At 39.7% G+C, this 72,089-nt stretch overlaps 1 protein-coding gene across 1 annotated transcript; it reads left to right on the plus strand.

The window, feature by feature from the left end:
• The first annotated feature begins 10,726 nt into the window (after positions 1–10,726).
• Positions 10,727–56,879, plus strand: LOC308687509 (putative adhesion G protein-coupled receptor E4P). Its single transcript, XM_081360099.1, has 12 exons — positions 10,727–11,153; positions 13,221–13,292; positions 13,431–13,620; positions 15,046–15,165; positions 38,658–38,839; positions 38,949–39,110; positions 39,186–39,386; positions 39,464–39,696; positions 39,780–39,846; positions 39,929–40,020; positions 43,041–43,191; positions 56,461–56,879. The coding sequence occupies exons 1-12, from the start codon at positions 11,100–11,102 to the stop codon at positions 56,599–56,601; spliced, it is 1,665 nt and encodes a 554-aa protein (XP_081216225.1). The 5' UTR covers positions 10,727–11,099; the 3' UTR covers positions 56,602–56,879.
• Positions 56,880–72,089: the final 15,210 nt, after the last annotated feature.

Here is a 72,089-nt window from a genome sequence, read left to right on the forward strand (position 1 = left end):
CAGTACTACTTTTTATTGATTCTGTGTTCTCCATTTGTCATGTAGTGTCTAACGAATGATCTGTAGTGTTTCTAATATTGACTGATGTGTGTAAGATCTGAAAGCATTGTTTGATTTTGCCAGAAGAGAGAGATTCTCTGAATGAGTTTTGAACATTTGCTTTTGTGTTTAAGGTTTTGAGAAAGTGAGTGATGGTTTCAAGAAATGTGTTTTAGCAATTCAGAAAAACTGTAATTGTGCAGCTTGTTGTTTACGGCTGATTTCTTGGTTCTCTCTTCACTCCTCTGTCTTAAAGTTATTCACACTGAGATTATTTATTCACATTTATCTTATATTTCCTGTAATGAGTCTCTGTTTTCAAATAGTAATAAAGTATTGTCATGTTTTCATGGCCCAATAAAACTACATTTACAGTTTGATGAATTCTGTGTTTCAGGGGTTTCTAGTGCTGGTTTGAGTGTGAGTTACAGTCCTTCACACATCTGTGCACTAAAGGACTCAACAGTGATAATGAGATGCACTTATAAATACCCTACTGACCATCAGATCATGGAAGTGTTCTGGACAAAAGGCCCATTACAAAAGGGTGTCGAGCCTCCAGATCTGTCTAATGACACTGAATACAGTCAGAGGCTTCAGTATCTGGGAGATAAACAGCAGAACTGCACCGTCAGACTGAGTCATGTGACACTGAAGGATTCACACATGTACTATTTCAGATTCATCACTGATAAAGATATGAAATGGATTGGTTATCCAGGAGTGACTCTTACTGTCACAGGTGAGTTTGATGAGGTTCATCGGTAACACTTTATATTACGACCCGCAAACAACTGCGTAAGTAAACCGAAACTACGGTGTACGTTTCTGTAATTATAGTGTACTTCTGTGTAGGTATAAGGGAACAATATGTTAAGTTTTGGGTAATAAAGGGGTAACAAGCAGATATACAACCTGCAAAGAACTTCGTAAGTAAACCGAAATTACGGTGTATGTTTCTGTAATTATAGTCTACTTCCGTGTAGGTATAAGGGAACAATATGTTAAGTTTTGGGTAATAAAGGTGTACAACCACATATACAAGCAAATTATTTATAATGTAATTATTTTAAAACTAACAGGTACCTATTCTGTTAATATATTCCAGGCAAAAATTGTACGTCTGTTGTATATAAACGTTTTTATCACATTTCTGGAAAAATATGTTCTTGTGCAATGTAGTTACAGGGTAATTTTGACATATGTGGGTTGTAAATTAAATATATATATATATATATATATATATATATATATATATATATATATATATATATATATATGGCTGTATGTAAACATAGTATGATAAAAATTTAATCTGAAACAATTTTATAAACAGCTGATTTCGAAAAACATTGGCAATGCTATTTATTGGCTTGTCTTACTAAACTACTTAATGTTTAGCCCAAATTTATTTTTTTTATGCTATGACTTTAATTTAGAACATACCATGTAGTACTTAGTACTTACCTTATCACATTGTATTGCAATGACACTTAAATGTCAGGGCAAATATACTGTGTAATTAAAAGTTTTTTTTTTTTAAATGTATAAGAGTAGCCTACCTTTCTCTGTAATTACTGTGCAAATAGTGTTGTTTCGTATTGTTACATAGTAAGTACTGTTTGTTACCCGTTTCAACTGTGAATTTACAGGGTAAGTGTAACTCCTGCGGGCTGTAAATTAAAGTGGCGCTTGTTACCCCCTTGTTCTGTGTAGTTACAGGGTAAGTGTAACTCCTGCGGGCTGTAAATTAAAGTGGAGCTTGTTACCCCCTTGTTCTGTGTAGTTACAGGCAGGGCTGGAAATGGGGGGGGGACGCGGGGGGACGGAGTGGGGGGAGTGAATTTCGAGGGGGGATGGCGTTCCAGTTGAAAAAAAAAAGGTTATATTATTATTATTATAATTATTTTTTTGTGGACATTGTAACGATTACTATATTTTATCTACAATATAATAGCTACATAAACGTAGCACATGATAATAAAAACTTCGAGGGATATTGATATTTATCAATGACATTCTGTAAAATTGGCTGCGCTATGTCGTCTTTTGTTATTGGCCAATGCCTTCAGACTGCAGCCAATGGAAATGCTTCTCTATCAGTGCGCGTCTTTCTTACTACTCACAGAACTTCACAACAGACCGCTTGAGGTAAAAAAAATAATATTGGATGATGAACTGTAATATTGTTCGAAAATCTGAATAGAAACCGTTACTTTAACAGATGTCATAACAGAAACTTTCATAAGCTGTATTAGCTGAAATGATCCGGTCTAAAATAATAAATAATGGCCATCTTAAAATTAACCGGTTGTTTTGTTCGAAAAGAGCTTTTCGGGTTTCGAAATCGAATTTCCGTTACACGTATCGAGTAAACAAAAAACAAAAAAAACAACAAGTGACAGATCCAGAAACGCACACTGTAGGCTAATCCAGAAATACATGCGTGAGATGCACAAAACAGGCACGGCGCCAGGATTCCAGTTTTGGATGGGTCAAACCAATTGTGGTAGGCCTTAAATTAAAAACGTTAAATTAAAAACGTTATCCAATCACTGTTTAACCTAAGAAAAATTACTGACTAATATACTGTTATATTAACTGTGAGTACATAATATAGATTTTAATAGCTTGATGCTCTTTGAATATTTTGTTGCATTGTAAAAAGTTTCGGTGCATAGGACGGACCGATCCACGATCGCTCTCCATGGTTCTGACCAAAGAAGAGCGCTTTGGAATCTCAATTACGCATCGCATCATACCTGGCGTTGTCTCTTAGTGCGCTACGAAGACTCTTGAGGTATAACTTAACTAAAGGTATGCTACCACTAAAGGTATACCATTGCTAGGCGTCTTCAGGGCTATCATCCACTCGCGAGGCAGAGGCGCTGGCGCCCTCCTAGCAACGGCACTGGTCGCGAGACAGATGACATGGATAAGAGTTTTTTTTTTTTTTGTAGAAAGACTCTTTTTAAAAGATTTTCGTTTAGTATAAATTGTATCTTAATTTTGATCAATGTTTTATCAAACAATTAGGCTACCTGTATTTAATAAATAAGAAACAAATAGCCTACAATGTAATAAGATGCCGGCACGATCACTTGCATTTCACGTGAATGGAGGGCGCCGAAACTCAACTTGTGCCTCACAGATTTTAGAAATATAGGCTATCTATTATAGAAAGCTTGAAATGTCTACTTTTAAACGAAAATATTCAAAACCAAAAGAAATAGGCTACTCTCTGATTATAAAATCCATATGAAGTGTGCATTTCTCTCTGGCGTTCATGGCGAGTCCGCATCGTCAACTTCATCTTTGCAGCGACACAGAAAACACCAGTTTATTAATAAACAATTAAATGTCTCCTTGCTAATTTAGACACATTCATAATCATTACTTTTACCGGTTCTTTGTGACGCTCATTATCCTGTGTAGGCTATATAGCCTATTTAAGTAATTAAAATAATATACGATTTGTCCACGAATGGCTTTATGAAAAACTCGACTAGAATTTTTTTTTTAGTCGGAGGCAGCCCATATTCCTCATATTTTCGAGCCAGGCTCAGGCCATTCTGGGTTGAGCGAGCGACCCTGCGGAATGAGCGAGCGGAGCGAATATTCAGAAATGCGCTCTCCGCTCACGAGCTCTGATCGGAACAAACCCGAACCTCTGCTGAACTTGCGCAGAAACATCACAATAGACATAACCAGCTTTTTAAATATGTTTTTAAAACTAAACATTTAGACTATTTTAGCACAATGATGAGCTTATTGCCGAATTTTTATAATTGTTGACAAAATTAGAATATATTATAAGTTTTTTTCTTTTTGAAGAAAGAATGGTGAAGCTGCTCTCTCTTACATAATTTGTTAAAAAAGATAAATCAGCTACATCAAAAACAAAATTGTATTGATATAATAATGATTTTAGAAATGTCTAAACTTAAATCTAAAAGAGATAAAACACATTGAGTAATCCTCCGGAGCCATATAGTGGTTGTAGGTAAAACTAGTCTTTGATCATAAAAGTTTTTGTTTTGGCAAATAAATAATAAAAATACCATAAATCCCCATAAAAGACTGAGTGGCAGCATTTGTTTGAAAAACACACAAAAAGGGAAAGAGCTTTACGATTGACTGCACAATTAGATTTGACAACAAATCTGAAGTATATTCTTTACAGAATGGCGAAAGCTACGCAAATGGATCACTGCAATTCTGAATTCCAGGCAGTGAAAGGTGGATTTGCAGTTATCATTTTGAAAAAAATATGGGTATTTAGGGGTAAATTTATGAAAAACACAACGTTTTGTTTTTATTATTTGCAATAGCCGACCCCAGGGGGTAAAATGAAACATAAAATAAATAATTTATATAATTTAGTTATTATAGATTATAAAGGTTTTTAAACATCTGAAAGGTCATCTAAAGCCATGACCTATATTTATTTTTAATTTTTTTCAAAATAGAGTCCGCCCAGTGAATTTTGCCCATTTCCACCACTGGTTACAGGGTAAGTGTAACTCCTGCGGGCTGTAAATTAAAGTGGAGCTTGTTATCCCCTTGTTCTGTGTAGTTACAGGGTAAGTGTAACTCCTGCGGGCTGTAAATTAAAGTGGAGCTTGTTACCCCCTTGTTCTGTGTAGTTACAGGGTAAGTGTAACTCCTGCGGGCTGTAAATTAAAGTGGAGCTTGTTACCCCCTTGTTCTGTGTAGTTACAGGGTAAGTGTAACTCCTGCGGGCTGTAAATTAAAGTGGCGCTTGTTACCCCCTTGTTCTGTGTAGTTACAGGGTAAGTGCAGTAAATAAAGAATCCAATTTAATTTCTGACTTTTATTTTACAAAAACATGTCAAAACACTTTTTCATCTTAATAAAACATTGTCTTTTCTACAGTATACTCAAACAACAAAGTAACACATTATACCCCCCACCCCCTCCCCCCTCCCTTTATTTGCTTCTCTTGCTTTTCTTCTTCTTTCTTTTCTTGCTCTTCTTTTTCTTAACTTCCACTGGGGACTCTGAAGTTGAGGAGTTGATGGAGTCCCATTGGTCTTGCTGCACTGCAAAAATATGAATATATTTACATGCTCTTAGCAGCTACACCTTCAATTTTAAGTTGTCGAACAATCCTCCACTCTAAAACATTTTGTGCCACCTGATATTACTGTAGTAACTGTCATTTTGAAGAAAATACATTTTGGTGAAGTTTGAGGCAGATCATGGGGGGGTTGTGATATTTTATAGTGATAATGACTGTAGTGCAGCAGAAAATGTTTTTAAAAAAGGCATAGTTATTCTGACAGCAAAAAAAAAAAAAAAAAAAGCATGAAACACAAACATGAGGGCTGTGGCACTATAGTAACAGTATATCTCTGTGCCATTGCAGATGGGACAGCAGACTTCATCTTTTCAGTTTCCTTTTTCAAAAAATCACACTCATCTTTGAGCAAGGTGATCTCTGCTTTAAGAGTGATAATCTTATCTTTGAAAGAAAGAAAGAAAGAAAGAAAGAAAGAAAGAAAGAAAGAAAGAAAGAAAGAAAGAAAGAAAGAAAGAAAGGTTAGACGTTTAAATTTTACTCCTGCCCTACTCCAGGGCTTATACTTGTGACCACTTTCCTATTTTTTAAAACATCAAATTGAAGAACTAAACATCACTGGTACTGTACATTATAAATGCACTTGTTAAAGGATTAGTTCACCCCAAAATGAAAATTTACAACGGACTTCATTGGTCACCATCGTTAAGTCTAAATCAATGCAGTTTCAAGTCTTTGAAGTGTTTAAACGGAGTGTACGCGATCACAGAAGAATAGGTTGTTATCTAGCGAAACGATAGGTCATTTAAAAAAAAGAAATATATAATTTATAGACTTTTTACCTTCAATAGTTCGGATTGAGCTGATCAACAAACGGACAGGGAACTACGTCATCGCGTTGAAAGGTCACGCCTGCGCCGGCAATACTATTTGAACTACTATTCATATTCATCAGAATGTTATTCATATAGCCTACTATTCATATTCATATTCACTGAATACTATTTCTATATATATAATCGCAAACAATACTATTTGAATTATCCTCCTACGGTCGCATTGTAAACAGTGGGGCGGTACTTCGGCCGGCGCAGGCGTGACCTTTCAACGTGATGACGTAGTTCCCTGTCCGTTTGTTGATCAGCTCAATCCGAACTATTGAACTATTGCCACAGCCCTCAGGTTTGTGTTTCATGCTTTTTTTTTCTTTTTTTTTTTGTTGCTGTCAGAACAACTATGCCTTTTTAAAAAACATTTTCTGCTGCACTACAGTCATTATCACTATAAAATATCACAACCCCCCCATGATCTGACTCAAACTTCACCAAAATGTGTTTTCTTCAAAATTAGTTACTACAGTAATATCAGGTGGCACAAAATGTTTAGAGTGGAGGATTGTTCGACAACTTAAAATTGAAGGTGTAGCTTGCTAAGAGCATGTATATACTGTATATTCATATTTTTGCAGTGCAGCAAGACCAATGGGACTCCATCAACTCCTCAACTTCAGAGTCCCCAGTGGAAGTTAAGAAAAAGAAGAGCAAGAAAAGAAAGAAGAAGAAAAGCAAGGGACGCAAATAGGGGGGGGGGGGGGGGGGGTATAATGTGTTACTTTGTTGTTTGAGTATACTGTAGAAAAGATAATGTTTTATTAAGATGAAAAAGTGTTTTGACATTTTTTTGTAAAATAAAAGTCAGAAATTAAATTGGATCCTTTATTGTATATTTACTGCACTTACCCTGTAACTACACAGAACAAGGGGGTAACAAGCTCCACTTTAATTTACAGCCCGCAGGAGTTACACTTACCCTGTAACTACACAGAACAAGGGGGTAACAAGCTCCACTTTAATTTACAGCCCGCAGGAGTTACACTTACCCTGTAACTACACAGTTGAAATGGGTAACAAACACTACTTACTATGTAACAATACGAAACAACACTATTTGCACAGTAATTACAGAGAAAGGTACTCTTATTAAAAAAAATAATAAAACAAAAATAATAATTACACAGTATATTTGCCCTGACATTTAAGTGTCATTGCAATACAATGTGATAAGGTAAGTAGTAGTACTAAGTACTACATGGTACGTTTTAAATTAAAAACATAGCAAAAACTATTTTTTTTTGGCTTAACGTTAAGTAGTTTAGTAAGAAAAGCCAATAAATAGCATTGCCAAAAAGTTTAATTTACAACCCACAGATGTCAAAATTACCCTGTAACTACATTGCACAAGAACATATTTTGCCAGAAATGTGATAAAAACTTTTATATACAACAGACGTACAATTTTTGCCTGGAATATATTAACAGAATAGGTACCTGTTAGTTTTAAAATAATTACATTATAAATAATTTGCTTGTATATCTGGTTGTACACCTTTATTACCCAAAACTTAACATATTGTTCCCTTATATCTACACGGAGGTATACTATAATTACAGAAACATACACCGTAATTTCGGTTTACTTACGAAGTTCTTTGCAGGTTGTATATCTGCTTGTTACCCCTTTATTACCCAAAACTTAACATATTGTTCCCTTATACCTACATGGAAGTACACTATAATTACAGAAACGTACACCATAGTTTCGGTTTACTTACGCAGTTGTTTGCGGGTCGTAATATAAAGTGTTACCGGTTCATCTCTTCTTCTGTGCATTATGTTGAATAATAATCAGTGTATGACAGCAGCACTAGATATAATGTGTGTGTTGTGTTCAGATCTTCAGGTGGAGTCTCCTGAGAGAGTGACAGAGGGAGATTCAGTCACTCTGAGATGTAAAAGCAGCTGCGCTCTGACTGACAGAGCAACATTCATCTGGTACAGAAACTCACAGCCATTAACTGAGAGAAGAGACAGAAACAATGAACTCCTGCTGCAGTCAGTCAGAAGAGAGGATTCAGACAGTTATAGCTGTGCTGTAGACGGACACACTCACATCTCTCCTGCTGTTCAGCTCAATGTCATGTGTGAGTACAGATTGACTTTCTCTCTTTAACCCTCATGCACTTTAGACTTCTGGTTACAGTCTGTGTGGTCCAGGTCAAACTGATCCTAATTGTATTCAATTCCCCAAAAATCACACTGTGAAAAAACATTATAATAATTACATTCAGGTACTAATAATGAACTTTAACATCAATACTTTTCACACATTACAAAGAATAAATTTCTGAATTTATGATTTATAAAAATGTTTTAACCACTATTTTTAAGACTGCCCCTCCCCGACACCCGTGGGACACTTGCCATTGTACATTTATAACAATAATATCTTAGTCAAAACCTAAAGGAATCTTGACAAACTATATAGCATTTGAAAGCGTTCAGACTGTAGTTTTCATATTTGGCGAATGGCGACTGATTTTCAAAAGATGTGGTGCCGAATTATAACACACACTCTGATTCTTTCCGTATGTTTTTATATGTATTTTAGAGATTGAATTCAAAATAAATCAAATATTAACATTACTACCTAGACTACTTCTGAATAGGATGTCTACTTCATAAAAAAAAAATTTAAAGTATGGAAATATATGGTTAAGATCACTCAATCCATATATGGAAATCGAAGAGTCCTTATATGGTCACTAGAGGAGTCTGGATGTCATCTAGTGGAAAAGTTTGGTACTGCGCTCAAAAAAACTTGAAAATATTTCAGAGACATCAACCTAAAATTTGTCACAGAACTTGTTCAGAAATTTAGCTTTGATTTTCTTGAAGTTTTAGAGTTGAACATGTTTTGTAAAATATATATTTTACATTTTTATAAACTTCTATGACATTTTTGTAAACTTTAATTTTACAAGGTTTTTAAAGGCACCTATTATGCAAAATTCACTTTTGAACATAAATGTGTCGACAGTGTGTGTACACAACCACCTTATAATAATAAACATGCACCCACTCCTCTTTTTGAATCCCCATAAATCATAAGCAGTGTCTCAGAACAAGCCGTATGCTTTCTCACGCACCCCTGCAAAACTGTGGAGCCAGGTAGTGTTGCACTGCACACTCAGACCCCACTCCGGGACGGGTCCCTGTCCTCCACCTCGCTGCCCCTCCACAGGTGGTCCCATTGGTCCTGCTGGTTCGGTCGCTGGGAGCCTGGCTAGAGCCGTCACGTTCCTTCATTATCAAAACACTGATGGATCATTTGCTGTAGAATCATAGGGATACTACAATCATTAATATAAAATTAACGAGCCATAAAATCAAAGATAAGACTCAATAAGAGCTCAGTGAATCAGCCTACTACATTATGATTATGTCATCATCATCACATTACCAACATCACCTGATTCATTTTCATTTTCACCTGATTTTCTTGCCATAACCAAAGTTACAGCAGACAGAGAAAAACCCAAATGTACATGACTGATACAAAAACTAAGAAGAAACTTATTTAAATGAAATAGCATCAAATGTGAAGTGTCACGCAGGGAATTCTGGGAATGTAAATTTAGAGAAACAGCCACAGCCTCAGATGAAATCAACTGAAGAGAAAAGAAGACATTAAATCTGTGAAGATCTCAGCAGAGGAGGATTAAACAACTCCACAAACAGCATTACCAGCTTCACTTATTACTAACCAGACTGACTTTATTTCTGTCAGACGTCTACAGAAGTTCTTATTGAGAATTAACAATTGATTTATTAAAAAGAGTTTTAAAAATCACCATGATGGTGATCGGTGTTTCTTTAGTTGGGCTCTTGACCCTTGACTTGCTAACATTAGGTTTATATTACATCATATATTGTTTAATGAATGTTTATGGCATTATTTGGAGTCATGTGTGTGTCACCATGATGGTGTTTTGTGTTTGTGTGTATGAGACTGTGCACCTTCTTTACATTAACATGTTTCTCGATTCTTGGAAAACCAATGGTGGTGAACTTTGAATCATCATGTGCTTTTCTTTTTTATCTCCTGTATTATTATGGGGGTTATCAGTATATTATCAAAGTATAAAGCAGTTTTTAATACAGTGATTTTGAATGATTACGTTTATCGGTTAAAGGTAATACACAATGTGTAGTCCTTATAAACACAGAGATGTGTTAAGAATCGAAACAGGTTGTGTGTTCAATTTGACTCAACATGTGTTGTCCCTGAGCACACACACTACATGTGTTAAAACTGACACAACATGTGTTGTCCCTGAGCACACACACTACATGTGTTAAAACTGACACAACGAGTGTTGTCCCTGAGCACACACACTACATGTGTTAAAACTGACACAACGAGTGTTGTCCCTGAGCACACACACTACATGTGTTAAAACTGACACATGTGTTGTCCCTGAGCACACACACTACATGTGTTAAAACTGACACAACGAGTGTTGTCCCTGAGCACACACACTACATGTGTTAAAACTGACACAACATGTGTTGTCCCTGAGCACACACACTACATGTGTTAAAACTGACACAACATGTGTTGTCCCTGAGCACACACACAACATGTGTCATTTTTAACACATCTCTTTTTATAGTGCAGTGTTTCGTAAACAATTCTGCAGCTTTGAAAAGAATTGTGAGTCAATCAATTCAATGATTCATTTATAAATACAGCTAGTTGCTTTGTTACTGAATGTAAGAATGACTCAATGACTCGCTCATTGAGAAGACACTGACTTATTGGTTTTAGTGTAATATATTTTAACGTATCACTTCGTTTTTCCATCATTGCATATTGCTCTATTGAACATTTTTCATTGAAAATTTTTTTTATTTCATAAAGTTATGCATAAAGGTAAAAAAAAAGCACTGGGAAATAAATTTAGGGGGCAAATATTGTCCATTAATGGAAAAGGTATGACTGAAGTCCGGAAGAGAGGGGGAACGCAGAAGGAGGTACACCACTCTAAAAAGCTGGAACCACTGCTCTCACCATTAGTCCACAACTGCTGAAATCTTGCTGAATCCACAATCTTGCTGAAATTGCTGCTTAATAAAATAGTTATTTTTGAAGTTTTGCAGTTTATTATATTATTGTCTTCATGCTGATTTCTGTCATTGCAGGTATAAATATAACACTGCTGGAAGGACACAACGTAAGTTGAGTTTCTGAAATTGAAGTTGTAGAGACTCACAGCTCCTATCAATAATAGTCCAAACTGAAGCAGTGCAATAACATGTGCATTTTAGATATGTGTGTAATCTGAAATATGAATGTGCTTTTCTAATAATTGCTGATGGTTTATGGGGGCATTCAGTCCATATAAGCTGTGAATACTCTGCATACAAAAGCCAATTGAAAGAATGAGTTTGAGTTAAGCGGGTCCACAATAGCTTTGAAGCCTATACTCTCTGTCATCATCATTGTTCTGCATTCTCATTGTTCGCTGGCAATATGGGGGATTTAATGTGCAGAGAAAGCTGTCCACGAAGCTGTCCATTTCAACCACACATTCTCATTACTTCTTTTACAAACTTAAACTTTTATTCTAGTACTTCTGTTAGTTTGGATCAGGGCCGGCCCAAGGCATAAACGAACTAAGTTGCTGCTTGGGGCTCCCTGGCCACCCCCTGCACTGAAAAAAATATATACATTGAATTAACTGAAAAAAAATTGATGTAATTTGTTACAGCTAATTTTTTTAAGATTTTCTCAAATTGTATTTATTTATTTATAACCAACACCATCAGATCACTTTTTTTTCTTTGTTCATCTGTCAGTTACAACTCAGATACAACAGCCAAACAAAATCTAAAATAAACATATAAGGGTCAAGAGCCCAACTAAAGCAAACACTGATCACCATAATGGTAACTTACAATTTGTGATTTTCTCCTTCAGTGATTCTGCTTGTTAACATCAGGTGTCTTCAATAATAGTCAATCATCACTCAATTAATCATTTTATTATCTCATTAACTTTAACACTCTTGAGCAATTATTATTTATTTTTTTTATTTTGGTTTGACATTAAATCAAAATTTATGGTTTTAACTAAATCATAAATACAATTTGAGAAAATCTAAAAAAATTAGCTGTAACAAATTACATAATTTTTTTTAAGTTAATCCAAAGTATAATTTTTTTCAGTGATAGAGGGCGTAATATTTACTTTGAGGCAAAGTGAAACCAGAAGGTATAAACTGGAAAATCACAATTTTCCATTGGACCAATGTAAATATATATTTTGAATGAATTACACTGATGTTTCACTTTTTTCAGTGTTTTTTTTTTTTTTTTTTACATATTAATTAACTTAAACAAGTGACATAAATGAATGAATGAATGAATGAATGAATGAATGAATGAATTAATAATTCAAGACAAGTAAAATTCTGATTTCATGATCAATATACCTGCCTACATCTGCTGCTGTGTCTGCCAGTGTTTGAGTCATGCGCATAACCTCGCGTGCAGACAATTCGTGCACAAAGTCACGGTAATGTTAAGCCATGATACAAAATTTTTATTTGATCAATGATTGATGATTGACATTTAAATCAATGATTTATCCTTTAAATGTAATGATATTCAGAACAGAGCAAGAATAAAAAAAATAACTATAAACAAGCCAAAACTAAATAATTTAAAGCGAAAGTGAAAGTAAGCGATTCGCAATGTATTTGGATGGTAAACTATTCTTTATTATAGGCTTCTTTGTACTTCACTCACGTTCCAATATCGACGGAAAAAATCCTCTTCACAGACTATTTTATTATTATATATTTATTACGGCTATAATGAACAGGCTGCGATGTCAAGATTGCAATGCTGGAATATGTTTACAGTTTGTTTTCAGAAGTTTCAAAGAGTTAGTAAAAGAGTAAAGAAAAAGTTAAAACTTTTTTAACTACGCGTGGTGGGAGGGGGCCCCCAAATCAAATTCTGCTTAGGGCCCCCAAAAGGCTTGGGCCGGCATTGGTTTGGATACAAACACTGTCCACTGTAGCGAGCAAAATACAGAAAAGCACCTTTAGAAAAGTATTTTCATTTCCACCAGTAGGTGGCGACAAATGTGTAAAAAAATATATGTCATTGAATCATTTGTTAAAGAAATCTGTTCAAAAACACTGTCTGTGTCTCATTTCAGAGGCCCTCAGCATACCCGGTTAAAGTCATCACTCACACATCCTCAAATTCTGTCTTCTCAATTTTGATTTCAGAGTCAGACTGAAAAGCTTCAAAATCTTCTAGAGCAGATTGAGAACATTACAGCTCAAGAGCTTTCTTTGACTGTAAGTCTTTTTTATTTTTAAATAATCAAATGAAATGTAATTGTCAGTTACATGATTGACATCGCAGGTCTGATTAATTGGCTTTCTTAATATTTACATTTACAGTATTTTTTTTTTTTCTTTCTGATCATTAAATAGACTGTGACCAATATTTTGAATATGGTCCTCAACACTTCAGGAGAGATTTCAGAGTCTTCATCATCAGTCAGACCAGCTGAACTAGCCTCCAACAGAAACCATGTGTTAAAAACCAACGAGAAACTCATCTCTACATTGGTGAAGCCGACAGACACACATGACAGAGTCAATTTTACTCTTGCTGCTGTTGGTGAGTGGAGAAACTGTTATTATTGATGATGAAACAAAGCTTATATATGATATCAGGGAGTCTATATAGTCTAGCGCAGGGGTTCTCAACTCTGGACCACAAGATCCACTTTCCTGGAGTTTAGCTCCAATCCTAATCAAACACACCTGAACAAGCTAATCAATGTCTTCATGATTACTACAATGTTACAGGCACACAGCAAAATCCCCAGTGTTAAATCAACACTACTCAGAGTACATATTGTCTAAAGAGTGTTAAAAGTGTTAAAGTTAATGAGATAATTAAGTGATTAATTAAGAGATGATTGAGCATTAGTGATGAACACCCGCTTCAGCCACAGCCTTAAGGGCCCTACACACCGGGACGAATATCGGCGCGCGTTATTCACCAGCGTTTTTCAACGCGTTTTTTGTGTTCACACCCAAGCGATTTTCGCTGACGATGTGCCGAGTGAACATGCAAATTCATTCCCTGACATTAGATGGCGCTTAATGTAAAACAGAAACCACTCCATAACAGTTCTCTTTTATCAAGATTTTTGTAGTCGCTGTCGCGTTTGTCATATAGTTCTTTATGTTCCGACACCGAGACCAGCAGCTCTACATTCATCTTGCCTTGCATCTTCCTCGTCTTATTTCTTCCCGGCAGTGTAGACGCTACTTGGTGTATATCTTCTTCGCCGTTACGTATGTGTGCTCGGCAAGACCGTTTTGTGTTTGAGCGCCCTCAAGTTGTGTTTTACTGTAACTTCAGAAGCTCCAGACACGTGAACAAAAGTGGCAATCTCATTGGTCAGATAGTTTTTGACGCGGCGCGTCAATCCAAAAAAACGAACCCGAGGCGTTTTTTAAAAAATGACGCTTTTACGCGTGCCGTTTTTCGCACCGGTGTGCACACTCACATTGGCGCCCTTTGTTTAGTCACGAGACGTTAAACGTCGGCGAATATCGCGCGCGAAATTCGTCCCGGTGTGAACAGGCCTTTAGGGTCTGTTTACACGACACCGTTTTCAACTAAAAACGTAAAACTTTTTATAAGTTTTGGCCGTTCGTTTCCACGACAACAAAGAGTCAGTTTGGGTGCCTGAAAATGCAAAGTTCTGAAAACTCAAATGAAACACTTATGAGTTTTAAGCGTATCGTTGTCGTGTAAACATACCCTAAGATGAATCAACTAAAGATAAAAGAAGACATCACATCTCTCAAGATCTCAGCAGAAGAGGATTAAACAACTCCACAAACAGCATTACCAGCTTGACTTAATTTAACTCTGGGGATTTTGCTGTGAACAAAGTTAACTGATTAGTTCAAACTAGTTTATTTTAGTCTTTTGTTATTATTATTTTAGTTATTGTTTTGTTTTTTGCACATTTGTGCAGATTGAATCAACATAAAACAAAACATAACTGCTTATTTTCTAAATCAGAGGTTGAAATCTTCATGGTTGGACCCAGTGTCACCTTAGATAAGATCCCCCGACTTAACACGACAAATTGTTCTGTGGACATCGATCTCATTGGGATCGCCAAGAACAACAATGAAACAAGTATGTGAGATGTGTTTTAATACAACATTTTAAATAAAAATGTTTTAGAAGATATATCACTAAACCACATTTAAAGGTTGTATCAGCGATTTCAGACCCAAACATAAATGATCACATTCATCTAATCTTTCCTAACAATCCGCTAGCTACCCACCCCATAAACAAGCTGTCAAAAAAACGCGTCTCTGAGATCTGCACACAAAAACAGTTGGTATCACCATCACTCAAAACCAAAATAAATAGTGTTCCAACCAATCACCGACAGGGGTGGGTGTTGTGAGGTTTTGCGCTCGTGCACGGCTGCCTATGACGGCTGCATGCGAAGAGACACGTTTTTTTGACGGCTTGTTTATGGGGTGGGTAGCTAGCGGATTGTTAGGAAAGATTAGATGAATTAGTCCATGAGCCAGGGGGGTCCATCGGTATCAACGGGGGGGCAAATGCTATCATTGTTTTTTGCCAAGGTATACACCCCTAGTATTAGAAAAATCACGATAGCAGTGCAGCGGTGGTAGCGAAATCACTTTTTTCAGCTCATGAAGTTACTAACCCCCTAAAATAAATTCAGTTTTTGAAATCTGGTGTATATCTGGTTTAGGCTCATGCTAGGGATATTGTCAATATTCTATAATATGGTGCTTGGTATCCAGTGACGTGCGGTGATGTCTTAAAGAGGCTAGGCACTGAGTTATGAAAGTCAGATTACCTGATTTATTGTTTAGGCTAATAATACATAATAACAGTAAACATTACGCACAAGCGCGGCATATCAAGAAATGTACAAATCAGGATGTATATCGCGTGTATTCTCTCTCTCTCTCTCTCTCTCTCTCTCTCTCTCTCTCTCTCTCTCTCTCACTCACTCACTCACTCACTCACACACACACACACACACACACACACACACACACACACGCACGTCGCACACACACAAGCGGGGCACACACAGGTAACAGTAGTTTATGTCCACTCCAGCATTAGAATGCAACCATTCTTAATCCTTATTGTTGCACAGCGGCCAAAAGTAAAATCACACACTGCTCAATTGAATATGAAGGCAAATGGCTTGCATTAAATCAACCATATTTATCAATTCAATATTAAGCCCAAAATACAGTGTGTGCAGAATTATTAGGCACGTTGATTTTCTGATCATATTTTATTTCCAGGAACATTTTGCCAATTCCAAACCATATTAATCTTAATAACTACTATTAATTTTGTATTTAATCATGTATAAGTGATATATAATTGTTCATGAAGGCTGGAAATGAAAAATGTCTTATTTTCAGGTGTGCAGAATTATTAGGCAAGTTTTCTTTTACAGATAAAATAAGCCAAAAAAGAGATTTAACAAAGACTGAAAAGTCAAAATTATTAAATCCCCATGAGAAGAATGCAATACTAATGCAATACTAGAGATTGCAGTTAAAGCATGACCATTGGACAGTGAAATGCTCATTGGGTCAGCAGGGTCAGACAAAAACAGATGGAGAAGAAAAAACACATGTTAACTGCAAAAGAATGGAGAATTAAGGTGAAGAATTAAGTGTGAAACCATCGGGAACCCTTTAGTCTCCTGCACCACCATTTTCCAGAACTGCAACCTACCTGGAGTCTCCAGAAGAGCAAGCTGTCAGGGTCTCAGAGACTTGGGTTAGGCAAAGAATCCTAAAAAATGACCCCCTCTTAATAAGAATCACAAGCTGAAGAGTAGTAAAATACATGAAGACTGTTTTTTTATAGGCTTTATAGACAGACAGATTGAGAGTGACTCTTGAAGGACCAGCAACACATCCTCTTCTACCACTGTTTGAAGAATTCATCTTCCAGAATACATTTTAATACGTTTTGTGAGTTTATTTTTAGTCCATCTCCTACCCTGAAGTCCGTTTTGCAGAGATGGACTAAAAATTAACTCCCAAAACGTATTAAAATGTATTCTGGAAGATGAATTCTTCAAACAGTGGTAGAAGAGGATGTGTTGCTGGTCCTTCAAGAGTCACTCTCAATCTGTCTGTCTATAAAGCCTATAAAAAACGTACTCGGTTACTAACGTAACCTCGGTTCTCTCTAGAGAGAGGAACGAGTACTGCGTAGAATACGCTAGGGGAAAATCCTTTTCCACGAGAATACTGAAGCCAAAAAATTATCCTTTAATTTTGTATTAATGTAAAACGCGTTGCGGCAGCATACAGACATAGGCGAGGCAGCTCGCGCGCCTATTGGCTGGTCTGCTGGCAACTGCTTAAGCCTATCGAGCGAGACCTAGAGTGACGTCAGACCCAATGAGGGCGCTTCGCGCCCTCTGCGTCACGTCCCGCCGAGACGGGCGTGGCTTAGGTCTATAAATACCGCTCGCAGGCATTATTTCTCTGGTTTTTCATAGTCGAAGCAACCAGAGCGCGTGCAGGCACGGCAGGATACGCAGTACTCGTTCCTCTCTCTAGAGAGAACCGAGGTTACGTTAGTAACCGAGTACGTTCTCTTACGAGAGATACTCTCGTACTGCGTAGAATACGCTAGGGGAACCTACTGTAAAACGCCGTGCGTGCTGGGATCTGATACCATAGACTCAAGGGCGACAGCCCGGAGTTCATACAGTACATAATCACCCAGGGGACTCACAGGGAATCCTGGAAGAGAGGGGGGTTAGCCACTATCTTCCTTATAGCAGCATAGAGCAAGGATTGCAATACTCAATAGCTGCATAACTGACAGCGCCAGTTATGAGATTTTGGCCATACTAGACCGACAGTAGTCTGGCCTGTAGTGCGGGAACCTCTAGGTTGTAAAACCTTATAAATGTAGACGGAGAGGCCCAGCCTGCCGCCATACAAATATCTTGCAAGGCAATCCCACTTGACCATGCCCACGATGAAGCCATGCTTCTCGTGGAGTGCGCTTTGACACCCAGCGGGCACTGCATGCCCTTGGTTGTGTAAGCTAGCGCTATTGCGTCCACTACCCATCTGGATAGGGTCTGTTTCGAAGCGGCTAGTCCCTTAGAACGCCCGCTGAACGAAACAAAGAGCTGTTCCGTCTGTCTGAAAACAGACGAGCGAGACACATAAGCTCTTAACGCCCTGACTGGGCAAAGGGAGCTTTCGTCCATATTTCCTTCAGTGACCGGCAGGGCAGACAGGGAAATGACCTGTGCTCTGAACGGTGTATTGAAGGATTTAGGAACATAACCGTGCTTAGGTTTGAGTATAACTCTAGAGTCATTCGGCCCAAATTCCATGCACGTCGCGCTTACTGAGAGCGCGTGTAAGTCCCCTATGCGCTTCACTGAAGCGAGAGCCAGAAGAAACGCCGTCTTGAAAGACAGGTGTTTAAGATCAATCTTCTGCAAGGGCTCAAATGGATGACCTTTCATGGCTTCCAGTACCGTAGAAAGGTCCCATATAGGGACTGTGGGAGGTCTGGGAGGATTCAGTCTCTTAGCTCCTCGAAGGAAGCGAATGACTAAATCGTTCCTTCCAATAGACTGGCCGAGCGTGGTCGAAGAGAACACTGCTATGGCCGCTACATAGACTTTGAGCGTGGAAGGGGACCTGCCCTTATCCAACAGCTCCTGTAGGAAGGAGAGAACCTCCGTCACACCGCAATGCAGGGGTGACACACCACGAGCTGTGCACCAGCTAGAGAACACTGACCATTTTGAGGCATAGAGACGTCGCGTAGACGGAGCTCTGGCCTGTGTGATAGTGTTTAACACTCCCTGTGGGAGGTCAGCGGGTACCCGTTGATGGCCCACACATGGAGGGACCACAGCTCTGGGTGAGGATGCCAAATCGAGCCGTTGGCTTGAGAGAGGAGATCCCTCCTCAGAGGCACTGGCCACGGGGCGGTGCTCGCTAACTGCATCACAATTGGGAACCAAGGTTGGCTCATCCAAAGTGGGGCTACAAGCAGCACTGAGCATCCTTCTTCCCTGACCCGTTCTACCACCTGAGTCAGGAGGGAGACGGGGGGAAAAGCGTAGAGAGGACGGCGAGGCCACTCGTGGGTCAGCGCGTCCTTGCTCTTCGAGAAAAATTCTGGACAGTGAGCGTTTTCTTGAGACGCGAACAGGTCTACTTCCGCTCTGCCGAATTTCTTCCACAGCAGCTGGACTGTCTGTGGGTGCAAAGACCATTCTCCTGTCGGAACCTGGTTCCTGGACAGTCTGTCTGGTCCTATATTTAGGAGCCCTGGCACGTGCGCTGCTCTCAGCGAGAGCAGATTGCTGCGGGCCCATATCAGGAGGCGCCTGGTTAGCCTGTACAGAGTCAGGGACCTGAGGCCGCCCTGGCGATTTATGTAGGACACCACTGAGACGTTGTCTGAACGTATTAGCACGTGGTGTCCCTTTATGAGGGGACAAAAGCGCGTGAGCGCTTTGCTCACTGCCAACATTTCGAGGCAGTTGATATGTAAGAGCTTCTCCTGCTTTGACCATTGGCCAAAAAGCGGTCTGCCCTCGAGCAGCGCTCCCCATCCCGAGGTGGATGCGTCCGTGGACACCACCATCACTCTCGAGGAAGTCCCCAGGCTTACACCTGATTGGTACCAGTCTTTTGCCTCCCAAGGTTTCAAAGTTGCAATGCATGCTTGATTGACCTTGACGCGAAGCCGACCGGAGGCCCACGCTGTGCGTGGTACTCTCTTTCTGAGCCAGAACTGCAGTGGGCGCATGCGCAGAAGGCCCAACTGGAGAACTGAAGATGCTGAGGCCATCAGACCGAGCATCCTTTGAAAGGCTTTGAGAGGGACTATCGCGCCGCAGCGGAACGAGCCGGCTGCGCGCCGAATGTCCAGTGTGCGGTGAGATGACAGGCGTGCTGTCATTAGCAGCGAGTTCAGCTCTATTCCCAGAAAAGATATAATCTGTCTGGGGAAAAGCGAGCTCTTTTCCCAGTTCACTGCGAGACCGAGATTCTCGAGGTGATCGCGTAAAATGGTCCTGTGCTCTACGAGCTCTGAGTGAGATTGGGCTAGAATCAGCCAGTCGTCCAGATAGTTCAGCACTCGTATGCCCCGTAATCTGAGGGGTGCGAGCGCTGCGTCCATGCACTTCGTAAATGTACGGGGTGCCAGGGACAAGCCGAAAGGCAGGACTGTGTACTGATATGCCTGGCCCTCGAAGGCGAATCTCAAAAATCGCCTGTGACGTGACGCTTTCTGTATTTGAAAATACGCGTCCTTTAGATCTATTGACACAAACCAGTCCCCCTGGCGGACATGTGCGAGGATTTTTCTGGTTGTGAGCATCCTGAACTGGCGCTTCATAAGCGCTCTGTTCAGCTGCCGCAGATCTAGTATGGGTCTGAGACCCCCGTCTTTTTTGGGCACCAGGAAGTATCTGCTGTAAAGCCCCCCTTCGCTTTGAGCTTGAGATAGGGGTTCTATAGCCCCTTTGCTCAACAGTTTCAAAATCTCGGCTCGAAGTAGATGAGCTACTTTCGATTCTACCGTGGTCTCGACGCGCGCCATGAAGCGGCGAGGGCGTCGGCGAAACTGCAGCGAATAGCCTTCTTTTATGATGTTCAGCACCCATCTCGAAACCCCGGGAAGCTTTTCCCACGCAGGTGCGCGAGTAGCTAGGGGCTGGATGCGAAGCACGCTCTGATCGGCTCGTGATACAGCGGCTTTTGTGTGCTGTGACATAAGCGTCGCGCTCATGACATCTGAGGCAGGGGGCGCGCTGATAACAGCGGGCAGAATGCCCGCGCTCGACTCCTCCGCAGTGTTTAGCTGAGAGGAGGAGGGCTGGGCTAGTTTCATGTCTGTGTGTGGGCGTGGGCGCAGAGCAGCGGGCACATACACCACCTTTACAGCATTGCTCGCGTGAGCAGAGCATATGCATACTGGTCCTGTGTTTACAGGGACCGTGAGACATGTGGGAAGTAGCGTTTGTGGGCACTGGGTAGTGGGCACTTTTGCTACATTTGAAGCGCAATCGATCTGAGTCGATTTTATGTGCGCGGGCCCTGTGTGAAGGGCTGTGCTTGTGTGTAGGAATGGGCACTGAGTAGTGGGCATTTTTTCTACACATGAAACACCGTCGGCCGTGGCCGGGACACCAGAAAATACACTCTTTAAGGGATTTATCTGGGTAGCCGTAGAAACGGCTTTTGTGTGCAGGCAAGCGGGTAATGGAACCGGCTTGTTGGCTGCTAAATACGCTGGACCAGTCACATTTCCTGGAACTGGACGAGCGGAAAGCTTTGGTGGAAGTCCGGCCGCAGCGGGACTTGGACACCGTCGCTTTCCTAGGCGTGCTAGGACGATTTCGGGGCCTCTGGCTTCAACGCAATCTTCTGCCGCGGGCCACGCGGGGCGGCGGCCGGATGAGCGAGAGCGCGGTCTCGAGCTCTGGGTTTGGCGGCTTTGAGAAGAGGAGGCGGCGGGCGGAGGCTTAGGCTGTGAGCTCTGAGCAGACGGTTTCGCACGGCCTGCTGCAGAACCGGAGCGCTTCGGGAGGAAGTGCTTCATGGCCTGGGTCGCTTTCTGCACCTCAGCGAACCTATCGGCGAAATCTTTGACCGAGGTTCCGAAGAGGCCGGCAGGGGAAAGCGGCGCGTCGAGGAACGCGGTGCGTTCTGACTCAGTCATGTCAGAGAGCGTAAGCCACAGATGTCTCTCAGACACGGTGAGCGAGGCCATGCTCCGTCCAATGGCCTGTGCTGCTGACTTGGTGGCGCGAAGAGCGAAGTCTGTAGCGCTCCTCAAGTCCGACACGCAGATTGCGTCAGGTCCTCTCTCGTCCAGCTGGCGGAGGAGATCGGCCTGGTATATCTGGAGCGTGGCCATGGTGTGCAACGCTGACGCGGCCTGCCCGGCGGCGGAGAAAGCGCGGCGGAGCAGGGCTGACGTCGTGCGGCAGGCTTTTGAGGGCAGCGCCATCTTAGCACGCCGTCCAGCAGAGGGCGGGCATAAGTGCGCTGCAATAGCCTCTTCGACCGGCGGTAGGGAGTGGTAGCCTCTGTTCTTTGCGTCGTCGACAGCGGAGAACGCCAAAGAGACAGAGGATCGTGTCCTGGCCGAAAAAGGGGAGCCCCAAGACTTAGCGACTTCTTCATGAAGCTCAGGAAGAAAGGGCGCTGGCTTGGATGCAGGTGAAACGCGCTCCCCAGGCAGGAAGTAGCCGTCCAGCCGGTTGTGAGCAGGCTGCTCAGGCGTAATCCACTCGAGGCCGAGGCTCGCCGTGGCCTGAGTGAGCACGCGCATGAGCTCCGCCTCAATGCTCGCTCTCTTTCCCGTAGAAGCACGGGCAGGGGGGGCGGGATCCTCAGAGCTCGCCCAATCCTCACTGCCTGATGCTATGAGAGAGCAGGAATCCCCCTCTCGTAGCAGCGCGTCGATCTCATCAGCGTCATCGACAGAAGCGGCGGCAGACCGCGGCCGCTGTCCGTCCGGAAGTGAAGCTGATGAAACCGGAGAAGCAGGCGGGCGCACCGGCGAGCTTTGACGGCTGAGAGAGGGCTCCGGGATTCGCTGAGCGCGGCGCTTTTTACGGCGCGGCACAACAGCAGGTGTGGGCGCAGTCTCGTTGAACAGTGCCAAGCGAGTCCTCAGAGTCGCTAATGGCAACAGCTCGCAGTGATGGCAGCCGCCATCAGCGAGCGCGAGAGCTGCATGTTCTTGACCCAGGCAGGAAGCGCAGATGACATGGCGGTCCCCGTCGCTGAGTGTGGCTTTGCACGAGCCACAAGCAGGCATCTTGAAAAAGACGCAGCTCTTTTAGATAGTGTGAGTCGCGCCGGCGAACACACACACACAGTGCAATAAAGGATATGGGCGCTGGATAGTGCAGCAGGAAGGCGATGAAGGCGGCGCGGCCAGCAGCTTCGTCGACTCGTCCCGCTGAGGTGCTTCTTCAACAGCGCGGCTTCTTCTCGGATCCAGCGATGTGAGTTGCTTCGCTGAAGGATGAAAAATCAGAGAAATAATGCCTGCGAGCGGTATTTATAGACCTAAGCCACGCCCGTCTCGGCGGGACGTGACGCAGAGGGCGCGAGGCGCCCTCATTGGGTCTGACGTCACTCTAGGTCTCGCTCGATAGGCTTAAGCAGTTGCCAGCAGACCAGCCAATAGGCGCGCGAGCTGCCTCGCCTATGTCTGTATGCTGCCGCAACGCGTTTTACATTAATACAAAATTAAAGGATAATTTTTTGGCTTCAGTATTCTCGTGGAAAAGGATTTTCCCCTAGCGTATTCTACACAGTACGAGAGTATCTCTCGTAAGAGAAACAGTCTTCATGTATTTTACTACTCTTCAGCTTGTGATTCTTATTAAGAGGGGGTCATTTTTTAGGATTCTTTGCCTAACCCAAGTCTCTGAGACCCTGACAGCTTGCTCTTCTGGAGACTCCAGGTAGGTTGCAGTTCTGGAAAATGGTGGTGCTGGAGACTAAAGGGTTCCCGATGGTTTCACACTTAATTCTTCACCTTAATTCTTCATTATTTTGCAGTTAACATGTGTTTTTTCTTCTCCACCTGTTTTTGTCTGACCCTGCTGACCCAATGAGCATTTCACTGTCCAATGGTCATGCCTTAACTGTAATCTCTAGTATTGCATTAGTTTTGCATTCTTCTCATGGGGATTTAATAATTTTTGACTTTTCAGTCTTTGTTAAATCTCTTTTTTGGCTTATTTTATCTGTAAAAGAAAACTTGCCTAATAATTCTGCACACCTGAAAATAAGACATTTTTCATTTCCAGCCTTCATGAACAATTATATATCACTTATACATGATTAAATACAAAATTAATAGTAGTTATTAAGATTAATATGGTTTGGAATTGGCAAAATGTTCCTGGAAATAAAATATGATCAGAAAATCAACGTGCCTAATAATTCTGCACACACTGTAGTTTTTGGCTCACCAATCGGATTCGGTAGATTATTTGTAGCCTACATAAAATTCATCCGCCGCCCTTTCCTCGTGAAGACGTCGATCACAGCTTTGTAAAACTGGTCTTTACGGGCCTTCAGTTTGCACAGTCTCTGGCTCTCAATTTAAAACATTTAACTCTGTGATGACGGCCTTTTAACTCCGGTGCTGTCATTTTGGCTTTGAATTTGGCGCGGGGATTAGGCATGCAGGCTAGCTGTGGTGTAACGTTAATGACGTTAGCTGCGCAAATGTCCAGTAATATCTTGATTTTAATTGGTCCATGTCTGATATGTTACGGAGATGTTACGGGCATACCATATTTACGTCCAAAGGCACAGCAGAGTTGTGCTTTTTGACGTACATGTTAAAGAATACAGGATCGAAGTGCGCATGCGCAACATGGGTTTTTCGCTTGCCGTCTGCAATGAATGGACAGTAAAAGCACTGCTTATTCTACGATTTTTTTATTTGATTATGCGTAACTGCTACATTTGTCATCATAACACACATATTGCATATATAAATCACAAGAATAAACAGTAAAAATACAAATACAAGTTTATTATTTAATAAACAATTTTATTTTTGAATTTTGGCAGGGTAGGCAGTGCCTAGTTTGCCTACCCAGACCGCACGTCACTGTTGGTATCGTTGGAAAGGGGACCTTTTAGGCATTCATTTAAGCCTAGTACTGAATCTGTCTGACAAACACAGAGGTCACATGACTTCTTTAAACCAAAAATAACACAAATTTTTTCACAATTTCCGCCTAAACTGTATGCTTTCTTTTATCCCTGTGGCATGAAAGAACACCATGGACACAAAACTCAACAACTTCAATACTCAAGGCACTCTGATGACTCAGAAAATGTATAATATACCCACACTATTTATTTGTGAGAGCCTTAAATTAGACTTGTGCAGCCAGCACAAGTCTTCAAAATAGAATAGAGCCAATAGAATGGACAAATAAAATACCCTATTAGTCCAGGGCCAAATGGCCTATTTATTCATGTACAGTTGTAATAAAAAGTAATTGTTTCAATAGTGTAGTCAATGGTGTTGTAAACATAACACTTGTAAGTGGTTTAACAAAATGTTTGATATTCAGAATGTATTTTGATATTCACCCACTTTTAGTCAGAATATCAGAAAGTAGCTCATGCAGGGAATGTTGATGGATTTTGACAGTTTGACAAGGTTTTGTCAGTTTTGTGAAAAGATTGTTGGTTCAGTTGACTGGTTATAACAACACTACCAACTATGCCATCTTCAATCAACTTCCATTGAGTTCCAGGGGTATTAAATGTAAGTACAAAATACTTTTTCTCTTGTGCTTGTGAATTGGTGGGGAATAGTAGCAGTAGCTAATGTAAGCTTGGTGTTTTTAGCAGGCTAGCTATCTAACAGGCTAGCTAGCTTGCAGGTTAAACAGTGTAACAGTAACTGCTACAGTGCAGTCAGGGCTCTCAAGTGTCACGTGACAGTCACTCATTTCGGTCTTTTGTCACGCCCTCTCGCCACACATTGTATTTCTCACGCGGAAAAACTATTTATAATATATTTAATATGCCGCAGCGCCCAAAATGTCTCTGGCCGAGCCAGTCTCATTATGGAACCGGCAGGAATCAATCGCTGTAAAAATCTATTATTGTCTATCCATTATAAAAGTGCATCTGTCCATTATAAAAGTGCATCTATCCATTATAAAAGAGCATCTGTCCATCATAAAAGTGCATCTATCCATCATAAAAGAGCATCTGTCTATCATAAAAGTGCATCTGTCCATCATAAAAGTGCATCTGTCCATCATAAAAGTGCATCTATCCATCATAAAAGAGCATCTGTCTATCATAAAAGTGCATCTGTCCATCATAAAAGTGCATCTATCCATCATAAAAGTGCATATATCCATTATAAAAGAGCATCTATCCATTATAAAAGTGCATCTGTCCATCATAAAAGTGCATGTCTTCATGTTCATTTAATGAAGTATACTTAAGTAATTTTCAAGTATATTTTTTAAGTATACTTTATGTAGTAAGTATACTAATATCAATGTGTACTTGTAGTAAACTTGTGTACTATTTCAATACTGATTGGGACTAAATTGGCCCACTTTTAGTATTTTTAGTATTTGTAAGAGTAGTAAACTAAGTACACAACTAGGTTTCTCATTTGTAATGCATCTGTACTACAAGTGAACTTATAAGTATACCAGTAGTTTACTATTTTAATACAAGTAGTATTTTTTTTAGTTTATGAAAGTACACACTGAAGTGTACTCTCAGTAAACTACTAGTTTCGTAGTTTATACTGCAAGTATACTTGCAAGTTTTCTTTAAGTGAACATAACATTATACTTATAGTTTACTATTTATATATTATTTTTGCACTTGAAAAATACCTTTAACTGTACTTTAATTTTAAAAACATTTTATTAGCTTCATGCATCCTTTTTTAATCAACACTTGAATGTCAGTAAGTTTCATAAAGAAAGGCAACATTTTAAACAAAAAAGTAGAATTAGAGTAAATTGCTATACACTACCAGTGGACTAGCTTACACAAAAATTCAGATATGCAGAATTAGAAACATATCTGTTTTATATCAATATTCTAATCAATATTTTCAAACAATGTAAGTTTCATAAGACTATATATGAAAAACTATGTAAAAAAAAGTATATTTAATTGACTACTCACTACAACACAACTACAAGACAAGTATACTTTGAATTCTTAATTATTCTTTTAAGTATATCTGGATCAAAAGATTGAGTTCAAGTACAGGCCAAATATACCCGGGCCCGTATTCATAAAGAATCTTAATGCAAAGAGTCGCTCCTAGTGAAAAAATTCTAAGAAAATTCTTAGAAATGTGGCCGTTTACTCTTAAAATTAAAGAAAAAATACCAGTAAAGAAAAAAGTAATTCAGAAAGCATCTTAACCCTTAAAAGAGGTCTTAAGGTCAAAATTGTAAGGAGTACGGACGAGGACTTTTCAGAGGCTGAGGAGTTTCTTTAGCAGAGGAGAACATGGCAGAAAGACGAAGAGGGAGAAAAAATGTGTTGCAGACAATGGATGCCAGTGAGTTAATAAGGCGCTATAGATGAGATCGTGCAGGGATCATGTTTGTGACTGATCTTATTAGAGACGCGCTAACATCTCCGACACAGCGCAGAAATGATGTTTTATTAACAAGGTTCGGGAGGAGCACGTTCAGATAATTAACACAAGTGGAGAGCACTCAGCAATCAATGGTAAGAGGTGCATATATACTCCGCAGTCTCACCTCATTCCATTGACAGTTTTTGCAGCATCCCTCCACCACCCCTTCTCCACGCTTCTAGTCCTAAAACACTTACATACGGGGGGAGCACTCTGGGTTCGGGCCGAACTCCGAGCTCGGAGCCCTCCCTCCGGACAGCACGCCAAATACGCATTAAACTTACCCCTTCAAATTATATGTAAGTGTGAACTCGTGAAACTGTAGCGCCTCCTTCAGGTCACCAGGACACCACGGCCTAATGGGCACCAAGGTAAGTCATATAAGAGGATACGTGGACCAGTAGTCTAGATTCGTAAGGAGCAGCAGGGAGAGATTAAATGAACAGACAGACAACAAAGGTAAGTTAAAATAATGTTGCAAGATTTATATTAAAGGGAAAAAAAATAATGAATGAAATGAATTAAATTGTCTTTCTTTCAGGAAAGACAGAAATGGCAGAAAAGGAAAAATGGTCAGTTGACTAACAATAAAACCACAAATTGTCGATAAATGCAAGAAAAATAAAACAATTAAATACAATGGTTTCTGGGTTTTCTCTTTTTCCTTGTTAGATTTATTAGTTATATATCCCCTTTTTAATATCTTTTTTTTTTTTACAGGAATTAGCCTATTTATTTCCTTTTAATCTCTTTTTGAAATCTAATTTATTGCAAACTTTCTCTATTTTAACTCTTATTTCAGTATTTTCTTTTTACATATTTATCTTTTAGTGTTATAGTTCCTTATTTTAACTAATTTTAGATTTTAGGTTTCTTAATCGAAATCCACAATGGGATAGTTTCCCTTTTTTTCCCAGTTCAACTCAGAAATAAAAATAAAATAAAAATAACAGTTATATCTCAATTATTTCACACAATAAACCCTTCTCTTTAAAGAGAAAAAAAAAAAAAACAAGCAATGAACAATGAACAAACGATAAAGACCAATTCAACTGTCAAAATATAAACAGTTCAAATTTCCATAAATTCAGTAGTGTTTTTTTCAAATAGTAGGCTAGTCTCTGAATTCAAAAGAGAAAAAATATCGTCCACACCCCAGTGAACGTTAGATGCAACAGTTCAGGCCTACCGTTGTGGTGAAAAGGGAAAATAGACTTCTGTCGACTGAGAAGAGAAAAGATAAGATTTCGACGTCAGTTCGTCCTGCACAGTCCTTTTCCTCCGTCCGAGGAAAACTGAGCAGAGGGTCCGATGAAATCGTTCGATGGTTTAGTTTAAATCAGGATTCGCTGGGAGGCTCGCCATCTTGTTCCACACAGTGATGAGCTCAGTCCGTGTCATCGCCGTGTCCACGATAAAAACACTCAAAACTAACTCAAAATCACTCGTATAGTTCAGTTCAAATAAAATAAATACATTTCAAGACGTTTTGTCTAGTTTTACGTCAAAATCACTGTTAATTTCTCTCAGAATTATCTCTGCCGATTTCTCTGTGCTTACATCTCTTCTCTCCGCGTGCTCTGACGTCATCCCCTCATTCGCGTTACTCTCTCCTGATAGGTCGTCAGTGAACTACACATCATATTCTCTTAAAGGCAACATAACATTCAAAATACAGCATACATTTTTCATATTCACAACATGAGAAAAATAAGAACAAAAAGAAAACACTTTTGGATCATTAATGGAAACAGTTTTAACTTTACAATTCTGAACTCAGTTATTCATTTACTTTTCTTTTAATTCAATTTACTTTTGGTTATTTCTTTTAGTAACCACTCTGGCTTACTATTTATTTTTTCCTTTCTTAATTTTTATTTGTAATCACTCTGGGTTACACCCTCCCCCGTTAACTCTATGCACGTCCCTGTGCATGCAACTAACAGGTTGTGTTAATACAGGTTTAGGTGAATCTGTAAAACTGCCTTCCATGATAGAGTCAGTCACAGCTGTACTAAGACTCTGGAAAAGAGACTGTACTATGGAAATTAAAGGATTACCCAATTCAGGGTAAGTGAACATTTTTGGTTTCTGTCTAACTCTATTAGACTTTCTGATGAAACTTTCATCATTTTGCTCTTTTGCAGTTTCATGCTCACAGACTCTTTCCGTTTCCTCTACAGGTATGCTTTGATTAGTGAACGTGTCAGAAGCGACTGCAGGTACATTTTCATTAGCCTCAGGCTCCACAATCTCTGGATCATCAACAGGTAAGTAATTCAAGGTAGGTATACTGTCAATTCTAGAATGCTCTGACTCAGGTAAGCATTCGGCAGATGAGTCTGCCAAAACAGGCAAGTCTTCAGTTGAAATGTTATCAACAGAGTCCTGAACAGCATGATTCGAGGGAACGTCATTCTGTAACCTTTTTCCAGTTTCATAGACCTCAATAAACCTGGTGTTTGTGCAGACTAGAGGATCTCGGTACGGCAGTTCTAAAGGAATATTGTCATCAGAGCCAGAATTTGGCTGCTCTTGTACCTCAGTACTCGGATTTCTACGAGTTGGCGGACGTTTTCGAGTCCTGGGCAAATCAACTACCTCCTCAGGTAACTGCAACAATTCACAAGGTAGTAAAAGGTCTCTGTGAAGCGTTCTCAACGGACTATCTTTACCTTCTGGCTTAACAGTATACACAGGAAGATCACCTGCCCTGCTTACAACAACATAAACAAGTGATTCCCACTTGTCTGCTAGTTTATGTTTCCCTCTTAGGCGTACATTTCTGACTAGAACCCTATCTCCAATGTCCAGAGTGGATTCAAGAACATGTTTATCAAAACGAGCTTTGTTTCTCTCTCCAACTTTAGCAGAATTTCTCATTGCTAAGTCATATGTTCCCTGCAACCTAGACTTCAAATCACTGACATACTGTGAATGCGTCTTAAACTGCTCTCTGTTCTGAGGAACATCAAAAACCACATCGACAGGTAAACGCGGCTGCCTTCCAAACATTAATTCATATGGGGTAAACCCAGTAGAATCGTGTTTGGTACAGTTATATGCGTGTACGAGGGGTTTCACAAAACTACTCCAATGCACCTTTTCACACTCTTTCAGCGTACCAAGCATACTTAAGAGAGTACGGTTGAATCTTTCAACTGGATTCCCCCTGGGGTGGTAAGGGGTTGTCCTGATCTTTTGAATTCCCATCAGATCACAAAGCTCTTTGATGTCGCTATGCAACTTCTCGGGGATCCCATAATGGACTATGAAATTCTCCCAAAGAGCTTTAGCCACAGTACGCGACTTCTGGTTGGTAGTAGGAACAGCAACCGCATACTTGGTGAAAAAATCCGTGATAACCAGCACATCCTTGGTGTTCTTGGAATCTGGTTCAATAGACAAAAAGTCCATGCATACCAGCTCAAGAGGTCGAGTCACATGAATGTTAACTAAAGGAGCAGCTTTCTCAGGTAAGGTCTTACGACACACACATCTAGGGCATGTTTTGATCCTTTTCTCCACATCTGCAAACATTCTAGGCCAATAGAACCTCGATCTTGCAAGATCCAGTGTGCGTTCTATGCCCAAATGTCCCATTTCATCATGTAGACATGTCAGAACTATACCACGCAAAGATTCAGGAAGAACCAACTGGTATTGGATATGATCTCCCTCCTGTCTTCTCCGATAGAGGATTCCGTTTCGCAACTCCAGCTTCTTTAACTCCCTTACCAGCAATGGAAGCATAGGAAACTCTTTCCTTACAGAGGGAGGAATTGTCTCCCCAGTCTCTAATTGCTGAATGACCTCACGGATGATGGGATCAGATCTTTGCTTTTCCTTCAAATCATCCTCTCCGAAGGTTGGAATTATAGGAATACCATCACAGACCCCATTCTGATCAAAACTGCATGGGATTGCATCAACATGCATGGCGAGGGATTCGACCAAAGCAAAAGGAGGACCACCACAACCTACTGACTTGTGATGGACAACATGCTTGTCGCATATAGCCTGAATAACCTCAGCAGGAACAGTGAGAACATCATCATCAAGTAGGTGATTCAAGGTGAATTGACGGATTCGCTCTTGCTCCTTTTGAGACGTGATGTCATTTCTCCAACCACTATTTGGAAGTCTGGACAGACTGTCAGCATCCAGATTCTGTTTCCCAGCTCTATACTGTAGCTTGAAAGAATAAGTCGAAAGGGCTGAGAGCCATCTGTAGCTAGTTGAGTCCAGCTTCGCGGAGGTCAATAGGTATGTCAAAGGATTACTGTCTGTAACAACGGTGAACTGGTTACCGTACAAGTAATCATTGAACTTCTCCGTGACCGCCCACTTCAGGGACAAAAACTCCAACTTGTGAGCTGGATAACGGGCCTCACTCCGAGAAAGACCTCGACTGGCATAAGCGATTACCTTCATTTGCCCATCCTGTTCTTGATATAAGGCTGCTCCTAACCCTACAGTACTTGCGTCTGTGTGCAGAACATACGGAAGTTTCGGATCAGCGAAACCAAGCACTGGAGCAGTAGTTAATGCTTCAATGATCGCTTCAAATGCCAGTTGACAACTCGCAGACCAACGGCTCCCAAAAGGCTCTTTGGGATTATGATAGTCTTTCCTTTCCTTGAATTTACAGCCCTTTCGGAGTGGTGGATACCCAGATGTCAAATCGTTTAAAGGCTTCACAATCATGGCATAATCTTGGATAAACCTCCTATAGTACCCTGAGAACCCTAAGAACGACCGTAGCTCTTTCAGATTCTTCGGGACTGGCCAACGTTTCAGCACCTCGACTTTTTCAGGGTCTGTTTCCACACCACTGCTAGACACAATATGTCCCAGATATCTTACAGAGGTTTGGAAAAATTTACATTTTTCTGGAGAGAGCTTCAATCCATACTCCTTCAACCGACTAAACACTCTCAACAACCTGCGCTCGTGTTCCTCCAATGTGTCTGAAAACACTATCAAATCGTCGATAAAAACAACAACCTCTTTCAGATGGATGTCACTCATGCACCTCTCCATCAGTCTTTGAAAAGTACTGGGAGCATTTGTGACCCCCTGTGGCATTCTGTTAAACTCCCAAAATCCTAGAGGGCAGACAAAAGCGGTCTTATGCTTATCTGACTCCTCCACCTCGATCTGGTAGTAACCAGACTTGAGATCAAGAACAGAAAACCATTGTGAACCAGTGAGGGCAGAAAAGGTCTCCTCTAAGTTTGGCAGTGCATATGCATCCTTGATTGTTTGCAGGTTAAGTTTGCGGTAGTCGATACAGAGTCGGACATCCCCATTTTTCTTTCGAACGACTACGATGGGTGAAGAAAAAGAGGATTCTGATTCCCGAATAACACCAGCATCCAGTAACTCCTGCAGATGTTTGCGAACTGCATCATAATCCTGAGGGTGTATTGGTCGTGCCCTGTGTTTGAACGGGGTTTCATCCTGTAGCCTTATACGATGCGTCACCTTATCAGTTCTACCAAAGTCAAGGTCATGAAGGGCAAAAAGTTCTGGCATTGACCACAGTTTTTCTGAAATTCTTTTCTTCCACTCCCCAGGTATTGGTGAGTCACCAAAATCAATAGTGAAAGGCTGAGCATCTTCCACCTCATTGTTACTCCCTATTGCAGCTTCTTTAGTGATCACAGTTTGCAGTGAATGCAATTCTGCAATGACACTCTTTACAGGGATTAAAATGTCATGCTCCGTTTCATTTTTTAGGATCACCGGAATTTTCTGTGATGTTCTAGGAGGAAGTGTGACAAGACAAGAAGTACACAAAAGACCTCCTGGCAAAGGTGTTTCAGAAGGAGACTCCATAAGAACCCATTTATCAGAGGACGGCTCGTGTGTGCTGATTGAGCCTTCAAGAACAAGGGTTTGTCCAGCGGGAACACATTCAGGCTTGGTACCCATAATTCGCACAGATCCAATAATACTATTCGATTTTTGCTTAAATCTGTGCCCAAGGACATTCAGAATGGCTTTGAACCCATAAGGTACAGTCTGAGTAGATACTGTAATTTCTGCATCAGAGTGATTCTCATAGGCTAAGTCAAGGGTGTTTGTGCCTAAAAGTACAGAAGATTTAGCACTACCACTGGTATCTGCAGTAACCAAAGCAAGTGTGGAAAGTTTAGTCTCAGCTCCAAGGAAATCCTTGGGGAACATCACATCAATTTCGATATACCCAAGGTAAGGAACAAGCTGACCATTTGCTGCTTCCACCTCAAGAAGATGTTCTAGAGGCTTGATTTCCAGATGGGACAAATTCTGCTCATAATAGGTCTGTGAAACGGTGGTCACTTGTGAACCCGTATCAAGAAGACAATTGCATATTTGACCTGCAATAAGAACTTCAGCGGTGCACTTTGCCCCAACCAATCCCTTAGGCAGAACAAAAGGTTTGTTTCTTGTGCGAACGTGCCAACTGCAACTTCTGTTTTTATAGTCTTCGGGACCCCTGATCAATTTTACAGCCCCCGTCTGTCCCACAACTGGAGCTGGTTCTAGTTTAAAGGGGCAGGCTGTGATGACCCCACACGTGTCTCCCAGGAAGACTGTCTCTCTTTTAGTAGCTTTCTTTTGGAGGCTACCAGAGCAGGATTTGCAGCATTATCACAAGTTGAGACAATGTGGCCATCCTCGCCACAGCGGAAACAGTACCAGGCTTTAGGTTTACTCAGTTGTTTAGGAGAAAAACTGTAGGAAACTTCACTCAGGTTTGTTTGCACAGACTGTGATTTGGTCATCTTTGCAGCAGATTTAACATGTGCAGACTTGACTGGCTTAGCAACAACAATTTCACTCTGCAACTCTGCTACTTGTTTTTGCAAGTCACGAACTCTGCTCTCGTGAGAATCCTTTGTTTGATCTTTGGCCTTCTTTAAACTCTCAACCTGGTCCTGTAGCACTGCAATTTGTTTTTTCAAGTCAGAAACTGTTTGAGTTGAAACCATCTCATCAGAGGAAGCATACAAGGAGTAAGAAGTAGTGCGCTGCTTGGATGTGCCAAGATGCTTTTTCATACGGAACTCTTTTGTGCTTTGTTTGTCTTCTGCTGTGCGCAACAGCAGCAAAAGTTCTGAGAAAGAGGGGGGATCAGTTTTCTTTCGTTCAAGCTGAAACTCAGAAATGAGAGCATTGTCCCAACAACCTCTACAAAACTGTCTCAGCAAGTGTCGATCAGCCTCACTAGAGGACACACCTCCTCTTCTTATAGCCCGCGTCAAAGCTACTTGAAGACGTTGTAAGAACTGGGATGGTCTTTCTCCTGCGTCCTGCAGCGTGTTCAAGAATTTAGCAAACAACTCATCGCCATCTTCCACGGCTCCAAAAGCTGAATCTAATAGATCAAGATACGCTCTGGGTGTAGCGTGTGAACCCAACGTCCTCACAATGTCTGCTGCTGGAGGCAAAAGGCTGTCAAGAATTTTTCTGGACCTGACTAGATCAGAAACAGCAGGATCTTGTAGCATGAGTTCAACACTATTGTGCCACGTATCATAATCCACCTCATTCCCTGGACGAGGGGACCTTCCAGAATATGCTCAACTACAACACGCTGTACTTCTGGGGGATTCAAATTAGGAACTGGCATTCTGGTCAACGGAACAAATGTAGCATCAGTTCGTGTTTCCTGGTTCCCTTGAACTGGATTGACCGAAGCAAAGTCTGGCTGGGTCTCAGGCATGGCATTTGCAAGAGTAGGTGGTTGAGTTCTCCCACAGTCATCTTCGTTCTGAGATACCGGTTCTTTGCATTTTGAAAGCTCCTCATTTAAGAGTTCCTCAAATGATTTACCACTAAGCTTTGCGATGCGTTTCAATTCTTCCATGTAGCCCTTGGTGGCGCTACTAGTGACTGTTTGCACATAGATACTGGACAAAGCTTTAATCTCATACTTGAGATTGGGCTGATGTGGGCTTTCAAAAATGAATGGCAACTGAGGCTCTAAGCTCTTCAGTGCACTTCCACTTTCATACTCAACTATCACATTTTTGTGATATGTAGACTCAGGGCTGTCAATGCGAACAATCCTGCCAATGCGCCCATATCTACTGAGATGCTCAGTCAGATCGTTATCTCTCTCGGTATTTGTAATACCACTCACAATAAGTGAATTTGGAACCTTAACATTCTCTTGCTCAATGACTTCCATTCTCACAATGCAATTTCTCTTTATATCTGTCTGTTCTCTGTTATCAAGATATCTCTCTACTTACTGCTCCTGGCTGGCTCGCCAAAACTGTAGCGCCTCCTTCAGGTCACCAGGACACCACGGCCTAATGGGCACCAAGGTAAGTCATATAAGAGGATACGTGGACCAGTAGTCTAGATTCGTAAGGAGCAGCAGGGAGAGATTAAATGAACAGACAGACAACAAAGGTAAGTTAAAATAATGTTGCAAGATTTATATTAAAGGGAAAAAAAATAATGAATGAAATGAATTAAATTGTCTTTCTTTCAGGAAAGACAGAAATGGCAGAAAAGGAAAAATGGTCAGTTGACTAACAATAAAACCACAAATTGTCGATAAATGCAAGAAAAATAAAACAATTAAATACAATGGTTTCTGGGTTTTCTCTTTTTCCTTGTTAGATTTATTAGTTATATATCCCCTTTTTAATATCTTTTTTTTTTTACAGGAATTAGCCTATTTATTTCCTTTTAATCTCTTTTTGAAATCTAATTTATTGCAAACTTTCTCTATTTTAACTCTTATTTCAGTATTTTCTTTTTACATATTTATCTTTTAGTGTTATAGTTCCTTATTTTAACTAATTTTAGATTTTAGGTTTCTTAATCGAAATCCACAATGGGATAGTTTCCCTTTTTTTCCCAGTTCAACTCAGAAATAAAAATAAAATAAAAATAACAGTTATATCTCAATTATTTCACACAATAAACCCTTCTCTTTAAAGAGAAAAAAAAAAAAAACAAGCAATGAACAATGAACAAACGATAAAGACCAATTCAACTGTCAAAATATAAACAGTTCAAATTTCCATAAATTCAGTGTTTTTTTCAAATAGTAGGCTAGTCTCTGAATTCAAAAGAGAAAAAATATCGTCCACACCCCAGTGAACGTTAGATGCAACAGTTCAGGCCTACCGTTGTGGTGAAAAGGGAAAATAGACTTCTGTCGACTGAGAAGAGAAAAGATAAGATTTCGACGTCAGTTCGTCCTGCACAGTCCTTTTCCTCCGTCCGGGGAAAACTGAGCAGAGGGTCCGATGAAATCGTTCGATGGTTTAGTTTAAATCAGGATTCGCTGGGAGGCTCGCCATCTTGTTCCACACAGTGATGAGCTCAGTCCGTGTCATCGCCGTGTCCACGATAAAAACACTCAAAACTAACTCAAAATCACTCGTATAGTTCAGTTCAAATAAAATAAATACATTTCAAGACGTTTTGTCTAGTTTTACGTCAAAATCACTGTTAATTTCTCTCAGAATTATCTCTGCCGATTTCTCTGTGCTTACATCTCTTCTCTCCGCGTGCTCTGACGTCATCCCCTCATTCGCGTTACTCTCTCCTGATAGGTCGTCAGTGAACTACACATCATATTCTCTTAAAGGCAACATAACATTCAAAATACAGCATACATTTTTCATATTCACAACATGAGAAAAATAAGAACAAAAAGAAAACACTTTTGGATCATTAATGGAAACAGTTTTAACTTTACAATTCTGAACTCAGTTATTCATTTACTTTTCTTTTAATTCAATTTACTTTTGGTTATTTCTTTTAGTAACCACTCTGGCTTACTATTTATTTTTTCCTTTCTTAATTTTTATTTGTAATCACTCTGGGTTACAAAATGCCATAGCGCCAGAAATGAAAGTAATCACTACATTACGATATTTGGCAACTGGGAAAATGCACCAATGCAGCAGTGTGTAATGTACACAGTCACATGTAATTTCAAAGTGAAGGCTTAGAATAGACCCTATACTTAAAATCACTCTTTTTTTCCTTCTTGGACAACCAGCCAATCACAGTCTTCAAAAGATTGTGTCATACATAGCAAGGGGGTCAGCCCCGCCTCCTCACTAAGATGAAAGTTTTTGTCTTTTCCTTGCTCAGAGTTGCTCTCAGATTGGCCCCGAATCGCTCTTAAGCTAAGACTCCTATGTAAAAGTTTTTAAGCTAAATTAAAGGACAAGTTCAGTATTTTATACTTAAAGCCCTGTTTTCAGATCGTTTCTGATGAAATAGAACAGTTAAGATTGATATTTGGACACATGCTGCTGGCCCGAGCTGCACTGTAGCAGTTACTGTTACACTGTTTAACCTGCAAGCTAGCTAGCCTGCTAAAAACACCAAGCTTACATTAGCTACTGCTACTATTCCCCACCAATTCACAAGCACAAGAGAAAAAGTATTTTGTACTTACATTTAATACCCCTGGAACTCAATGGAAGTTGATTGAAGATGGCATAGTTGGTAGTGTTGTTATAACCAGTCAACTGAACCAACAATCTTTTCACAAAACTGACAAAACCTTGTCAAACTGTCAAAATCCATCAACATTCGTGCATGAGCTACTTTCTGATATTCTGACTAAAAGTGGGTGAATATCAAAATACATGATAGAAACATTTTGTTAAACCACTTACAAGTGTTATGTTTACAACACCATTGACTACACTATTGAAACAATTACTTTTTATTACAACTGTACATGAATAAATAGGCCATTTGGCCCTGGACTAATAGGGTATTCTATTTGTCCATTCTATTGGCTCTATTCTATTTTGAAGACTTGTGCTGGCTGCACAAGTCTAATTTAAGGCTCTCACAAATAAATAGTATGGGTATATTATACATTTTCTGAGTCATCAGAGTGCCTTGAGTATTAAAGTTGTTGAGTTTTGTGTCCATGGTGTTCTTTCATGCCACAGGGATAAAAGAAAGCATACAGTTTAGGCGGAAATTGTGAAAAAATGTGTGTTATTTCTGGTTTAAAGAAGTCTTGTGACCTCTGTGTTTGTCAGACAGATTCAGTACTAGGCTTAAATGAATGCCTAAAAGGTCCCCTTTCCAACGATACCAAGCACCATATTATAGAATATTGATAATATCCCTAGCATGAGCCTAAACCAGATATACACCAGATTTCAAAAACGGAATTTATTTTAGGGGGTTAGTAACTTCATGAGCTGAAAAAAGTGATTTCGCTACCACCGCTGCACTGCTATCGAGATTTTTCTAATACTAGGGGTGTATACCTTGCCAAAAAACAATGATAGCATTTGCCCCCCCGTTGATACCGATGGACCAAATTTGGGGCCCTGGCTCATGGACTAAATGTGATCATTTATGTTTGGACCTGAAATCGCTGATACAACCTTTAACTAAAGGTTTTAATGTGTTGAATACAGGTTTCTTCTGTTTCTATCACACAGGATCAGCTGCTGTGGCTTTCATGAGTTATAACACAATGGAGAATTTACTGAAGCCAGACTTCTTCAACGCATCAAATGACACGAATAACACCATGATGTCCACTGTGATCTCAGTTACTCTTCTCAAAACCACCAACACTAAACTCACCAAACCAGTCAACTTCACCTTCAAACACATCAGAGTGAGAGACTGAAATGTGTTTTTGTCCAACCTGAGAACTGATGAACATCTGAAAACATCTAATATTCAGAGTTATACTATTTTCTGCATGTTCTTTCTTCTTTTTGCAGGTGTTTGAGCCCGGCAGTCCTCTGTCCTGTGTGTACTGGAACATCAGCGAGTGGATTGTAGATGGTTGTTCTGTTTTAAAGACCAACAGCAGCTACACTGTGTGTTCCTGTGTTCATCTGTCCACATTCGCTCTCATCATGCAAACCAGCCGCCCATCAGAGGTACGAGAACATTTATAGTGAGCACTGAAGAACAGCACAGATTTGGCACTCATGTACTCTGACATGTTTCCTCAGAGCGACTCAAAGCTGGACGTGTTGAATTTGGTGTGTGTGATCGTGGGGCTGGTGTTCTTCAGTTTGGCCCTGTTGACCTTTGCCCTTTGTCAGTGGAGTCCTGGAGTGAATAATGTTGCTCGAATCAACCTCTGCGTGAGTCTTCTGTTGGCTCACCTTCTGTTCCTGCTCACACAACAGTTCCTGAACCACATACATCAGGTGAGAATGATGAAGGAGCCCTACAGCTCAGCACAGTCTCACTGAGAATCATCATAACCGTCTCTCATGATCTCCAGGTGTTGTGTGCCGTGATATCAGGTGTGCTGCACTTCCTCTTTCTCTCCGGCTTTGTGTGGATGTTCATTGAAGCTGTGCTGCTCTTCATCTGTGTGAAGAACCTATCTCAGATCAGCTCCAAAAGGAGGGGGGTGCTTAGCAGTAGATTCCTGTGTGTGATTGGATATACGGTTGCTCTGGTTGTGGTGGCTGTGTCTGCTGGGGTGAATCCTAAAGGCTACGGAAGTGAACAGTGAGTTTAGTTTGAGAGACTCAGAGATCAACACCTTCATCCTTCATGTTTGTTAATTTAATTATTTTTCTTCCTCTAAACAGGTGCTGGATTAAAATGGATAAAGGCTTTATCTGGAGTTTTCAGGGACCTGTTTGCGTCATACTAGCAGTAAGCACATTTCTCATCACGACTTTGTGTTAAAAGGAAAAGTGATTAAAGATTAATTCCTGTTGTTTCTCTTACTGTGCAGTTAAACATGATTCTCTTCATCTACATCATCATCAGTCTGACCTCCACCTTGAAAAATCTGAACGCTGAAGTTTCACATATGAAACGAACCAAGTAACAAAAAATATGATTTGAACACTCCATGAAATGTGTATATATATTGTTATATGCTGCATATTTCTAGACACCTTTAACCTTATTTTGATTATTCTCAGGTTAGGTAAAGTCAAATGTGTCCTAAATCATAAGCATCTGAATTTTCATATAATCCATAGGTCAGAAGACTTCTTCATGGTCTGTTCAGCTCACTTTTGTAGAAATCAAAGACTTTTGGCAGGCGAGAGCAGCAAAAGAGTTTCTTAGTTTCAATTAAATATAGTTTTATTATCTACAGGTTAATTAGTTTACATATAAAGTACTAATATATAAAAAACAAGACAAAACAACATCAAGAGTAAACCGTTTACAAGCGTTGTAACACCGGAGAGGCCATTAAGAATCAGCGTCTGCCTTCATCTTCTCCTTTCAGCCTTTTATAGACCATCTGATTTCTTGAGGTCATCATCTTTGGAAATCCCCTCATAAATGATCAGTCTCTTACAGACAATTTATCCAATCCTAAGTCTTGAGGTGTCATGAGTTCTTGGAATTCATTTCAGACCTGTCTTTGTAAAGCCTTTCGCCTCTTAGTCTTCCTTCTTCAGACTTTTCTTCTTTGTTGCATTCTGCACTTCGTCCGCAACACATCCGACGGTAATGCTTGCATTTATCTTCTTTCTTTAGCAAAGCTCTTTCTTATACATGTTTTGTTCCTCTCTATGCTTTTTACTTAATGCTTAAAACATTAACCCCTGGTTTCACAGACAGGGCTTAAGACTAGTCCTACACAGCAAAATCCCCAGTGTTAAATTAACACTCCTCAGTGTTTATATGTGTCCACACTACAGGGTGTTAAAAATTAACACCGAAGCAGTGTTGAAGTTAATGAGATAATTAAGTTAACACTGAAGCAGTGTTGAAGTTATTGAGATAATTAAGTGATTAATTAAGTGATGATTGGCCATTAGTGGTGACACCTGATGATAACAAGCAGAATCATTGACGAAAAAGAGAAAAAACAATAACAGAAAAAAGAGAAACACAAGAACTACTGACTTCGAGTCATTACACATTGTTGCACTTATTACCAGTTTGACTTTATTTCTGTCATACATCGACAAAAGTTCTTGAGAGTCAACAGAAGTTTAGACGGTAATGTTTTATGGAATTTTTCTTTTCAAGTTACCATTATGGTGATCAGTGTTTGCTTTAGTTGGGCTCTTGACTCTTTTCATTTTTTAATATATGTTTTTCTTTGGTTGCTACAACTCTGTGTTTATAAAGCACATTTGTTACTGCAAGAGAAAACATGACCTGCTCACAATATGTTTTGATGATAATGACATTATCATCATGTAATGTCCTGATTCACTGATGTCATTCAGACTCAAAATTTTTGACTATATGCATGATGTCTCGTTTTAGTATTGGTGATTATAGCTCTGAGATTCTATAGTTTGAGATTCAACAGCAATATCAACAATTTTGAAAATACTTTGAGCAAAGAAGTTATTGTGTTTAAACACACAGACATCAAGAATCAGCATATGAATCTCAACAATGGTGACAATAAACAAACTAGTGACAAACAGATCAACTCTGAACATCACAAAACAAGATACTAAAGTCAGAACAAAACAATAGCAAAATAAAAGCAAACAGAAAAAAACAATGAAAATTACAGGACAATTCAGCTGCATAATTTATTCATGCTGCAATGCATGATGTCAGCCATTGATGCGTTCTGATTGGTGGCTCCCATCATGCACTGCAACATTAAGCATTTGTTTGATTGTAACCATTGTTGAGATTCATATGTAGATTCTTGATGTCTGTGTGTGATTTTAAATCCTTCAGATCTTTAAAACATTGCTGGAAGTAACTACTGTAGTGAAAAATTAATAAAACAATTAGATAATCAGTTTATAATGCTGGGTGACATCATTGAATCAGGTCACTAGTAATTTCATCATTGAAACATAACCAGGGCTGAATTTCCAAAAGCATCTTAAACTTAACTTGATCGCAGACCAACTGCAACAAATGGTCTATACGATCAAATTAGGCTTGCAATGTTTTCAGGAAACACAGCCCAAGTCATAGTTTCTCTTGCCACAACACATATGCTCTATAAACACAGAGTTGGAGCAGCCAGAGAAATCTTAATGTTAAATAATAAAGTGTCAAGAGCCCAACTAAAGCAAACACTGGTCACCATAATGGTGACATGAAACGAAACATTCCATAAAACATTACCATCTAAACTTCTGTTAAATCTGAATAAGACCGTGTGTAGATGTATGACAGAAATAAAGTCAAACTGGTAAAATAATAAGTGCAATAATGGCTCGAAGTCAGTAGTTCTTGTGTTTCTCTTTCCTTCAGTGAGTCTGCTTGTTATCATCAGGTGTCACCACTAATGGCCAATCATCACTTAATTAATCACTTAATTATCGCATTATCTTCAACACTGCTTCAGTGTTAACTTAATTATCTCATTAACTTCAACACTGCTTCAGTGTTAATTTTTAACACCCTGTAGTGTGGACACATATAAACACTGAGGAGTGTTAATTTAACACTGGGGATTTTGCTGTGTAGACTAAAATGTAAGTCTGAGCTGTTTCCACTGAAATAAACTTGCACTGACTGATCTTAAAAATATATCAGTGCCTTTTTAGTTTTAAGATGCACATCGGTAATGTTTTTTTCTAAGCATGTTTATAAAAATTACTTAAATGTCCTAATTGATCTATGGTCTAATCCTGGCTTAGTCTAAGCCCTGTCTGTGAAACCGGGCCTAAGTGTGGTATGTTTTTCTTTATAAACCACTTTCTTAAAAAATATATTTTACAATAACAATTGCAGAGTTTTTCTTCATAAACCTCTTTCTTAATAAACAAGTTTCAAGTGTGGTTGATTACAATACAGAAGTGTTCTACAGACAAAAAGTCATACTTATAACAGGACAATTGCAGATTTTCCACAACAATATAATCAATAAATAAATATTAACTCTCCATCTTTCTCTGCAGGAATATGATATTTAAAACACTGGCTCAGTTTGTGGTTCTTGGTTGCTCCTGGATTCTGGGTTTCTGGAAGGAGCTGGAGATCCCCTTCCTGATCTTGAACTCCCAGCAGGGAACCTTCATGTTCCTGGTCTATTGTGTCCTCAATGATCAGGTCAGACATCAGTACAGACAGTCTACCAGAAAATCATCTCTCATCTACTTTATATTAAAGGGTTAGTTCCAAAAAATGAAAATTAGCCCATGATTTACTCAACCTCAAGTCATCCTAGGTGTATATGACATTATTCTTTCAGACGAATACAATCAGGGATATATTTAAAAATGTCCTGGCTCTTCCAAGCTTTATAATGGCAGTGAATGGCCATTTCTCTTGATAATCCATCCATGATAAAAGTGCTCCACACTGCTCTGGGGGGTTAACTGTATGTACACACCGCCGCCGAGTTCTGCAGCAAAGAAGCTCTGGCCACCCTGTCAAGGACGCTTGTCAAAAAGTACGGGGAAGCTTGTTGACGCTTTGGCCGCTCTGACGTAGCAGAAATCTATGTTCTATCATGGGAGAAGAGAATAGTGATGGCCGGTTCGTGAACGAATCGTTCTTTTGAACCGGTTCTTTTTAGTGGTCGAACCAGTACACTAAATCGGACTGAATCGTTCGAAACAGTTCGCGTCTTGCGTCAGCGCTGATCCACAAGTTAAGTTACTCACTTTCGGACATGAGTCCTGACAGTCCCTTCGACTCAAAATAAACCAATATCCCGGAGTAGGCATATGTTACTCCAGTAAATCCAACAGTTCACTGAACTGAGATATGTTGTGCTGAGAGAAGTGATGAGCACGAGCAGTTGATACTGAGCATGCGCGCACTGCCGAACGTACAGGTACAGCGGTTCTCGGATCACCAGTACAGAACTGTGAACTGTTTCTTTCGGACGCGTTCGATACGGAGAACCGATGAGCTGATGAGCTGAGCATGCGTGCAATTTTTTCAGAGGGACGAAATGCATGTTTCTTAAGTATTTTATTGAACATCAAGAAGTGTAACAAAATAAAACATGTTAGAAACATGTTTATCACATAGGCTACTGCCTTTTCACTGTATTATTTTAAAGATTGGAAACAATGAATGGATTATAAAACTAAACATTTATTATTATACTAAAACATTATTTTCAGGAACAGATCATTTAATTTCTAAGTAAGGTGATATACGTTTTTGACGTAGCCTAAACTCTTTCCAAGGTTTTAAAGGGTGCAAATGTTTATAATGTGTTAATCAAAACATAACGTATTAAACATACTGGAGACATGCATCGAGTTTTTAGTTTTGTCGACTGATTTAGCCTAGTAAGGTTTCAGTAGTTTTCAGCTCACACACAGGCATGCTACGGTTCTCGAGTCAAGAACTGGTTGTTGCAGCAGTTCTCGGATCACCAGCACAGAACCGAGAACTGTTTCTTTCGGACACGTTCGATACGGAGAACCGATGAGCTGGAGAGACTGCGCATGCGTGATCGCACCGTCTCTGAACCGAACTTTCTTTTGGCCAACTGATGCTGTGTTTATATACTGTCTATGTGCTGTGCTGTTACATGAGCACGGGTGAACCAATGACTTGAATGAGGGGCCGAATTCGGCGAAATGTAAGTTTATTTAATTGCAAATAAAATAAAAATGATGAAGACCAGTTTATTCACTTTAAGACATGTAAAACATCCGCGTTTGCGCATTGCCTTAGGCCTACTACAGGGTTCATTTTCAAAACGTAAATGTAAGAAACCTATCCAAGATGATTATGACGATGAGTACTGAAGTTATGATTACAAATGCCTTTATTTGAATGTATATTTATACGCCGGGATGATAGAATTGACGTCATTACGTGATGACGTAAAAGAACTGGTGAACCGGTTTTTTGAACCGGTTCATTGAAACGAACTGTCCGAAAGAACCGGTTCGCGGAAAAGAACCGGACTTCCCATCACTAGAAGAGAAGTGTCACACCATGAAATGTAAACAGAAAAAACAAGCAATACATTGACGCGTTCGTGTTGTTTGAAGACGGTGAAGGTGAGTGCGCGTGTCCTGCCGGGGCTCTCTCTCCCTCTGCTCGTTCTTATATATGCCCTGTCAAGCGCGCCCTGTTAAACTGACAGGACTTAAAAACACAGGCAAACTTTCACTCTATGATGGTTAAACTGTGCAATTAATCCGCGAATCACATGTGTCAAGGGCCGGGGAGCAGCTGGCCCGTACAGTTAATGAATCACAGATCAACTATGATAGCCTAATAAAGGCCTTCTGAAGTGAAGCGTTGTGTTTGTGTGAGAAAAATATATACTGTAGACTAAAACGACTAGCTTCCGGCAGACGGCCGTACGCAAGGCGACCTGTACCAAAAGCATAACCAGTGACGCATGTATGACGTAGATGTTGGAGTTGCGTAAGCTTTGACGCCTCTCGCGGTTCAAACAAACAGGGCTGGGCAACAAACTAAAGCTCCTCTCACATTTTCTCTCAAAAAATTTCTCTCAAAAAAACGAATTTGTGACTGGTGTTTTGTTTTGTGTCTCCGTGTTCATCATTACGTTGTGCGTCAGGTCAAGGGTCACTCTTTCACCGAAATGGCCATTCACTGCCATTATAAAGCTTGGAAGAGCCAGGACATTTTTTAATATAACTCTGATTGTATTCATCTGAAAGAAGAATGTCATAGACACCTATGAATGTTATAGACAAATGAAAATTAGCCTCGCCCTTAAGTCATCCTATAGGATGACTTAAGGGCGAGGCTAATTTTCATTTTGGGGTGAACTAACCCTTTAACCCTTTAGAATCGGCTGTGTCGTCGCCGACACATACCAGCAAGCTGTATTCATTTGACAGTAACTCTTCAACCGTTTGCACTATCAAAACCATTCAAATTGTCCCTGACAGTAGACAACATACGCTTTTCGCTTTTTCTTTTTTTTCAAATTATGTACTACGTACAAACAGATGATTACTCCAGACAAACCCACATCCACCCCCTAATACTGCAATAGATATTGTGAGGTAAAGGTAGGTATACTTGTGAACAATAACTGACGGCAAATGACAGAATTAGACTAAATACAGATGGACGTAGATGGAGAGGCAGGAGGACAGACATATACAGACGATAGACAGATAGACATTAACAAACAGGCAGAAAAGCAGAGACAGACGATAGACAGACAGACACTAATGTACAGACAAGCAAATCACTGGACGAAAACAGACCGATATGTGAATGGACGGACAAGTAGACAGACAAGCAGAGAAATACATACATACGGACAGACAAATACACAGATTCAGTATTACTGTGTTAGTAGAGAGATCTACTAAGAGGGCTGGCGGTTGTTAGTGTGTGTGTGTATGTGTGTGTGTGATTGGGAGTGTGTGCGAGGTGATATAAAGAGAGAGAGAGCAAAAAGAGAGAAGTAGGGAAGGATAGAGGGTGGGAGAGGGGGGTTGTAAATATCAGCATAATGACCAGGGGAAGAGAGGGGGAGGGTGCAGATGTTGAGTATCGGCGTTGTAAGGAGTGTAAATGGCACAGTTATTGCTGAGTTTGAAGAAAGGTTATGAAATGGTTCCAGATGTCTTTGAAGGCTGATGTTTTGTTCTTCTTTTGAGCTGAGAGCTCTTCTGTAAGGATGTGTTCTGAAATTAGGTTGATCCAATGATTTATATGACAAGAGTGTCTAGATTTCCAGTTTTGAAAGACCCAGTTTAGGGAGACAAGTACTGGATATTTCAATTTCTGTGGAATGAGGAAGGAAGTGGTGTCTCCTAGAAGACAAAGTGTGGGGGAGAGTGGGACTCTACAGTCCAAAATGGTAGAGAGTGTCTTTGTGACTGATGTCCATAGGGAATTGACAGGCTGACAGGACCAAGTGGCATGCAAATATGTGTCAGTGCTCCCCAACACTGAGGGCAGATGTCTGTGTCGGCTATTCCCATTTTGAATAGTTTACTTTGGGTGAAGTGAGTCCTGTGAATGGTTTTATATTGTATGAGTTGTAGGTTGGTGTTGGAGGTCATAGAGAATATATTCTTGCAAATATTTGTCCAGAAATCTGGGGTTGGAAGGAGGGCCAGGTCATTTTCCCATTTTGCTTTTGGGAGTGTTATGGGGGAGTTTGCAGAGGCAATCACTTTGTAGAGTTTAGAAATAGTTTTTTGTGGATGGTCTGCAATTCTTAATAGCTGTCCAATGGTGTTTGTAGGTTCCATTGTCCATCCATCCATCCATCTTCCTCCGCTTATCCGGGGCCGGGTCGCGGGGGCAGCAGTCTAAGCAGAGATGCCCAGACTTCCCTCTCCCCGGACACTTCTTCCAGCTCTTCCGGGGGGACACCGAGGCGTTCCCAGGCCAGCCGGGAGACATAGTCTCTCCAGCGTGATCTAGGTCTTCCCCGGGGTCTCCTCCCAGTGGGACGCGCCCGGAACACCTTCCCGGGAAGGCGTCCAGGAGGCATCTGAAACAGATGCCAGAGCCACCTCAGCTGACCCCTCTCGATGTGGAGGAGCAGCGGCTCTACTCTGAGCTCCTCCTGAGTGACCGAGCTTCTCACCCTATCTCTAAGGGATCGCCCAGCCACCCTGCGGAGGAAGCTCATTTCGGCCGCCTGTATCCGGGATCTTGTCCTTTCGGTCATGACCCAAAGCTCATGACCATAGGTGAGAGTAGGAACTAGGGGTGGGAAAAAAAATCGATTCTTAGATGAATCGCGATTCGGGACGTGGACGATTCTGAATCGATTCACAAATGTCAAAAAACGATTTTCTAAAAAAAAACAAAAAAAAATCTAATAACGTAACATTGAAGGAACGCAAAAGGCGGAACTCTGAAGCGGACGTGCAGTGCGTGGACAGTCTGTGGCGTGCACATAACAGAGACGCGCACATAACAGACGCATGATGGCTGAGCGCCAAATCCGAACGGCACCAGAGAATGTCTTCGTTAAAAGCTAACGTATGGAACATTGGCAATTTCATTGTGATCTATTTAGTATTTATTTTTTTTATTTTTTTGTATGAGAGCTAATTTCTGTATTGTTTAGTTTTCACATCAATATGCTGTGTAAACCGATCTGATCTGTATGCAATATGTGCAATGCCAGTCACAAAAAGTTACATTTTGACTGTAAGTTACTCTCTGCAGATGTTCATTCACTTTCTTTGCTATTTTTGATTGTGGTATACAGCAAACATTTCAAGTCATAACTCTTTATTAATTAGTTGTGTATAAGTCAAGAGCGACTTTGTATGTTATTAATTATTCAGAATATGCATAAGTCCACAAGCATTATACGTTATGATAGCTTCTGGTACATAATTCTATATTTTTGAACGAAAACTGTTTGTGAATTTGCTACAGCAAAATGTTTTTTTTGTTTTTTTTTTTGTCTGAAGGATTATATTGCTCATTGGAAATTACAAGAGGATGTTGGTTAGAAGTCTATTATTAAATGCTAGAGATTCAGAATATGCTGAAGTTTGTATTAATTTACTACAAGTTTGCTGCTAGTACAGGCACACATTTATTTTCCTGTTGGTTCTCAGCAATGGTGGGACATATGCTGGCAAATGTAACCTTACAGTTGACTTGCCAAATCACTTCCATTTGTTTTATTAATACAATTAATATAGGAAGTATTGGAAGTAAGTTCGTTATGGGTCATCATAAATACTTTGCTTTAAAAGTACCAAGTAAAAATATTTTTTCAATGTTTTTGATAAAAGGCACTTCCCTGAGAATTGAACTTAATAAATGTGAAAAAGACACTTTAATGTCTCCGTTTGTCATTCTGTATTGCAAAGCAGATGAGAGTGATCAGAAACCTGATTAGAAATCATTATGAATAAAATCGAATTGTTTTGAATCGAAAATCTTTTTGAATCGAAAATCGATTTTGAATCGAATCGTGGCCTCAAGAATCGGAATCGAATCGAATCGTGAGATGGTAAAAGATTCCCACCCCTAGTAGGAACGTAGATTGACCGGTAAATCGAGAGCTTTGCCTTGCGGCTCAGCTCTTTCTTCACCACGACAGACCGGTACATCGACCGCATTACTGCAGAAGCTGCACCGATCCATCTGTCAATCTCCCGTTCCATCCTTCCCTCACTCGTGAACAAAACCCCAAGATACTTAAACTCCTCCACGCAGGAACTCTCCACCAACCTGAAGTGAGCAAGCCACCCTTTTCCGACTGAGGACCATGGCCTCGGATTTGGAGGTACTGATTCTCATCCCAGCCGCTTCACACTCGGCTGCAAACCGTCCCAGTGCATGCTGAAGGTCCTGATTTGATGAGGCCAACACGACAACATCATCCGCAAAGAGCAGAGATGAAATCGTGTTGTCACCAAACCTGACACCCTCCGGCCCCTGGCTGCGCCTAGAAATTCTGTCCATAAAAATTATGAACAGAACCGGCGACAAAGGGCAGCCCTGCCAGAGTCCAACATGCACCGGGAAGAAGTCTGACTTACTGCCGGCAATGCTAACCAAGCTCCTGCTTCGGTCAAACAGGGACCGGACAGCCCTTAGCAAAGGACCCCGGACCCCATACTCCCGGAGCACCCTCCACAGGCCGCCGCGAGGGACACAGTCGAATGCCTTCTCCAAATCCACAAAGCACATGTGGACTGGTTGGGCAAACTCCCATGAACCCTCCAGCACCCTGTACACAGCAAAATCCCCAGAGTTAAATTAACTCTGCTCAGAGAACATTTGGTCCCTCTCTACAGAGAGTTAAAATAACTCTGAAACAGAGTTAAAGTTAATGAGATACTTAAGTGATTAATTAAGTGATGATTGAGCATTAATGATGAACACCTGCCGTCAACAAGCAGAATCACAGAAGGAAAGAGAAACAAGAACAGAAAAAAGAGAAACACAAGAACTACCACTGACTTCCAGCCACAGATGAAATCAACTGAAGAGAAAAGAAGACATTAAATCTGTGAAGATCTCAGCAGAGGAGGATTAAACAACTCCACAAACAGCATTACCAGCTTCACTTATTACTAACCAGACTGACTTTATTTCTGTCATACGTTTACAGAAGTTCGTATTGAGAATTAACAGAGGTTTAGATGTTGACGATTTATTGAAAATGGTTGGTCACCATAATGGAGATAAGTGTTTCCTTTAGTTGGGCAGTTTGACTCTTAGCTTATTTTTTTTGTGAGTTTGTGTTTTTTGTAACAGTTTTTACCAAAACACGTAATTTGTTGCAAAGAATGCCAGACGCAAAGATGTTCAGGTGATCTAGTTTTCAACAACAAAAAGTAGAATGATGCGCTCATATCATCACTGTCCAAAAGTGGTCATTTGATGTTAATAGATTATATTCACTAACAATACTCTCTTGCCACAGATTGAACATTTTGAATTTTTTAAATACATAATAGGGGAATTTTTTTTTCCTAAGACACAGACATCAAGAATCAGCATATGAATCTCAACAATGGTGACATGTTTCATGCCGCAATGCATCCTGGGAGCCATGAGTTTTATACTATTGTGGCTCCCAGCATGCATTGCAGCATGAAACATGTCACCATTGTTGAGATTCATATGCTGATTCTTGATGTCTGTGTCTTAAAAAAAAAATCCCTATAATGTATTTTAAAAATCTAAATTCAGAATGTCCGATCTGTGGCTAGAGAGTATTGTTAGTGAATATAATCTATGAACATCAAATAATCACTTTTAGACAGTCATGAGATAAGTGCAAATTTCTACTGTATGTTGTTAAAAACTATTGCACTTGATCATCTTTGTTTTTGGTTTTCTTTGTAACAAATTAAGTTTTTTGGTAAAAACTGTTACAAAAACCGCAAACATGCAAAAAGAGTCAAACTGCCCAACTAAAGGAAACACTCATCACCATAATGGTGATCATACATTTTCAATAAATCGTCAACATCTAAACCTCTGTTAATTCTCAATAAGAACTTCTGTAGACGTCTGACAGAAATAAATTCAGTCTGGTTAGTAATAAGTGAAGCTGGTAATGCTGTTTGTGGAGTTGTTTAATCCTCCTCTGCTGAGAACTTGTTGACGGCAGGTGTTCATCATTAATGCCCAATCATCACTTAATTAATCACTTAAGTATCTCATTAACTTTAACTCTGATTCAGAGTTATTTTAACTCTCTTTAGAGAGGGACCAAATGTTCTCTGAACAGAGTTAATTTAACTCTGGGGATTTTGCTGTGTAGAGGGTATAGAGCTGGTCCAGTGTTCCACGGCCCGGACGAAAACCACACTGTTCCTCCTGAATCCGAGGTTCTACTATCGGCCGTATTCTCCTCTCCAGTACCCTGGCATAGACTTTCCCGGGGAGGCTGAGAAGTGTGATCCCCCTGTAGTTGGAACACACCCTCCGGTCCCCTTTCTTAAAAAGAGGGACCACCACCCCGGTCTGCCATTCCAGAGGCACTGTCCCCGACCGCCACGTGATGCTGCAGAGACGTGTCAACCAAGACAGCCCCACAACATCCAGAGACTTGAGGTACTCAGGGCGGATCTCATCCACCCCCGGTGCCTTGCCACCGAGGAGTTTCTTGACTACCTCGGTGACTTCAGCTTGGGTGATGGACGAGTCCACCTCCGAGCCCTCAGCCTCTGCTTCCTCAATGGAAGACGTGACGGCGGGATTGAGGAGATCCTCGAAGTATTCCTTCCACCGTCCAATGACATCCCCAGTTGAGGTCAACAGCTCCCCACCTCTACTGTAAACAGCATTGGTAGGACACTGCTTCCCTCTCCTGAGGCGCCGGACGGTTTGCCAGAATCTCTTCGAGGCCAGCCGATAGTCCTTCTCCATGGCCTCACCGAACTCCTCCCAGGCCCGAGTTTTTGCCTCCACAACCACCCGGGCTGCAGTTCGCTTGGCCTGCCGGTACCCGTCAGCTGCCTCAGGAGTCCCACAAGCCAACCAGGCCCGATAGGACTCCTTCTTCAGCTTGACGGCATCCCTTACTTCCGGTGTCCACCACCGGGTTCGGGGATTGCCGCCTCGACAGGCACCAGAGACCTTACGGCCACAGCTCCGAGTGGCCGCTTCGACAATGGAGGTGGAGAACATGGTCCACTCGGACTCAATATCTCCAGCCTCCCTCGGGATCTGGTCGAAGCTGGTCTGCCGAGTCTGTCCAGCTTCCTCCCCCGCCATCGGATCCAACTCACCACCAGGTGGTGATCAGTTGACAGCTCCGCCCCTCTCTTCACCCGAGTGTCCAAGACATACGGTCGCAGGTCAGATGAAACGACCACAAAGTCGATCATCGACCTCCGGCCTAGGGTGTCCTGGTGCCATGTGCACTGATGGACACCCTTATGCTTGAACATGGTGTTCGTTATGGACAGACTGTAACTAGCACAGAAGTCCAATAACTGAACACCACTAGGGTTCAGATCAGGGGGGCCGTTCCTCCCAATCAGGCCCCTCCAGGTGTCACTGTCGTTGCCCACGTGGGCATTGAAGTCCCCCAGTAGAACGACGGAGTCCCCAGTTGGAGCACTGGTTCCAGAGCCCAAGCCGTGCGTAGAGGTGATCCCAACTATCTCTAGTCGGAACCTCTCAACCTCACGCACAATCTCAGGCTCCTTCCCCGCCAGCGAGGTGACGTTCCACGTCCCTAGAGCTAGCTTCCGTGTCCAGGGATCAGGTTGTCGAGGTCCCTTCCTTCGACTGCCGCCCGATCCTCTCCGCACCGGCCCCTTACGGTCCCTCCTGCAGGTGGTGAGCCCACGGGAAGGCGGCCCCTTTTTCTCATAAAGGATTTTTGAACCGCACTTAGTGTGACCCGTCACCTAGGACCTGTTTGCCTTGGGAGACCCTACCAGGGGCATATAGCCCCGGACAACATAGCTCCCTAGGGTCATTCGGGTACGCAAACCCCTCCACCACGTTAAGGTGGCAGTTCAAGGAAGGGCTCAAAGGGTTCCATTTTGCTATTTGTATTAATTTTGGTTTTAATTATTGCTTTCAATTGTTGGTAATGAAGGAACTGATCCTTGTCAACCCCATATTTCTGAACAATTGTGTGAAAAGATAAGAATTGGTTATTTTCAAACAAGTGGTGGAGGTGGGTGATACCTTTAGATTCCCATTTGGGGAAGTGAAGTTGTGTCTTGTGTAGTAGGAAGTCAGGATTGTGCCATATGGGGGTGAGTCTATAAGGTGTTAGGGTGGATTTAGTGATTCTATTAGTTTTCCACCAGGCTGTCAGAGTGGTGCTAATAGTGATGTATTTGTCAAGTCAATTTGTTTGACTGTTTGTGGTAGAAATGGTAAATCAGCAATTGAAATGGGAATTGTTAAATTTTGTTCTAATGCTAACCAGGGGTGGAAATTTTGCTTCTGTGTCCATTTAAAGAGATATTGTATCTGATTTGCATGAAAGTAATGGTGGAAGTTTGGAGCTTCTAGACCACACCTTGCTGTTTAGAATTCTGTAGAGTGGCAAGTGCGATTATTGAAGGTTTGAACCAATGGTCAGTAGGGGTGGTCGGGATCATTGAAAAGAGGTAATTAATTTGAGGGAGGGTTTTCATTTTGACTGCTGCTATTCTACCAATTAGATATTATTATACCAATATACGGCTTATTACGGTAATGTCATGCTTTCCGTCTGCAAATGACAGCAGCGCGGGAAGGAAGGATTTGAACAGAGAGATACGACGCGTAGCAGGTTAGAGTGTTTTGGATTGCATAAAATAATAAAAGAAACAAACAAATACATGGCGAAAGAAGTGTTAGACAGCAGAAGAGGGGATTAGGATGATTTTTAATGAAACTTGGGAAGCGGATGGCCGTTACTCTTTCATGTATCTAAGTATGTAGTGCGTGTATGTGTATGTGTGCGTGCCTATGAATGCGTGCATTTGTATGTGTGCTTGTATGAAAAAAAGTGTCCTAAATGAAAACTGTGCCACCCAATGTCACAAAAAAGACTTGTTTATATGTATTATAGTTCATCTTTCAACTTTAAATTGTTAGTTTCTTTCGTTCATGATTTTTTCTGTTTTTTTTTTTTCTAAATAAAAATCAGTAAATTCATTCTTATTTTTTTATTTTTGTCTATTTAAATTCTATTTACAAACTCACCACACACAATGGTCAATAACTGTAATTTGTTGAAAGCTAAACCAGTCAACACGTTGATCTCACAGTGATCTCTCCATATGACCACAATGTGAGTTCACAGTGAGCTAAAAGTGTAACCTCACAGCGCACTCGCTGTGTGCTCATTTTATGGCCACAATATGAGGTCACCCCAGCTATAAATGTTATTGGATTTGAACATTTTAGTTGAAAATGAAAATTAGGTTGACGTCTAAACATTTGATGTCAGGCTCCAACTTCATTAAACAACTCCACAAACAGCATTACCAGCTTCACTTATTACTAACCAGACTGACTTTATTTCTGTCAGACGTCTACAAAAGTTTTTATTGAGAATTAACAGGTGTTTAACTCTAATGTGTTTCATTTGAAGTCACCATAACAGTGATTAGTGTTTCCATTAGTTGGCCTCTTAACTCGTATTATATCTTTTGTCTTTTTTGGCAGCTGTGACAGTGTGTTTGTAAAACACATTTGCAGCAGCAAAGAAAGTTAAAGTGAAACGAGATCAGGTGATGATGGTTACCTGTTGATGGTTTATAATCATCATGAAATAGACTGCTTCACTGAGGTAATTTGAATCTAACAATTGTGTTGGACCAATAATATATTCTCATTACAAACCCTGTGTTACTGCAGCGTGAGGTCCAACAATATTATAGCAATCAGTTAGAAGATTTTAACGAACATGAAAAATGAATCCACTTGACACACAGAGATATAAAAAATCAGCACATGAATCTCAACAAGGGTGACAATATATATATTTTTTTTAGATAAACAGATTAATTCAGAACATCACTGAAAAGCTACTAAATGTCAAAAAAAAAAAAAAAAGCAAAAAATAAAAGCACATATTTAGAATTAAAATAATAGGACAATTCAGCTGCATAATTTATTCATGTTGCAATGCATGCTGGGAGTTTTGTACAATGATGGTAGCCAGCATGCATTGCAGCAAGGTACTTTAGATTGTCACCATTGTTGAGATTCATACGTTGATTATTGATGTCTGTGTTTGTCATCGAACAGTATTTTTCGTGCTCATGTTTATTTAAATCTTCGAATTGATTGTTATACTATTGCTGGAACTCATGCAGCAGTAACACAGGGTTTTTAATGAGAATATATTATTGGTACAACACAATTGTTAGATTCAAATTAACTCAGTGAAACAGGTTACTTCATGATGATCATAAAACCATCAACAGGTAACCATCATCACCTGATCTCGTTTCACTTTAACTTTCTTTGCTGCTGCAAATGTGTTTGACAAACACACTGTCACAGCAGCCAAAAAAGATAAAAGATATAAGAGTTAAGAGCCCAACTAATGGAAACACTAATCACTGTTATGGTGACTTCAAATGAAACACATTAGAGTTAAAGCTCTGTTAATTCTCAATAAAAACTTCTGTAGACTTCTGACAGAAATAAAGTCAGTCTGGTTAGTAATAAGTGAAGCTGGTAATGCTGTTTGTGGAGTTGTTTAATCCTCCTCTGCTGAGATCTTCACAGATTTAATGTCTTCTTTTCTCTTCAGTTGATTTCATCTAAGGCTGTGGCTGAAGTCAGTTGTAGTTCTTGTGCTTCTGCTCGTCTCTTTTTTCTGTTCTCTTCTTTCTTTCAGTGATTCTTTTTGTTAACAGGCTGAGATGACTTCATATTTAATATACACAGATTCTGTGGCTCAGATAAGGTCCAGTTCTGGTTTATTTCTTTGCTCTTGGCTGACATGCGGCATTGCTATGGCCTGCTTGTGGCCCAGATTTGGCAAACAGGAGTGGCCCACCCAAGTGCTGTAATTCCACGCTGCATGTGGGCCAGATCATCTTTCCACGTGTGCCAGATGTGGGCCGGATCTGGGCCGACACAATGTTGCTATGTGGGTATTGTGGTCACAGTTTGAGCACACAGTGAGAGCGCTGTGAGGTTACACTTTTAGATCACTGTGAACTCAGATTGCTGACGGTGTGACCACATGGTGACATCACTGTGAGATCAAAGTGTTGACTGGGAATCTTTTCTGAAAAAGATGACACCTTGCACATTAAGATAGCACATTGTTTTAGAATTGTACAATCAAAAAATCTAAATATGTGAAAAACACCTATTTTAGCTTCAGGATCTAAAGGGTTAAGTTCATTTTTCATTTTTCATCTTCTAAAATGAAATTCTTGAAAAATAACCTAGAGTGTTTTTGTTTTTTTAGAGTTTAAAACTATTTCTCTTCTCATTCTTGTCCAGGTCAGGCAGCAGTACAGGAAGTTCTTCAGATGTCCATCAAGAAACAGTGAAGACATAAGCATCCATATGCAGCAAAGGAAGTGCCATTCTTATAAAAGTGATTCTGTCGTGACCGTCTCAGTTACAAATTTCACCAGTTAACCTGCTATATATTTACAGCGGTCAATACACTTATGTGAATCTATACATTTCTTTAAGTGCAATATTTCTTTGGTAGAGGAACTACCATGATTTTTAGAGGCTTGTATACTGGGTTAAACTTTTAATATGCTAAAAAAATAATAAGATAAAGCAATTATTTTTCAGTTTAAAGTGTTTTATTAAAGCAGTGTGATATCTGTAACATATCAAATCTTATTTTCTTTTAAACAATCTATTCAAAACTCAAAACATATTCATAACTCATAATCTCCCAATCCAAAAAGATCCCACAGAAGTAATTATTGTTTTTAACAATTAAAAACAATAACATAAATTACCTGTAATAAAACAGAAAAAAGGTTTCATATGATTTTGCATAAGAAATGAACCACAATATCAGTAGTTTGAATAATTTATTTTAAATAAATCTAGTATTTGTTACAAATTTGTCCTCTATCTGACTTTGAGCTTTTGAGTTTCTCACCATATAACTTCTGCATCAAGTGTTGTTTTACATACTTAGAAGAAAGAGGATCCAAGCATCACTTTGAGCCACCACTATACTGGAAATGACTTTTAGTGGCATCAGTAAATGGTCACATTAGACCGTATTAGCAGAAAAAGTACAGGCTGCTTTCACAGAAAGACTTCCCTGAGGTGTCCAAAGGATCAGGCTGCTGATAAGAAACTATATTATTGTCTCAGTTACAAATTTCACTAGTTAACCTGCTATATATTTACAGCAGTCAATGCACTTATGTGAATCTATAGTCAAGTCAAGTATATTTGTATAGCGCTTTTCACAATACAGATTGTATCAAAGCAGCTTCACAGTATTAAATTAAAATAATACAACAAGGTTTGTTTCTAGTGGAATTTATTGATTGATAAAATCAAATTCAATGTCTCCAGCATTGCAGTATACACGGCTCAAGAAGCCGGCAAAACATTTGCGATAGTGTCCTTGGCACTCTGGCTTAATCTTTCGGGAAACTTGACCTCATACTCGACAATCAAGTCCCCACCATGATCTGGGGATTTCGGAAGAGGAAGACGCCGTTTCATCCTGGGACGGACAATGTCTTGAGTTGTTAAGTTAACCGTGTGATTATCCAGTGTTGGAACGTTAACTGTGCAACCACAAAGTGCCTGAGAAAGTAGAGAAGAACAGGATTAGAAAAATACAGGCAGGGAAGAAAAGAGTTTGTAAGCAAACTCTTAAAATAGGAGCCCATCTTACCTCTTTGAGTGTAATTTTTGCAGAATAAATAATGTCCGATCCATCTCTTCTGTACACTGGATGAGGCTTATCCTTCACCACCAGAGGTGGAGAGTCCAGGGGTCAGAAAGTAAAAGTCCTGCCATATATTTATTCCACCCATGAACTCACACAGCAAAAACTCCAGTGTTAAATGAACTCTCCTGGGAGTTTATTTGGCTCCAGACTCAAGAGTGTTAAAGTTAATGAGATAATTAAGTGATTGATTGAGTGATGATTGAGCATTATTGAAAACACCTGATGTTAACAAGCAGAATTACTGAAGGAGAAAATCTCTTTTTTAAGTTGCCATTATGGTGATCAGTGTTTGCTTTAGTTGGGCTCTTGACCCTTAAACTAATAACTTTAGATTTTACTTGGCTGTTGTATCTGGGTTATAACTCTCAGATGAACAAAGATAAATGTTGATCAGGTGTTGTTGGTTATGTTTTGATGTAATCATAATTTGACCTGAATCACAAAACTCATTTAGAGAGTTAGGTTTACCTTTTTGATTATAGCTGCCTGTGATTCTAATATTATGCCATGTTAATCATTTTCAATGTAATCAGAAAGATTTCTTGAAAGTTGTTCTGATCAAAGGACTTTGAAAATTATATTATTTGGACACACAGACACCAAGAATCAGCCTGTGATTCTCAACAATGGTGACAATAATAAAGCATGTTGCAGTGCATTCTGGGTGCCACCAATCAAAACTCATCCATGGCTCCCATCATGCATTGCGGTATGAATAAATTATGATCTGAATTGTCTTGTTTTCCTAATTGAATATTCTTTTTGTCACCATTGTTGAGATTCATACACTGAATCTTGATGTCTGTGTGTGCCTTAAAGAAAGATTTTCTTTTTCTTTATCAGAACAACTTTTAAGAAATAATTTGAATTATATTGAAAAACCTGGAACTTAATCTGTAGAATTACTGTGATGTTGTAATGACCAATATACATTTAAGTCAGAGATTAGGCTCTAATTGAGTTCAGTGATTCAGATCAAATTATGATTATGTTCAAATATAACCAACACCACCTAATCAACTTTTCTTTTTGTTCATCTGGCTGTAATAACTCAGATCAACAGCCAAACAAAATCTAAAGATAATCATTTGAAGGTCAACTGCCCAACTAAATCGAACACTAATCTCCATAACGGTGTCTAAAATTGTGATTTTTCTCCTTCAGTGATTCTGCTTGTTAACATCAGGTGTCTTCAATAATGGTCAATCATCACTCAATCAATCACTTAATTAGCTCATTAACTTTAACACTCTTGAGTCTGGAGCCAAATAAACTCACAGGAGAGTTCATTTAACACTGGAGTTTTTGCTGTGTGAGTTCATGGGTGGAATAAACATATGGCAGGACTTTTACTTTCTGACCCCTGGACTCTCCACCTCTGGTTTTTATTGAGAATTAACAGAGCTTTAACTCTAATGTGCTTCATTTGAAGTCACCATAACAGTGATTAGTGTTTCCATTAGTTGGGCTCTTAACTCGTATTATATCTTTTATCTTTTTTGGCTGCTGTGACAGTGTGTTTGTCAAACACATTTGCAGCAGCAAAGAAAGTTAAAGTGAAACGAGATCAGGTGATGATGGTTACCTGTTGATGGTTTTATGATCATCATGAAGTAACCTGTTTCACTGAGGTAATTTGAATCTAACAATTGTGTTGCACCAATAATATATTCTCATTACAAACCCTGTGTTACTGCAGCATGAGTTCCAGCAATATTATAACAATCAATTAGAAGATTTTAACAAACATGAGCACGAAAAAATACTGTTCGATGACAAACACAGACATCAATAATCAACGTATGAATCTCAACAATGGTGACAATCTAAAGTACCTTGCTGCAATGCATGCTGGGTACCATCATTGTACAAAACTCCCAGCATGCATTGCAACATGAATAAATTATGCAGCTGAATTGTCCTATTATTTTAATTCTAAATATGTGCTTTTATTTTTTGCTGTTTTTTTTTTTTGTGTGGCATTTAGTAGCTTTTCAGTGATGTTCTGAATTAATCTGTTTATCTAAAAAATATATATATATTGTCACCCTTGTTGAGATTCATGTGCTGATTTTTTATATCTCTGTGTGTCACGTGGATTCATTTTTCATGTTTGTTAAAATCTTCTAACTGATTGCTATAATATTGCTGGTCCTCACGCTGCAGTAACACAGGGTTTGTAATGAGAATATATTATTGGTCCAACACAATTGTTAGATTCAAATTACCTCAGTGAATCAGTCTATTTCATGATGATTATAAACCATCAACAGGTAACCATCATCACCTGATCTCATTTCACTTTAGCTTTCTTTTCTGCTGCAAATGTGTTTGACAAACACACTGTCACAGCTGCCAAAAAAGACAAAAGATATAATACGAGTTAAGAGCCCAACTAATGGAAACACTAATCACTGTTATGGTGACTTCAAATGAAACACATTAGAGTTAAACACCTGTTAATTCTCAATAAAAACTTTTGTAGACGTCTGACAGAAATAAAGTCAGTCTGGTTAGTAATAAGTGAAGCTGGTAATGCTGTTTGTGGAGTTGTTTAATGAAGTTGGAGCCTGACATCAAATGTTTAGACGTCAACCTAATTTTCATTTTCAACTAAAATGTTCAAATCCAATAACATTTATAGCTGGGGTGACCTCATATTGTGGCCATAAAATGAGCACACAGCGAGTGCGCTGTGAGGTTACACTTTTAGCTCACTGTGAACTCACATTGTGGTCATATGGAGAGATCACTGTGAGATCAACGTGTTGACTGGGTTAGCTTTCAACAAATTACAGTTATTGACCATTGTGTGTGGTGAGTTTGTAAATAGAATTTAAATAGACAAAAATAAAAAAATAAGAATGAATTTACTGATTTTTATTTAGAAAAAAAAAAAAACAGAAAAAAATCATGAACGAAAGAAACTAACAATTTAAAGTTGAAAGATGACCTATAATACATATATGACCCGATCTGGCGAAATGAGTCGGAAGTCGCAACGTTCCATTTTAAGATATGGGCCGTTTATGTGGAAAAACAATGAAATAATATTTTTTATTTTATTTATTTTTTTGTGCTAAATTTCAAAGAACAGACATTCAAAAATAATCTCCTAAAGTTTCGTAGTCCAGATAATTGAGTAAAGGTATTTAAATGACTATTAAAGTTTACAAAGTTTTACTAAATTCGCTGGAAATGAATATTGCTTTTCTCAACTCCTCTCGTCACCTCTGAGCATTTCCCGGGTATCCCCTGAAACGTCTCTGCTCTCCAAATATGGTGTTACACGTTGTATAGAACCAATCAAAAAGCTTAGAAATGTACACAAACGCTGATCATTTGTCAATGGGAAGCCCCATTTCGACTGACCGGCACGCGATTGGTCCAGCCATCCTCCTGTCAGACTCGCGGCGCTCTGTGTAAACAAGCTAGCAGATCTCCTCAGAAATATTAAATATTATTAATTTGAGAAATGTCGCTGTCAAAAGAGAGCAAAGTCGCCAAAAAGTCGCCAAAAGCGTTGAACTCACTTGAGGCTTCTAACCTAAGCTCTGCTGCTGGTCATCAAGAGTGGCTAAGGGCTAGTCAGTGATTGTTTTGGATCTGGAGACGTGTCATCCTCTGATGATTTATCGTGTATGGATGTGAGTGAGTGCAATTATTTTGTGAGTGTATTTATCTGCAAGGAGAATCCATTACAATGTGTTTGATTTATTTTAACCCAATATTTAACTGTTGGTATATCCGTTATGAATATGTTACACTGTTATTGTCAACTAGCCTACACAAAGATATGATTGCATAGGCTAACATTATTTGTTCTCGGTTTCCTTGTCTCTCTGCCTCTCTCACTTTCTCTCTCTCTCTCTCTCACACACACACACACACACACACACAGAGAGAGAGAGAGAGAGAGAGACACACACACACACACACACACACACACAGACAGACACACACACACACACACACACACACACACACACACACACACACACACACCCTCTCTCAAGCAAAACTGTAGCACCTCTGTTCAATCTTTCTGATTTTAGTAAATGTTTGTAAAAGTGCCTTTTAAATTATTTATGCAAATAAAAACTTTAAAATAATTTGAGCTTCAGCCTGGCATAATAGCATATATTAATGTCTTTGGTCAAATTAAGCTGTACAATAAATAGTTCATCCCTTTAAATGCAATGGATTTTGAAAGATATCAACAAAAAACGGGCAAAAAACTTTAAAAGCGATTTTCTCAGGTTTTCAATTGGAAAAAGAGGGCAGACGACCATAATTCAAATGTGTATATATTTACAACCATTCAAGGTATGACTTTGACTAGGATATCATTTGAAAGCTTAAGGTCTCCTCTTTCCAGTAATACCAAAATATCAGTTTTGAAATTTGGGTCACTGTGACTCATTTTGCTGGATCAGGTCACATATAAACAAGTCTTTTTTGTGACATTGGGTGGCACAGTTTTCATTTAGGACACTTTTTTTCATACAAGCACACATACAAATGCACGCATTCATAGGCACGCACACATACACATACACGCACTACATACTTAGATACATGAAAGAGTAACGGCCATCCGCTTCCCAAGTTTCATTAAAAATCATCCCAATCCCCTCTTCTGCTGTCTAACACTTCTTTCGCCATGTATTTGTTTGTTTCTTTTATTATTTTATGCAATCCAAAACACTCTAACCTGCTATGCGTCGTATCTCTCTGTTCAAATCCTTCCTTCCCGCGCTGCTGTCATTTGCAGACAGAAAGCATGACATTACCGTAATAAGCCTTATATTGGTATAATAATATCTAATTGGTAGAATAGCAGCAGTCAAAATGAAAACCCTCCCTCAAATTAATTACCTCTTTTCAATGATCCCGACCACCCCTACTGACCATTGGTTCAAAACTCTAGACTCACTTACAACTCACTTTTATTGGAAAATCAAACTTTCAATAATCGCACTTGCCACTACAGAATTCCAAACAGCAAGGTGGTCTAGAAGCTCCAAACTTCCACCATTACTTTCATGCAAATCAGATACAATATCTCTTTAAATGGACACAGAAGCAAAATTTCCACCCATGGTTAGCATTAGAACAAAATCTAACAATTCCCATTTCAATTGCTGATTTACCATTTCTACTACAAACAGTCAAACAAATTGACTTTTTCAAATACATCACTATTTGCACCACTCTGACAGCCTGGTGGAAAACTAATAGAATCACTAAATCCACCCTAACACCTTATAGACTCACCCCCATATGGCACAATCCTGACTTCCTACTATGCAAGACACAACTTCACTTCCCCAAATGGGAATCTAAATCTGTCCATGAGCACCATGGGATGGAGGGCGGAAGCAGCCTATCCACAGCCCTTGCAAGCCTTCGCCGTGGATTACCCCGCCAAGAGAAGTCGGATGCTGGACACAATTGCATTGCAACAGCCAGCTCCACTGGGGGGATATCCACTGTAACAGTCACAGCCTATTACAAGGCAGGCTATCTTTTTCTTGGGGTATGTTCATCCTAGCCACTAGGTGTCACTATAAGGACCCCATGTTTAGAGTCAAAAGGGGAGGTAGTAGAAGGAAAATTATACCACAGCACACCTTCACCTGTTCACTGCTGTCGTGGAAAATCCTGACTTGGGAAACTTATTGTTTGCTGCCCAAATGTAAGTGCTGTTATATCATGTTTTGATTTTTGGAATATCTTTGATTTAGGTGGAGACCTGTTTCTTGTAAATAGTTTGTTTGTTTGTTTGTTTGTTTGTTTGTTTATGGATGAGTTGATTTGTTGTATTTCTTTTTCTTGTAGAGGATTTTTTTGTGCTATTCTGATTCTGCTGGACTACTTACCAGAAGAACAATTTCATTGACTGTCTTTGGAGGCAGAAGTGCCCTTATCCAAAGAAAGACATTATGCTACCATTTAAAGACTAATGACCAAGTCTAGTCTCATCCTGTGGGAAATGACATTGACTCAGTATCCTCTTTTGCTCACCTACAGTTTTGATTTGGACAGTTTATTTGGCTGATGATTGTTTGGCACATGCTTGTGTCTATACTTCAATACATGTTTAAAAAGAGTTTATGCTCTTTTGAGTGTTTATTTCCACTACTTTTTTGTTTGATTTCTTGAAAAACGTTATATCCTTCACAGGTCTTGTTTTGCAAATATGATCCCCCCTTTTTTCTTATAACTCATCAGTTCTAAATAGCTGGGACAGTTATAGAGTGGCGCCCGAACAGGGACTTTTTTACAATTTAAGAATTTCAAGAATCTGTTGTACATTTTTTTTTTTTTTTTGAAATTATGCTGTAAAATGTCAGTCTGTTCAGATCTTATGGGGGATGAGTGTGAGCTCAATTCAGATTTCACAGCTGGACCTTTTGTCACACGAAGAGATCCAAAACCTGCACGAGAACTCAATCCAGATTTCACAGCTGGATCTTTTGTCACACGAAGAGATCCACAGCCTGTACGAGAGCTAATTACTACTTTCAGTGAACTGTACATCAACTCCGAAGATGACAATGACTCTGAGACCCCACTGGATAATCCACTTCCTCCACCACCACCTCCTGATGTATTTGATCCTCCATTCTCGGCTCAGTCAATGGATGAGATAACACGTCGCATTACAACCCTGGAAGAAGACCTTCATGACTGTGTGCAGAAAGTGAATTTATGTTGCCAAAATGAAGAGTTTAAGGATCAATGCCGGTTTTTGGAGGAGAGATTAACCTATAAAATAGAACGAGAGTGTGAGAGAGTCAAAAACACTCTTGAGTTGAGTATTCAGGATTTGGGCAAGTCAGTAGTGGATTGTTTGAAGAGGAGAGATATGCAAATTGAAGCCAAACTAAAATCTCAAGCTCCTTTTTTATCTACTCCTATTGTGCCTCCAATGGTTACTTCTACCTTACCACACCACAGACAATTCAGTACTCAAATTCAACCTCATGTACCTACTAACACAGATAGTGGTCATGTTTCTCAATATCGTCCTCCTGTTAGAGTTGAATTTCCACAGTTCGGCTCTGATGAAGAAAATGATCCCATTTCATTTATTGAACATTGTGAAGATTATCTTGCTCTTAGACCTCTCACGGATTGTGAAATTTTAGCTTCTCTCACCTCAGTTTTGAAGGGAACGGCTAAGGATTGGTGGCTAGCAGAACGACGATTCATCTCCACATGGAACCAGTTCAAGCAAACTTTTCGTCAAGCTTTCTTAAATGACGACTATGAAACCGAAGCTGCTAAACGGTTGTTGGAGAGGAAGCAAGGTCCCAAAGAGTCTATACGTGATTTCGCCTACCATTACAGAGCCCTGTGTTTACGGTGGAAAAAGGAGATGACAGATAAAGAAATTGTGCAGTCCATTTTAAGAAATTGCAACCCTCGCCTCGCCAGTCTTCTGAGAGGAACAGTCAAGGAAGTAGGTGAGTTGGTGCGGATTGGAACTCAAATTGAAAGAGATCTGGAGGAAGCCAAGAAATATTGGAGTCAGGCCAATGCAGATTTACAGAAACGGAAAACCCAAACTGAGAGAGACATTCCCACAAAGTCATATCCCTCAAACACACGTGTTATTCAACCTGTTCCCACCCCTGCTCAGATCAATTTGACGGTGGTGACCCTACCGATGGTGATCCGTGGAAGATATTTCCAGGCCATGATCGACACAGGGAGTTCACTGACTCTAATGCAAGAATCTTGTTGGAATCAGTTGAAGCATAGAGAACAGTTGGATTCTAGCCGTGGACAGACTTTCCAACAGGCCAATGGTCAAGTGTTGAGTGCCTTGGGTTTGTGGAGATGTGATGGTGAGATACAGCAGAGAAAATTTGCACTGTCCTTGTATATAATGAGGGATGTTGATCTCTCTGTGCCTATAATTTTAGGAATGGATTTTCTAATGTCATCTGGAATTTGTCTGGATTTTCATAAAGTCCAATATATACTGCCTGCCACAAATGGATGCCAAAAAGAAGTATTTTCATTCACCCCTGTCCATTCTCCCAATGCTTTGTTGTCATTCTATCTAGCCTTACCCATACCAGAAGAGTCATCTGAAACCCGCTCTCTTATCCATCAACTAGTGGACAATGCAGACACATCTTCAGGATTGAAGTCACAACTTGAACAGCTCATGAAAGAATGGCCCACAGTGTGCACCAATGAAATTGGGCACACCAATATAGTGAAACATCGCATCATAACCACTAATGAAGTACCCATCCGCCGGAAAGCCTACAGAGTATCTCCTGAAAAACAGCTTTTCGTCGATCAGGAGATAAAGGGGATGCTTGATAAGAAAATTATTCGACCCTCGACGTCTCCCTGGGCTGCTCCAATTGTCCTAGTACCCAAGAAAGGAGGAGGACAAAGATTCTGTGTTGACTTTAGAGGGCTGAACTCAAAGACTTTTCTGGATGCGTACCCTATGCCACAAATACAGGATATTCTTGAGTCTCTCCATGGAGCAGGAATCTTCAGTACCCTAGATCTAAAAAGTGGGTATTGGCAGGTGGAAATGGAACCTGACAGTATCTCCAAGACTGCTTTTGTCACATCATCTGGCCTATTTGAATTTCTTCGTTTACCTTTTGGCCTCAAAAATGCTGCTGCTTCATTTCAACGATTGATGGAGATAGTGCTGAAGGATTTTAGGGGGAAGAGTTGTTTTGTGTACATTGATGACATTGTGGTGTACTCGAAGACGGAAGAAGAGCATTTGACACACCTGCAAGCAATATTTCATTGTCTCTACAAAGCAGGGCTCACTGTCAATCTCCAGAAGTTCCATCTAATGAATAATCTGAATCATTATCTGAGAGTGGAGATTGCATGCAGTTCCAGAAGAGAAAGAAAGTTCAAACACTTTGCCGGCAGCAAACGTGAGAGAAACCATCGAACCAGCTTTCACAAACACCACGAGACGACCAATTGCACATTTTGATCTTCGAGAACGGTTTGTTTCCTTCTATTATACTCAATGCCACCCAAGAAAAACCAACAGAATGAAGAAGAGATGGAAGAGATCAAACAGTCTCTTAACTTCATGTCTGGTGAGATTAGCAAGGTGGCTAACCAGCAGGCCAAATTGCTGGGACTAATGGAGGAAGTAAGAGAGCTGAAACTAGCGATCAAGGAGAAGGATAAACGAATTGGTGATCTTGAGCGACGCGTCGATGATTTGGAACAATATTTTCGGATGGACGATTTAATCATAAGTGGACTTACAACAAGACATCAAACTTTTGCCGGTGTTGTAACCGGAGAGAAAGGAGAGGATGCCAAACCGAGCGAACAATACTCGCTGGAAAGAGAGGTTGTCCAGTTCTTTCAAAGTAAAAATATGGAAATACAAACCAACGCGATCTCAACCTGTCATAAACTTCCCACAAAGGACAGGAAAGCCAAGCCGGTAATTGTCATACGTTTCGCCAACAGAAAAGCCAAAACAGAATTACTGAGACAAGGAAGGAAGCTGCGTGGGTCAGATGTGTACCTGAACGAACACCTAACGAAAAAAAACGCCGATATAGCAAGGCAGGCACGGATCCTAAAAAAACAGAACAAAATACAAGCTACCTGGACAAGGAATTGCAAGGTATGGATTAAGCTGAATGGATCACCCGAGGAAGCAAGCAACATTATGGTAAGAGAACTCAGTGAATTAGGTAAATATAAATAACGATCACTGCTGGATATGCTGATGAATGGGACATACAGTCAAGGGATACGTACACCTGAACAAAATATATCAAACCTTTGAACTTTGTATGGATCATGAAAGACTAGAACTGAGAACATTTAACTATACTGAGCATAAACTACAAGAAATGGAGAATGAAATTGATCCTGAGAATAACTTTTTCCAAAATCTACAAATAAATTGTGAATACTACACTGATGAACAATTCAATGTAAAGGTAAAAATGGATGGAGCAGCAGTATCCATAATACACTTTAATAGTAGGAGCCTAAATTCAAACTTCTCAAAAATTAAACGGTGTTTACAACAAATTGAACAAAAAATTACAGTTATAGCAATTTCCGAGACATGGCTCATTGATGATCAAGCTGTGATGTACGAAATGGAAGGATATGAGATGTTCTTTGTGAACAGAAGGAACAAAAAGGGAGGGGGAGTTGCTCTGTACATTGACTCTAGTTATAGGAGCAGAGTTGTGGAAAATATGTCGCTGGTCAAAGACAAAGTTATGGAGTGTGTTACTGTAGAAATCGAGATAGAGAGATCAAAAAATATAATTATAAGTTGTGTGTATAGAACTCCGGGTTCTTCTATTGAAACGTTTACAGAAGAATTAATGGCGTTGTATGACAGTATAAACAATAAGAAAATGTGCTTTGTTTGTGGAGATTTTAATATAGATCTATTGAACCCACTCAACCAGAATACAACAACAGAATTTATTAATGCAATGTATAGTATGAGCTTATACCCCTCCATTATATGTCCAAGTAGAATCACGACACATAGTGCAACTTTAATAGACAACATATTTACTAATGTTATTGATAAAAAAATAACAAGTGGACTTCTAATTAATGACTTAAGTGACCATCTGCCAGTTTTTGCAATCATTCCATGCTGTAAGGGGATCAATAAAGACATACAAGTTAAATTAACAAGACATAAATCTAAGCGTGCAATTAACTATTTTAAAGAAGATCTTATAAAACAAGACTGGAAGGAAGTTTACGTTGAAGATGTAGATGAAGCCTATGACAAATTTATATCAATACTAACAACTTTTTATGACAAAAACTGTCCTTTAAAGAAATTGGGGAAACAGAAATTTGCTGAAAAACCGTGGTTAACAAAGGGAATCCAAAAATCATGTAAACGGAAAAACACATTATATAAGATTTTTATTAAAAAAAGAACTAAAGAAGCAGAGCAAGAATATAAGGTGTATAAAAATAAACTGACTAATATTATTAGAAACAGTAAGAGAGAGTACTATAGTAGATCATTGGATTATAACAGAAATAACATAACAAAAACATGGAAAATATTAAATGACATAGTAAGAAATAACGTTGGAAGGACAGGATGCCCATCCTATTTTATGACAAAGAATAATATAATTATAAGTGATAAGGAACAAATTGCTAATGAATTTAATGATTTTTTTGTCAATGTTGGCCCCAGTCTGGCTGGGGAGATTGTAGGAACTGGTAGTAAAAGTAGAACGGAAAGAGTAATGGGTAATGTAAATAAGCAATCGATGTTTATACGAGGAACAGATGGAAAAGAAATAATTGATATTGTTAAATCGTTTAAAAATAAGAAGTCAACAGACTGGAATGATATGGATATGTCTGTGGTAAAACATATTATTGAGTGTATTGAGAAACCCCTGGTACATATATGCAACTTGTCTCTTCAAAAAGGTTTATTTCCTAAAAAAATGAAAATTGCTAAAGTTATTCCCATATATAAAACTGGAGATAGACATACATTTTCGAATTATAGGCCAGTTTCTTTGCTTTCACAGTTTTCAAAAATATTGGAAAAATTATTTTATATAAGGTTAAATGATTTTGTTATAAAAAACAATATTTTAAGTAATCAGCAATATGGGTTTAGAAGTAAAAGAACAACCTCACATGCATTAATAGAATTTGTGGAAAAAATATCTGACGCAATGGAAAATAAACAATACACAGTTGGGGTTTTCTTAGATCTTAAAAAAGCATTCGACACTGTTGACCATGACATCTTACTACAGAAATTGAAAAGATATGGAGTAAGAGGGGTAGCTCACTCTTGGATAAGTAATTACTTAGAGGAAAGGCATCAATATGTCCAAATAGATAATTGTAAGTCACAATTGGAACATGTAATATGTGGGGTTCCTCAAGGCTCAGTGCTGGGCCCATTGCTTTTTCTGTTATACATTAACGATATATGTGAGGTTTCCAAAGTATTAAAATTGATATTATTTGCGGATGATACAAACTTGTTTTGCTCTGGTGACAATCTGAAACAACTTTTGGATACAATGGAAAAAGAAATGGCACTGCTAAAAAATTGGTTTGATTTGAATAAATTAACATTAAATATAAGTAAAACAAAATTTATTGTATTTGGTAATCGATTATCGAATGCAATAAGTAAATTAATGATTAATGAAGTTGAAATAGAAAGGGTGTCAGCTATTAAATTTCTTGGAGTGATTATAGACAATAACTTAAACTGGAAGCCCCATATATCTTATATTAAGAACAAGATTTCAAAGTCAATTGCAATATTATATAAAGTAAAAGATTTCTTAAATGAAAAATCATTATATACTTTGTACTGTTCCTTTGTGCTTCCATACATTACCTACTGTGTGGAAGTATGGGGAAATACATATAAAACAAACACCAATTCAATATTTATGCTTCAAAAGAGAGCCATACGAATAGTGAAGAAAGCCACCTACAGGGAGCCAACAAACTCCCTTTTTATTGCATTAAAGGCTCTAAAGTTTAAAGAATTAGTAGAACTAAAAACATTACAGATCATGTACAAGGTAAAAAAATATCAATTGCCGGAAAGTATCCAAGGGTTGTTTACAGAAAGAGAATGCCAACATTACTTAAGGGGAACTTGTATATTTAAAAAGAACCAAGTGAGGACCAATGCAAAATACCATTGTATTTCAGTTAAAGGTGTAAATCTATGGAACAGCTGTCATGAGGAACTAAAAATATGTGGGACACTTAATAAGTTAAAGAAATTATTTAAAATTAAAGCACTGAAACAATATGAAACCATTTAAAGAATGATAAAAGAACAAACTCCTCTTGTTGTATTTGGAATGTGCAACGGTATTGCATAGGAAATAGTAATGTTTGAGTTTTCTGTTTATATTTGTTTGTCAACATTATAATGATGTAAGACAATAATTAGTAAATTAATAATTTTGTAAAATAGATGTTTCAAAAAGGGTAGGCATTATAAGCAACAGCTTCAGCCTACACCTGTTTCAGACTGCTGTAAATTTGTTGTTTGTCAGTTCAACTGTGTTGAAATTAAGTTGTCTGTCTGTCTGAAATAAACTAAAACTATAAAAAAAGAAGTGCAACCTCATGCAAAACACCTCAAATCGCTCGTATCTTGGTAGAAGAAATCTTCACCAGGTGGGGGACTCCAATGTATTTGGTATCCGATCGAGGAACCCAGTTCACTTCCCATCTCCTGCGGCTAGTTTGTAAGCAATGGAGTGTCGTCCAAAAATTGACTACCACAGCACACCCTCAAACTAACCTCACTGAAAGAGTCAACCGTACTCTTAAGACTATGATCTCATCCTATGTTCAAGATCACCACCGGCATTGGGACAGATGGTTGGCGGAGTTCCGTTTTGCCATAAACACAGCTTGGCAGGAAAGCACAGGATTCACTCCAGCTGAAGTCGCACTGGGCAGGAAATTGAAAGGACCTCTAGAAAGAGCCATTCAAAGACATTCAGATCCAGACAGTCCTGCGTACCCAGTGTTAGAGAGACAGAAGGACTTGATAATAACTGTGCAAAGGAACGTGGAGCGAGCTCAGGCAAAACAGAGAAGGTATTACGACCGTCGGAGAAGACCTGTGAGTTACCAGATTGGGGATTTGGTTTGGGTTCGCACTCATCCTTTGTCACGAGCTAGTGAGGGATTTATGGCTAAACTTGCTGTGAAATGGAAAGGTCCTGCTAAGATTGAGAAATGTCTTGGTCCTGTTAATTGTTCTGTGTCATTTTTAGATGATCCCAATCATGTTGATACATTTCATGTACAAAATTTGAAGCCTTTCTATGGAACTGTTGATAATCTTTCTAATTGAGGGGGGGGGGGGGGATGTAACAGTCACAGCCTATTACAAGGCAGGCTATCTTTTTCTTGGGGTATGTTCATCCTAGCCACTAGGTGTCACTATAAGGACCCCATGTTTAGAGTCAAAAGGGGAAGTAGTAGAAGGAAAATTATACCACAGCACACCTTCACCTGTTCACTGCTGTCGTGGAAAATCCTGACTTGGGAAACTTATTGTTTGCTGCCCAAATGTAAGTGCTGTTATATCATGTTTTGATTTTTGGAATATCTTTGATTTAGGTGGAGACCTGTTTCTTGTAAATAGTTTGTTTGTTTGTTT

Source organism: Scardinius erythrophthalmus (genome assembly GCF_964197995.2).
Source record: "Scardinius erythrophthalmus genome assembly, chromosome: 3".
In the NCBI taxonomy this organism is placed as follows: Eukaryota; Metazoa; Chordata; class Actinopteri; order Cypriniformes; family Leuciscidae; genus Scardinius; species Scardinius erythrophthalmus.

Bases quoted from the DNA above. Each gene is read 5' to 3' on its own strand.
- LOC308687509 (XM_081360099.1), top strand. From the start codon at position 11,100: ATGCTGATTTCTGTCATTGCAGGTATAAATATAACACTGCTGGAAGGA. The intron at 13,621-15,045 runs GTGAGTGGAGAA...TTTCTAAATCAG, and splicing joins TTTTACTCTTGCTGCTGTTG to AGGTTGAAATCTTCATGGTT. The intron at 39,847-39,928 runs GTAAGCACATTT...CTTACTGTGCAG, and splicing joins CTGTTTGCGTCATACTAGCA to TTAAACATGATTCTCTTCAT.